The 72,089-nt window shown below is 43.6% G+C and overlaps 1 protein-coding gene across 1 annotated transcript; it reads left to right on the top strand.

The window, feature by feature from the left end:
- Positions 1-38,995: 38,995 nt before the first annotated feature.
- MPC1 (mitochondrial pyruvate carrier 1) lies at positions 38,996-48,104 on the top strand. Its single transcript, XM_069234487.1, has 2 exons — positions 38,996-39,090; positions 47,968-48,104. Exons 1-2 carry the CDS (start codon positions 39,048-39,050, stop codon positions 48,102-48,104), a joined length of 180 nt encoding a protein of 59 aa, XP_069090588.1. The 5' UTR covers positions 38,996-39,047.
- The last annotated feature ends 23,985 nt before the right edge of the window (positions 48,105-72,089 follow it).

The raw sequence follows: 72,089 nt of genomic DNA, 5'->3' as shown, positions 1-72,089 counted from the left end.
ACTGATAGCAACAAATCCTCGGAAGGGTCATTTTCTGGCTCCTATTCCTCATCATCCTCCTCTAAATGGGCTTCTGCCCAGGCCCTCAGCGCCACTTGAAAGTCCTCCTTTTTGGAGGCCCCTTGGGTGGGTACTCTCATCATCCTGCAGAACCCTCTTAGCTGTTTGACAGTATATGTATCCAACAGGGCTAGGTCAAAGTCTCCTACTTGAGACCCAGCCAGAGACATGTTGAGTGAGGATTTAGTTTTTGAAAATTGTCAGGAAAAACGAATTTGCAAAAAAAGAGATAAAAATAAAGTTGACCATCAACTGTGGGTAGGTAGTGAAATACTAAGCTACTGTATGTCACTGCACAAATACAAGTCCTATCCTCGCCGCTGATCACCAATGTTAGAAATTGGGTATTTGGTTGGCAGTCAGGTTACCCTCTGTCCAAGCAAGAACCCTCACTCTAGTCAGGGTAAGTCAAACACAATCCAAAGTTATCCTGTGCCCACCCTCTGGTAGCTTGGCACGAGCAGTCAGGCTTCACTTAGAAGGCAATGTGTAAAGTATTTGTGCAATAAATAATACAATATAGCACCACAAAAATACACCACACAGTGTTTAGAAAAATATATTATATTAATCTGGATAATTGCAGGTCAAAACAAATAAAGATGCAATGTGAAATTGTAGAGATATCACTGAAAAGTGATATAATGTGTCATAAGTCTTTAAAAAGAAAACAAAGGGGGTCATTACAACCCTGGCGGACGGTGTTAAAGCTGCCGTAATACTGCAAACAGGCCGGCGGAAAAAAAAGGGATTATGACCGTGGCGGAAACCGCCAACATAGACAGCCACTTTAACACTCCGACCACCACGGCGGTACAGACAAGCAGCGCGGCGGTCACCGCCAACAGACAGGCGGGAGACAAAGTACCACCCACAGTATTACAACCCACCAATCCGCCATATTTTCCGGGGCGGATTCACCGTGGATAAAAACACAGCGGAAACAGCTTTTGCAATGGGAAAACGCTCACCTTAACACACTCCACGAGGAAGGAGGGCACTATGGAGCCGGAACTCCAAATACTCCCTGCGCTTGTCTTCCTGCTGCTCTACGAACACCAGCAACGGCGGCGCCGAAGACAACGGTGAGTACTCCACCTACGACATAGGGGAGGGGGAGGCAAAAGTCACGGACACACACACACAACACCCCCACCCTCAACCCGACCCTCGCACACTACAACACACACACCAATGCATTTTCAAACATCACAGTAACAACCCCCAACCCCCCGGAAGAATGCAAAGACAAAACCAATTTACATGAACCATTGTAATGTATCCAAATATAGTAAGCTCATATATACAGAAATATATACACATTCCAAATATATACATCACGAGTAGTAGTGCAGGTATGCACAATTCAATGTCCGTGGACCACTGGGCCCACAATGCATGGGCGAGGCCCACACTAGATACCTGTCCACAAACGGAGAGAACACTGCAGGGGCATCAGATAGAAATACAACAGGCACCTCAGGGGGAAGGGAAGGGGGGCACCTCAGCCGGATGACAGCACCACGCCAGATCCACGACGGGGCTCCATGCCCATTGATGTATCCTGGGGAGTGCAAAGCCACAGTCTCTCAAGTCTCTACAGTGGGTGGGTTGCCCACTGCCATATCCTGGGGAGTGCAAAGCCACAGTCTCTCAAGTCTCTACAGTGGGTGGGTTGCCCACTGTTCCATCCTGGGGAGTGCAAAGCCACAGTCTCTCAAGTCTCTACAGTGGGTGGGTTGCCCACTGTACCATCCTGGGGAGTGCAAAGCCACAGTCTCTCAAGTGGATGCAGTTCTCCACTGGTTCTGGAGGGGGACTGGTGCCCAGAGTGCTTCATCCTGTGAAGGATTCAGGTAGTGGATGCAGTTCTCCACTGGTTCTGGAAGGGGACTGGTGCCCAGAGTGCATCACACTCCCCGTGACGGTCCCAGTTCCGTCACTATCCCAGCTGCACATGGGCTAACGATGCTTGAGTTGGCGGTCTTTGCCCTGTTCAGCGGTGCTTTGCCATGGCGGTCTTTGCCCTGTTCAGCGGTGCTTGACTTTGCAGTTTCTGACCTGTTCAGCGGTGTGTGGCATGACAGTCCCTCAATGCCCAGTGGGGCTGTGGGTGCCGGGGCCCTCCAGGGCACTGACGCTGGCAGTGGTCTCCGGACCAGTGACGATAGTGCTGCTCTCCTGGGCACTGACTCTGGCGGTGGTCTCCAGACCAGTGAAGATAGTGCTGCCCTCCTGGGCACTGACTCTGGCGGTGGTCTCCAGACCAGTGAAGATAGTGCTGCCCTCCTGGGCACTGACTCTGGCGGTGGTCTCCGGACCAGTGACGATGGGGCTGGTGGTGGCGTCCTGGAAAGCGGGGAGGATGGCGGCCTTCTCCGCCGTGCTGCTCTTCCCAGACTTTGGAGACTTCTTCTGCCCCTTCATCACCTTGGGAGGAGTCACAGCTGACTCGGCACTCCCCCCGGGACCCTTGTGAGCGGCTTTGCCGGCAGGAGTCTTCACCCTCTCTCGTCGGGCACTGTCCAACTTCTGGTGCTTTACAGGGGGTGGACTGGCAGTGCTTTGGCTCCGTGTCACACTGGCTGCCCTGGTGCCCGGTGCACTCCACATACCTTTAACACGCACCACTGGAACCTGACTTTTTTTGGCTGAGGTGCTAGTACGGGACCTATGAATTGGAGGGGGGTGGTGGGAAAGAGGTCAACGTTGCTCATGAAAAGTTTCTGACGAACACTGGGACGGGTAGCTGGAGGGGGTCTGGGAGTGGAGGAAGAGGAGGTGGTTGTAGGAGGTGTAACTTTAGATGATTTGGGTGCAGGTGCATGTTCTGGAGGCTGTCGTGAGGTGGATGGATGTTGGGTGTGTGGGTGCCCGCGTTTGTGTACTTTGGGAGGGGGCGTCACAGACACACTGGGAGAGGACACATGGGACGTGTAAATGGTAGTGGGGGTGGTGAGTGCAGGTGAGCGGGGTGTGGTGCTGGGTGTTCTGGTGTGAGTCCTAGTGGCTGTAGATGTAGTGCATGCAGGTGAGAGTGTAGACGGCACTGGGAGGGAGGAGGGAGACAACGAGGAGGGTGACACAGTGGAGGCAGTGGATGTTCTGTGTCTGTATGTGGGTGATGCTTGTGTGAGTGCCTGTGGGATGTGTGAGTGCCTGTGGGATGTGTGGTGCCTATGTCTGCCAGAGCCACTTTTGTGTGTTGAGGTGTGTGCATGCTGGTCTGATGGTGTTCTTGGGATAGGCTGGGATACAGGGGATTGGGTCTGGGTGGAGGAAGTTGGAGCAGGGAGGCTAGACACAGGGACAATGGCTGCCATCAGTGCTGAGGCCAGAGATTGCAGGGTTCGATGAAGGGCAGCCTGACCAGAATGAATGCTCTCCAGGAATGCATTACTGTGTTGCAACTCCCTTTCTACACCATGGATGGCAATCACAATGGTAGACTGCCCAACAGTGAGTGACCTGAGTAGGTCAATGGCCTCCTCACTGAGGGCAGCAGGGATGACAGGGGCAGGGGCTGAGGTACCTGGGGCAAAGGTGATGCCCACCCTCCTGGGTGAGCGGGCACGAAGCAAAGGCTGAGGGGCTGCTGGGAGGGCGGTGCTGGTAGTGCGGGTGGCGGCTGTACCTGTAGAAGTGGGGGGCACAGATGGGGTGCCGCCACCACAAGGGAGCTCCCATCGGAGGATGAGTCCGTGTCGCTGTTTGCTGATCCGCTGACCGAGGTGAAGCTCCCCTCGCCCTCCGTCCCACTGGTGTATTCGGAGTCCGTGGTGTGGCCCTCCATGGCCATGTGGGATGCAGCTCCCTCGTGCTCTGGTGCCACTGTACCACCACCTGATGATGCTGATGCACAAAAGAACAGGGAGAGCACAAAACGGGTTGGGGAAACAGAAGAAGGACAGGTTAAGTGCATGGCTTACCGCTACCGTTGGCAGACAATACAGACACAGCAGCCACCTGCACTACGCCGTGCTCTTGGCCTCTACAGATGCAGTTCCTGGGATATGGCCTACATGGCTAGGAGTGTCATCTGTCCACATAGATGACACAGGGGCATGTATACCTGTACTTGGCACTCTACAGAGGTGGGGTGGAGTGGCACATGGCCTGCATTCTGGAGGGGCCTAGCCTACGGAACTCGTCCTGGCCTAGAAAAACCAACTGCCCTCCTTCCCTACCCAGACCCCTCCACTGCGCGCAAAGTCATCAGAATGTGAGTGTACTCACCCCCTTGTGTCTGCTGTGATGCCCTCCCATGTTGGGAGGCCATCCCCAGCTGAGCCTCCGCCATCTTCTTGCTCCAGCGGAGAATGTCCTCCCATCTTTTACGGCAATGGGTGCTCCGTCTCTTGTGGACCCCCAGGGTGCGGACTTCCTTGGCGATGGCACGCCAAATATCCTTCTTCTGGTGGGCGTTGACCTACATGACATGTACAGGGGAAGAAGAGAAGTCATTAGCAAAAGCACCGTCGAAGTGAGTGGCCCCCATCCCTGCCCTTGCCATGTGGCGCATGCATTCACACTCCTTCATGCTCGCATAACTCTGCCCCCTTCCTACTTACATCCAGCCCTCTCCACCCAAGCATAGCCCATACAACTTGCACCCTATGTACTCACCTGTTGGTCTAGAGGACCGTAGAGTAGTGTGTACTGGGGGAGGACCCCGTCCACGAGCTTCTCCAACTCCTGTGCAGTGAAGGCAGGGGCCCTTTCCCCAGACGCATGTGCCATTGTCTCTTCCAGACCGAGGTCACAGCAGCACTTGCAGTGTAGGTCCTCTCCTGTCGAAGATCAGGTATCGAGTGATTGAACAGATAGAAAATGGCGGTCACGTCCGCGGCGGTGACGTCCGCGGCGTTGCATATCATCACCGCCGGCGCACTTCGTCATTGGCTCCTGAGACCCATAGGGTCCAATGTTAACAAATGCAGCATTGCGAAGCGGTCTTCGACCGCCTACCGCGACGGTGTACAACGCCAGCGCAGTTACCTCACATCCAATTGTCCCACTTTAGAGATCAGGCAGCCGCCATTTCAGGGGCCCACATGGCTTCATTTACAACTGCGTCACACATACCTAGGCCTGGACTCAACACACCTACAGACAACTTTTTGGATTATGTTTTGTGTACTGTGTAGCTGTGGTTACATACCTCTGAGTTGCTTGACTCTGTGGTTGCTGTTGTCCTTCCTAGGCACCGTCAGCTGGGACATTTGAGGAGATGGCGGAATCCTCCGGTGTACCGACCGCTGGTGGACCTGTTGACAATGGAGGAGCGACATTTAATCATCACCTACAGGTTTGACCGTGCCACAATCCAGGAACTGTGTACCCAGTTGGAGCCAGATCTGATATCACCAATCCGCCATCCCACAGGAATCCCCCCTCAAGTGCAGGTGCTGTCAGTACTCCATTTCCTTGCAAGTGGGTCATTTCAAACAACAGTGGCCATGGCATCAGGGATGTCCCAGCCTATGTTTTCCAACGTGTTGTCCAGAGTGTTGTTTGCCCTGCTGAAACACGTGAGGAGCTACATCGTTTTCCCTCAGGTGGAGGATTTGGCTACAGTTAAAGGTGACTTCTATGCCCTGGGACATATCCCTAACATCATAGGTGCCATTGATGGGACCCATGTGGCTCTGGTCCCCCCCCACAGGAGTGAACAGGTGTACAGGAACCGGAAGAGTTATCATTCCATGAATGTACAGATGGTATGTTTGGCAGACCAGTAAATCTCCCAGGTAAATGCTATGTTCCCTGGCTCAGCGCATGACGCCTACATCCTGCGGAATAGCAGCATCCCTTATGTGATGGGTCAACTCCAGAGGCACCGTGTGTGGCTATTAGGGGACTCTGGTTACCCCAACCTGTCATGGCTATTGACCCCAGTGAGGAATCCCAGGACCAGGGCAGAGGAACGCTACAATGAGGCCCATGGGCGGACTAGGAGGGTGATCAAACGCACCTTCGGCCTTCTGAAGGCCAGGTTCAGGTGCCTCCATATGACAGGTGGTTCCCTATTCTACTCACCAAAGAAGGTGTGCCAGATCATCATCGCCTGCTCTATGCTTCACAATCTAGCTTTGCGACACCAGGTGCCTTTTCTGCAGGAGGATGGTCCAGATGACGGTGTTGTGCCAGCTGTGGAGCCTGTGGACAGTGATGAGGAGGAAGCAGAGGAAGAAGACATTGATAACAGGTACTCTGTCATACAGCAATATTTCCAGTGACACACAGGTGAGAACAATTTTTTTACTATTACATTTACTTTCACACTTCTACCTCTATTATGTCTGTCAATTTGAAGCAATATATGCTAACTGAGTGGTACATTTCCATTACGGTTTCACAGGTGTGGTTACCAACGTGTGTCATCTGCTTGCATCCTTCATGGGCTTGTGATGTGTGACATATGTATGTTGACATTACATTTTCGAACGGATTTTGTCATTGTCATAGATAATACACATTTTCATAATCACAGACTGACTCCAGATTGTTTTGTGGTTCAAGGGTGTTTATTGAAGTGCTAATTATTGGAGGTGGTGGCAAAATGGTGAAGGGTGATGGTGGAGGAATGTCCATGGCAGAGTCCAGTCTATTAGTCTCACAGGTGCACTGCCCACATGGGCATAGGAAGTGGAGCTGGAACAGTTCCAATCTGGACAGGTTAACAAAGTGGGACAGTGGGATGACAATCAGGGTGGTCTCATTTCCTGGTAGGGGTCTTGCCATCTTGCTCTGTCCTGTTCCTGGATCTCAGGGACCGATTGCGGGGTGGTTCTCCGTCTGCAGGGGGTGGGGTGCTGGTGTGGTGGTCCTGTGGCGGGGCGTCCTGTCCACTAGCGCCGGCGGAGGTGGTGGGCAGTTCATCGTCCAGGCTAGTGTCAGGCTAGGCTAGTGTCAGGGGCCCCTTGGAGTGCCACGGTGTCCCTCAAGGTCTTCTGTATGTCCTTCAGCCCCCCTGATGGTGCCCAGGGCAGAGCTGATGGTTCTGAGCTCCTCCCTGAACCCCAAATACAGTTTGTCCTGCATGCGCTGGGTCTCCTGAAACTTGGCCAGGACCGTTGCCATCGTCTCCTGGGAGTGGTGGTATGCTCCCATGATGGAGGAGAGGGCCTAGTGGAGAGTGGGTTGCCTAGGCCTGTCTGCCCCCTGTCGCACAGCAGCCCTCCCAGTTCCCCTGTGTTCCTGTGCCTCCGTCCCCTGGACCGTGTGCCCACTGCCACTGCCCCCAGGTCCCTGTTGTTGATGGGGTGGTGGGTTATCCTGGGTTCCCTGTAGTGGTGGACACACAGCTGATTGACGTGTCCTGGGAACTGAGGTATGGGCCCGCTGGGTGGGTGCTGTGCTGGTGTTACCAGAGGGTGGAAGGTCAGTGTTGGGCTGTGCGTGTGCGAGGGGACCCGACTGTCCCGAGGCCCACGATGGTCCGGGCTGGTCGTCTTGATCCAGTTGGCCAGAGCTGCTGTCATCACTGTGGGCCTCTTCTAGGGGTGGGGTAGCGATGTCTGGACCCTCCTATCTGGTGACATTAGGTAGTGGTCCTGCAGGGGTATAAAAGCATGATTATTGCATCTGTGTGTGTCATGGTGTGCAATGGGTGGGTGAGCGTGTACCCTAGTGCTAGCATTCCTGTGTGGGGGCTTGTGTGATGATGGTTAGGGGGTGTTATGGGTATGGACAGTGGGCATGCTTTAGTGATGGGTGTCCATGCTTTGTTGTGTCATGCAGGGCTTGGTGTTGGGATGGGTGGTTTGTGTTATAAGTACATTAGTGAGGAGTTTGAGTGATAGGGGAGGGAGAGGGGGTGAGGGTAGGGGTGTGTGATAGCATGCAGGTAGGGTGGGGGATATGATAGTTAAGATTTGACTTACCAGTGTCCATTCCTCCACCGACTCCTCCGAGGTCCTCTGGATGCATAATGGTCAAGACCTGCTCCTCCCATGTTGTTAGTTGTGGGGGAGGAGGTGGGGGTCCGCCGCCAGTCCGCTGAATCGCGATGTTGTGCCTGGAGACCACGGAACGCACCTTCCCCCGTAGGTCGTTCCACCTCTTCCTGATGTCCTCCCGATTTCTTGGGTGCTGTCCCACTGCGTTGACCCTGTCAACGATTCTTCGCCATAGCTCCATCTTCCTAGCTATAGAGGTGTGCTGCACCTGTGATCCAAATAGCTGTGGCTCTACCCATACGATTTCCTCCACCATAACCCTGAGCTCCTCCTCCGAAAACCTGGGGTGTGTTTGGCGTGCCATGGGGTGGTGTAGGTGGTGTGTGGGGTGGTGTATGTGGTGATGAGTGTGGTGATGTGTAATGGTGTGTGGTGTTGTGTGTGTGGATGTTGTGTGGGTGACGGTGTTGTGTGGCTCTGTGTGGTGGGGTTGTCTATTGCTGGGCTCTCTCTGTCGCCTTTGTCTCTATTTTTTGGTCGTAGGGGGTTGTGGGTGATGTGGGTGTGTGTTTTATATTGTGTTGGGTGTGTGGGAGTGGTGTTTGTATGTGTACCAGGTGTGCGTATTTGGAATTTTCCAATGTGGCGGTGTTTTGGAGATGTGTGTGTATTTTGAGCGCAGCGGTATGTACCGCCAATGGAATACCGCGGTTGAAAGACCGCCGCGTGGATTCGTGGGTCGTAATAGCATGAGCGTGTTTCTGTTGGCGTGACGGTGGAGGATTTGTTTTCGCCAGTTTATCACTGACCTTTGGTGTGGCGGAGTTGTGTGGGTTTCTGAATTTCGGCGGATTCCGAAATGTGGGTCATAATAGCTGTGGCGGAATTCCACAGCCGCGGCAGTGTATTGGCGGTCTTCTGCACGGCGGTAAGCGGCTTTTACCGCTGATGTTGTAATGACCCCCAAAGTCTCTTTCAAGCACAAAGTACCTGGTTTAAAGTGGAAAATATCCGCAAAGGGCCGCAGAAGGAGAGATACGTGGAAAAATGGGGTGTGCGTCGATTCCTCCCCTGCACACACGGACTTGCGTTGTTATTTATCACGCGGGGAAGTCGGCCGTCATTTTCCGGCGCGCGGACAGTCTCTTTCTGTAGTTCGCGGGATTACCAGATGTCGCGGGATCTGTGCGTGGAATCCTAGGCTTGTTTTCCGGCTGCGCGTCTTTCTGGTGGGCTGTGCGTGGAATCTTCTCCCTCACGGCAGGCGTCGCGTTGATTTCCTGTCTGGAGTCGGGCGCCGTTTGTCCAGGCGAGGCCGTGCGTCGAAGTTCCCGTCGCACCGCAGGCGTCGCGTCAAGCGCCATCTTTCCGGATCGGCGTGCGGTGAATTGTTCACCGCGGAGCAAGCTGTGCATCTAATTTTTCGGCGCACAAGGTGTCCAAATGAAAAAGAGAAGTCTTTTTGGTCCTCAGACTTCAGGGAACAGGAGGCAAGCTCTATCCAAGCCCTTGGAGAGCACTTCAGCAGCAGGACAAGAGTTCAGCAAGGCAGCAGTCCTTTGTAGGAAGCAGTCAGGTGAGTCCTTTAGGCAGCCAGGCAGTTCTTCTTGGCAGGATGCAGGTTCTGGTTCAGGTTTCTTCTCCAGCAAGTGTCTGATGAGGTAGGGCAGAGGCCCTGTTTTATACCCAAATGTGCCTTTGAAGTGGGGGAGACTTCAAAGAGTGGCTAAGAAGTGCACCAGGTCCCCTTTCAGTTCAATCCTGACTGCCAGGGTCCCAGTAGGGGGTGTGGCAGTCCTTTGTGTGAGAGCAAGCCCTCCACCCTCCCAGCCCAGGAAGACCCATTCAAAATGTAGATGTATGCAAGTGAGGCTGAGCACCCTGTGTTTGGGGTGTGTCTGAGTGAATGCATACGGAGCTGTCAACCAAGCCCAGCCAGACGTGGATTGTAAGGCACAGAAAGATTTAAGTGCAAAGAAATGCTCACTTTCTAAAAGTGGCATTTCTAGAATAGTGATATTAAATCCAACTTCACCAGTCAGCAGGATTTTGTATTACCATTCTGGCCATACTAAATATGACCTTCCTACTCCTTTCAGATCAGCAGCTACCACTTCAATACTGTATGAGGGCAGCCCCAATGTTAGCCTATGAAGGGAGCAGGCCTCACAGTAGTGTAAAAACGAATTTAGGAGTTTTACACTACCAGGACATATAAACTACACAGGTACATGTCCTGCCTTTCACCCACACAGCACCCTGCTCTAGGGGTTACCTAGGGCACACATTAGAGGTGGCTTATATGTGGAGAAAGGGGAGGTATAGGCTTGGCAAGTACTTTTAAATGCCAAGTCGAGGTGACAGTGAAACTGAACACACAGGCCTTGCAATGGCAGGCCTGAGACAAGGTAAAGGGGCTACTTAAGTGGGTGGCACAACCAGTGCTGCAGGCCCACTAGTAGCATTTAATCCACAGGCCCTAGGCACATATAGTGCACATTACTAGGGACTTATGAGTAAATTAAATAGTCCAATCAGGTATGATCCAAGGTTACCATGTTTAAAGGGAGAGAGCATATGCACTTTAGCACTGGTTAGCAGTGGTAAAGTGCGCAGAGTCTAAAAGCCAACAAAAACAGTGGCCAAAAAGTGGAGGGAGGCAGGCAAAAAGTTAGGGGTGACCACCCTAAGGCTGTCAGGTCTAACAGTTGATAATGGTTTTTCCATTCTGGCCAGGAGGACTTGATTCCCTCTTCTGAAGCAGATGTCATGTCAGCCTTCATGGGCCCTGCCTCTGTTTCCCTCCCCTTCAGCATCTTGAGACCTTGCCTGCTTCTTTGTCTTACTGTTTTGGTATAGAAGTTAAGAGGATGAGCCTGGAAAAACAAGGGCTATCTTCTCATATTATTATAGAAATACAGAAGTCTAGAAGATCTACTATTTTTGCTTATTCTAAGCACTGGAGAACATTTGATTCTTGGTGTGCTGCATGAAATCCTCTTCAGTGGACTGTTCGGTTTCATCTATCCTTCAATTTCTCCTGGATTGCTTTAAGAAGGAGCCATCTCTGTACTCTGAGATCTCAGTGGTATGCCTTTAAGGCATTCCATGTCAACACTGGTGTGATAAATGAAGCAGAAGGGTTGTCATCTAGAATTAGCAAGAGTTTTTCTATTTCTAGATCTAATAAACATTAGATCTAGGTCTTCTGAACCTTCTTGGGATTTGCCTTTGGTTTTAAAGGCCTTGCAAGAATTTCCCTTTGAACCTTTAAGCCTGTGGATCTCAAGTTCCTGCCTTTCAAGTATATATTCTTGGTGGCTATTACATCTGCTAGAAAGTTGGGGGAACTCTCTGATTTACTTTGCCATCCTCCATTCTTGACTGTCTTGGATGACACAGTCGTTCTTAGACCAGATCCTTCCTTTCTCCCTAAATTTAACTTTAACTTCCACTCTTCACAAAAGGTGATTCTTCCTGTTTTCTATCCTTGCCCTTCTGAAGTACGGAAATTGCATTTGTTGGATGTTAAGCATGCTCAATCAATTTATCCTGACAGATCCAGTAAATTTGTCACTTATAGCCACGTAGAGAACGGTAAGAAGGTGTCCAAGATCACATTGAGCAGATGAATTAAGGAAACTATTGGTCTTGCTTACTGTAGTGTTGATCTCCCTTGACCTCAAGCATTATAAGGTTGAGCTAGACAAGGTTTGGTCACTTCTTGGGCAGAGTTAAAATGTGTTGCTCTTGATGAGATTTGCAGAACTGGAACTTGGGCTTCAGAGAACAGCTTTATAAGACATTACAGATTGCATGGAGTGTTGAGTGAACAAAAGAATTTTGATTCAGGAGTACTGCAATCAGTATTACCATGATTACGTTTGTGTTTGTATTTTTGGTACTTTGAATCAGAGCGTTAGCAAATAAATCACTCTGGTGTTGCATTATACCTTGATGATTCTGTAATTTGTTCTTATGAAAGGCCGTTATTACAACTATGGTGCATCTCATAAGTGAATGACTGGACCCAGGACGAGGGACTTAGAGGTAATGCCCCAATTATTTACCAGTAATCTTCATTACTCTTAGGCCTACTCGTCCTTGACCCAGTCATTCAGCCCTGTCCACCGTCCCTGAAATCTTGGCCTTTTTATAAAAGATTTGGGATTACAGGAAGTGATGAGTGAATGGTACTCTATTGTAGGCTCCAGCTGAGGGTGAGTGGGACTGGGTGACATACCTCATAAGAAGGGATACTGGAATTATGAGATTCTGCGGCTGTGGCGATTTTTGCTAACCATAATTTTCAGCATTTGCCACATAATCCATCATATGCTACCTAATCTGCAGATTTTTACAAAAAAAGGTGTTTCTCTGGTTCCTGTACACCTCAAGGCTCTCCACAAAGGTTAACTGGTCATCTTTCAGTAGTTTATTGCTGTATGTAGGTGTTAAATTGGCACTACTAAGGTGATCTATTTTTCTAGACGCAGTTGCCAGGTGTAAAAATGCCAAAATAATTAAATAATGCTATCAAAAAAATCCTGCATAATTCCCGTGGTCCGGCTCATAAATTAATGACCTGATCGAGGACGACTAGATCTAAGAGTACTGAAAATTATTGGTAAGTATTCGGGGGATTTAAACCCGCATCACTTGTGTGTGTCCACATACCAGCAACACTGATTGGCTTTGCCAAAGCGTGTTATTTTAATATTTCTGAATGTTTAGCACTGACTTTGTAAAGGAATTTAACGGACTACAAATACCCCAACGTGAATAAAACAATCAACGGGCAAGCTACTCAGAAACTAAACTTGGAAACTGTATTTTAGCTTTCTCCTAACTGTATGCCGTTGAGAAAAGAAAGTATTCGTGTAATGTGCAGTTACGATGTCATTCTAAGCATCTGGCCCTAGCTGCGCAACCACGAACGGGGTGAGGAAGCTCAACGAGACTTTCCAGATAAACAAGGCAAGATCAAGTGAATGCTGTTCCCGTTGTCCTTGGGAGGTAAAAGGTTAGCGAAGCAAAGACCTAGCTATAAGTTACAAAGGTAACGGGCTCGATTGTGTTGCATAACCAGGGTGAGTTGAACAAACCAGGCCACCTGCTGCGAACTTACAAACGTCAAACCCTTTGGATCCAATCAGATCAAAGAAAACGAGGAGGCTGGTCGGCAGCGCATTGCTTTACGGCTTGCGTGAACCGAGAGCAAGGCGGATACTCAAGAGCCAATCAGCGACGTTAAACAAATTGTCCTTCAGTTACTCTCAGTATTTAGATGCACAAACGTAGCAGCCATCTTGAAATAGCACTACTTTGTGGAAAAGCACAGTAGTGTGAAGAAAATCCTAGTAAATACAGTAGCCTGAGGAGTTACTTCCTGCAGTTTAGAGTCTCTCAATGTATTTTAAACACAACTCCGTTAAAAAAAAAACTTGTTTTGCTCATTTCTTTTTGGTAATTAATAGATGCACGTCCATTGCTTTTCTTCTCAGGAGTAACGCTAGCATGGTTCTCTAAATACAGTACCGGTGCTATTCTGGAACATATCTTGTTACCAGGAGCGTGCCGTTTCGGTCAAGTGTACCCGAACAAACAGAAGGGCACATTCACCTCTGTGCTGTGTCCTTGTAATGTCGTGCTGCAAGTAATGGTGACGTAAAACTATGGGCCCTGTGCGAAGGGTGCCACAAAGCGGTGACGCGGGAGGCGTGGCCTAGTAGGCAGTCTGTGGGGCGGGCTGACTATCTCAGCGGCTGCTAGTCCTTTAGCTGGCTGTATTTTGTGCCACTGTGACCGCCTGACTGCCCTTGCCGCCACCGCCACCGCCACCATGGCCGGACTACTTGCCCGTAAGGGTATTGACTATATGAAGAGCAAGGACTTCAGGGACTATCTTATGAGGTATGTACCTGGGTGTTCAAGCAGCTTCTCGCTGTGTGCTGCCAAACGGCCGGTATATAGCCGAGCACCGCAGCCTGACAGCGTGAAGGTCAAAGGACAGCCATGCACGACCCCCACCCTCCCCATGACATCATCTGTCATCTAACTCTGGGTGATGCCTGGGGTGGAAAGTGTGTGTATGTGTCTTTCTTACCGTTGTAATCCTCAGTCATAGGTGTGATGTTGATGGTCCTCTGAAAACAAAACGTGTTGTACTTAACACATCGAGAAAACAAATTAATGACAGCAAATTGGTTTGTATTTCTCTTTTGTAGTCCCTTTGGGATGGTTCAGAAATGAGACCTCCGCAGATTCGTGTTTTTGATAGTTCATAAATGAAAAAAAAGCTGTTAATGGAATATAATACTACAATACTCCCTTGTGGAAAGAACCTTGTGTTTCAGAGGTGGTACAGGCTTGCCAGAGAACCCTTAACAAATCTCTAATACTGGTTGGTGAAATAACGGCATCGGTGTGCAGCACCAGAGATGAGAGCAACAAGACACTTGTAATGCTGGAATTGCCACATCGTAGCCGGTGTTTAGAAGAAGCCTCCAGCAGGGCTGCTACTTTGAAATGCAACAGAAACACGTGCAACATATTTTTAAAGCCGTTCTTCTACTTTTAGTTACGTTTTATGTGCATGATTTGTAATTCTTTTTGTAATGTCTACTTTTCCCATATACGTTGGGGGTGGGGCGCGAGCCGCCCCCGGAAGTTGTTGATGCTTCTAAATTTTATACCCAAGCTCATATTTTACGCTTTAGCAGTTTCTTTATCGAGGAGAGGATGTGGCTTAGCATCAGGTTCGGTTCTTGGCATCGGCTCTACAGCCTGTGATTTTGAGCAAATCAATTTATCTCCCTGTGCCTAAAATTTTAAAAAAATGTGTAATGTAACAGCTCATGTAAAGCGCTCCAATACCTTGATTGAATTATTGGATATAAAACTTTAAAAAAACAAAAAATCAACGCCTTGTGGAGCAAGAACTGCAGTGTTTGGGAGGATTAGCCCACACCATTATCTCCTCAGTGCTCTTTACCTAGTATTTTCACACCAAGTTTTGTTCATTATTGCAATTGTAACCATTGTTAAGACGTGCATCCCAAAAGTAGACCATACAGTTTGTGGTTGGAGAAATAACTGTGTCAAGTTTAGTGATCTTGTTGACACACAGGTATGGTTAATTTCCTGGTGATCCTAGTGTTCAGCACGGTTAAAATCTAATCGCAAACTCCTCTTCTTGAACACCAAGCCAGATCGACTGGGAATCAATTATAGTACATTGACATCCGGTGGCCCCTATTCAGAAATGGAGCTGCACCCTCCACCCCCCCTCACCCCGCCAAATAATTGAGTTGCTACAGCCATAAGACACAGAGCGATTAGCAGCCAACCCACAGTTGTCAGGGTACCAACTGTCCTTTAAGGGACAAAGGGGTCACCTTGGCTTTCTTCTCAGGGCTACTGTTAGAAATGGGGTCTCTAGTTGTCAGTGGTTTGCGCCCTGTCCAAGTAGGGACCCTCACTCTAGTCAGGGTATGGGAGTCACACAGATGAGATCAACCCCTTAGTAGCTTAGCATAAGCACTCAGGCTTTTCTCGGAGGCAATGTGTAAAGTATTTATACATACACAATGTGAAAACACCACAAAAGTTCTCCACACTGGTTTAGAAAAATCGACAATATCTGAGAAAAAAAACAAAAATTCAACATGCACAAGTAAAGATACACATTTTCAAAGATTAAATCTTATTATAGCACTTAGAAACACAATAGCTCCCACTGGGGCTATCACAGCACCTTGACAGAGTCGCTTGCAACAGTCCGACGCCATTCGTGAGGGAGTGTGGGCTGTTCATGGATTCACACGGACGGTACAGTAGCTTGGAAAACAATGAGAAAACAAAGACATTACATGGAGTCGGAGAAGTGAGGCGTCACTGGAGCTGTTGTGTTGTTGTTCCTTATGCTACTGGTGATGTGATGTGTCAGTTCCTTACTACTAGGCAGGGGGAGGTGAGGCATTGGTTCCCTACAGTTACAGGGGAGGTGATGTGGTGTTGGTGGCAAGGCATCGGTTCCATACGACAAGACAAGGTCAATGAATCCAGCAGGTCAAGATGCAAAGTCTCGACTTTGCGGTGTCGCAATCACACCATGGGGCCACAGGTGCTATGGTGGAGTCCGATGTCACGGATGTCGGTGACTCTGGACTCGCGCTGTAGCGGGACTTCAGAGGCCCGACGTCAGGGCTGTGTTGCAGGTCACGGTCATTGCACTCAGCGGGGACCACGACTCCAGTGCAGGCAGCAGCATGGAGTCAGCGAGCGATGCCAGTTCTGAAGTCGCTCTGGAGTTGATTTGCTTAGTTTCTTCTTTGTTGTAACAGAGCTCACTTCCAAGGGCCCAGGAACTGGATTTGGCAGCACTTGGCAAGTCAGGACTCTCAGCAAGAGAACACAGGGGCTTGTAGGTGAAGTCTTTGATGGCCCTGAGACTTATTAACAGGCAAGCTCTATTAAAGCCCTTGGAGAACCTTGGAAAGCAGGATGTAGAAAGCAAAGTCCAGTCCTTTCACTTCCAAGACGAAAGCAACAAGCCAGCTCAACAAAGCAACCTGCAGAGTGGCAGTCCCTCCTACAGCATCCAGCTGTTCTTCCTGGCAGAATGTCCTCAGTCCAAATGTGTTCTTTGTGGGGTCAGAAGTCCATTACTTATAGCCATTTCTGTCTTTGAAGTAGACAAACTTCCAAGAGAAGTCTCTGTGGTGCACAAGACCCTGCTTTTACCTGCCCTGGTCCTAGGCACACTCCAGGTGGGCCGGAGACTGCTCTGCATAAGGACAGACACAGACAGACTTATTCAGGTACAAGTGTCAGCTCCTCCCACCGCTGTAGTACAGGAAGACCTGTCAGCGTGGTCATGTGCCATCAGGACATGCAGAGTACACCTCAGCTCCCTTTTTGTGAATGCACAAACAGCCCAACTGGCATCCTGACCCAGATGTGTTTCCCATAGACATACAGGCACAGAAGAGTTAAGCAAGAAAATGCCCACTTTCTAAAAGTGGCATTTTCAAACGTACAATTCAAAACCAACTTCACCAAAAGATGAATTTTAAATTGTGAGTTCAGAGACCCCAAACTCCATATCTCTATCATATCTGTATCTGCTTCCAATGGGAAAATACACTTAAAAAGTATTTCAAGGCAGTCCCCATGTTAACCTACAGGAGAGATAGCCCTTGCAATAGTGAAAAACAAATACAGCAGTATTTCATTATCAGGACATGTAAAACACACCAGTACATATCCTGCTTTTTAAATACACTGCACTGTGTCCATGGGGCTGCCTTGAGCCTACTTAAGGGGTGACTTACATGAAGTAAAAGAGAAGGCTTGAGCCTGGCAAGTGGGTGTACTTGCCAGGTCGAAATGGCAGTTTGATACTGCCTACACAGACACTGCAGTGGCAGGGCTGAGACATGTTTACAGGGCTACTCGTGGGTGGCACAATCAGTGCTGCAGGCCCACTAGTAGCATTTGATTTATAGGCCCTGGGCACACATGGTGCATTATACTAGGGACTTGATAGTAAATCAGATATGCAAATCATGGATAAACCAATCACCAATACAATTTAGACCAAGAGCAGATGCACTTTAGCTCTGGTTAGCAGTGGTAAAGTGCCCAGAGTCCTAAAGTTAAAAAAAGAAAAAACTGGAATTTCTGGTTTATTGCCCTAAGCTGCCAACCTTCTCATACACATTTTGCTATTTCTCCGAGTGAACTCCCACCTTTGATTCTTTTGGCTTCTCACTTGAATTTTTTTTATTATGCAGCAAGCCTTACGTGTGACAGCCATATTAGTTTGTAGATTGACTCTTTAAGCAGCAGCCAGCAATCACCCTTGTAAAGTTGTGATGACAAACCCATGCACTAGATCCTCACCCTTGTCAACCATTCATTACTTGCATGTTAATGTTTTAGCAAAATAGGTGGCAGGGCTCAAAGGGTGCAATCCTACATAAGCCTCTAGTAATAAGACAATATACGAGTGCCACATGGTGGTCAAGGGTGGAAAATGTGCCACCAAACACTTAGACTGGAATCAAATGCCTCCAGCAATATACAAGGACTCCCCCCTAACCATGAGCTTCTAGATATATTTAAAATTTAGCAACATGTCCAAGGTATTCTGTGATTCTTTATTTCAATCTTCAAATGCATTTCAGGCTGGTTGGCCAGTCGTGCACTTTGAGTCAACACGTTTTTCGTTGTTATGATAAATACACTTTCGACTTCATCAGGACTACAATCAAACAAAATGTACTTTAAAAACTATTAAATATATTTCGAAAAGTAAAGGTCCGGTCACCAATGAACTGATGCAATATATTGTTGAATTCTTAATGTAATAAAGCCATGTTACAAATCCATCACAACTGAGAAACTGGTGAAACTCAAAACAAAGAAATGGCTTATAACTCGTAAACAAAAGTTTCTAATATATTAACTGTCTAATTAATTATAAATTAGATACACCCCAATCAGTGCTGCCATCCACCTGTGTCAAAGCATCAAACAGATGCAATGTAAAGAGCCTCTGTGGTCAAAGAAATAACTACCTATAACAATGTAATGACAGTCCAAATGCTGATCCTTTTCAAAGGAAAAAAAAGGATACAAACGTAATATACCTCAGCTTGGTTAGCCAAAGGAGGGCCACAGTAAGGTGGTAACAGAAATCCCAATACCTTACCTGTTAAATGCAAACGTCCAAGCTAAAAAAATAAATATAAAACGTAATTCTCAGGTCCTGTAAATAAACAGTATAAAAACCTAGTCACTACATGAACTCTATGTAATATCAGGTAAGATCACAGGTAACAACTAATTATGCAATGACCGGGATAGTGTGTATATAAGTACATATAAAGAATCACAGTATTTCTCGGGTAACAACTATTATTATTCATTCAAACCTGTGTATTCAAATTATTCAAGATGTCCAAGCAAATCAGTAGGTTAGTGCATCACAAAACAACACCAAGTGAACTTAGTAGGTTGTCCATACTCCTCCGAGGCAAGTGCCAAAAACGACATGTAATTTAGAACCCATATCACCATATTAACATGTGTAGTATTGCCCTCAATAGCTTACCTATTGTCAAAAGCAAGTGTCCTTGCTCAATGAAAAGTATATAATATATAAGAGGAAGTCCTCAGAGCCTGTTATTAAATGGTAAAAAATAAATTCACATGCAAATGCTTGCCATGTGGTGACCAGAATAATCTGTAAGTACAAGCTCAAACATGCGTTATGGACTAAACATTATTGTGCCTTTATTACATGCTTACATCCCTTGTTCAAACTTGCAATGTGTACTAAAACACCATTTCATCATATTACAGCAAAAGCAGTAAGTGACATCAACAGAAAATCTCAGCTCAAGTATCAAAATTAGGTTGTGCCAAAAGCCCCATATATCCCTATAACAGGAAACCTAATATTCAGACAGTTGAATGAATAACCAAGTCATCGTATCAGATCAGTCACTGTTGGAGAGCTGCATATACTAAAATACCATATCATCACAATACAGAGCAGTAAATAAAATCAACAGAAAATCTGAGTCCAAATATCTAAATTGACTTTGTACCTGGATTATCGTAAATCTCTAATAAGAAACATAATAACCAAATAGTTAAAGAAATAACCATGTTACCATATAAAATAATTCACCAATTGAACAGGGCGCACATACGTTCTAAAATATAGTATTGACTCAACAAAACAAATGGAGAGTACTCTACATGTAGGGACGGAGTGTTAGCAGAGCACCATATTGAACTTGCATTATATACCTACTGTATAGAAATAAGAGGCTGCTAATTGTACAAACGCATAACATAAAGAAAGGAGCAAGTAAAGACCAACCCAAGGTTCACTCGTATTGAACGGCATGTAGGTGGAGGGCCATATTAGCCTCTCATTAAGTACCTGCCACAAAATAGAAAAGACTACTAATTATAAGAACATAAAACAAAAATAAAGGACGCCCAGGGTTCACAAGTGTAAGCACAGCGGCCATTGAAATCGACTGCCAATATGCACCTTACAGTGCATCCTCTATTCAAACATAGAATGTCACACATTCAATTAGTGAATGACCAACTCATCAAAAAGCAGGAGTAAGGAACCATAATTAAAGCATAATAGTTAAAAAAAAAAAAAAAAAAACAGCAAATTGTAGCAACTGCCAGAAGTAACAGCCAATCTAGTACGTTTTAAAACATATATATATATATATATATATATATATATATAACATCAATGTCTCTAACCTCGTGTCACAAAAGCAGAGTGATCACCACATATAATCATATCATACAATTATAAATTCCAAGTGGAATAATTGATCACCGAATATACATGCAGCACATAACCCAAACCTAATATAAGTAAAGCAAGTACAATAAACTTCAGTACAAAAGTGTATAACACACCGTTATAGAACGTCCATTCCTATTTAACTCAGCGTAAAAAACACTTATTTTGTAATGACCAATATACTGACAGCGTATAAGAGGAATGCTCAATTGACCACATAAAATAATTCCGTCCATCAAAATTAAAGGGAAAATCCCTAACGGTATCAGTAATTCCAGACTATAAGCTCAAGAAAAGAGCAACAGAGGAATAACCACCAAGTACACAACATACGATAGCCATTGCTAACTTCATGAGCCATTGTTTATAAGAAACAAGCCCGCTATATTAGCAGATGCTAATATGAGCCAGCAAATTGTACCAGGAAGATTCAAATCAAGTTTGTTACCATAGTGCTAGTTAATCTGTAACAAGAGTTTATATCCTGAACCTCATTGTACTGCTGTGGGATGTCAGTGCTCTGAAATTTTCAGTAATATGTTCTCTAAATGGTCTAATAGTACTACCCACATAAACTCTCTGACATTTACAAGTTATTGCCTATACCACATAACTAGTGCCTCAGTCATTGTTGGTATTGATCAAGTATTCACGAGAATTAAGATAACAAAACTTTCTCCTTCTATCATCAACCCACCTAAACATACTGGTGTCCACATTTGAAGAAGCCATTTGTTATCTTGGAGAGCCATGAGTTATGAACAACAGAAATCTGGTTCTTCGGGGCTCTTTACACTGCATCTGTTTGATGCTTTGACATAGGAGGATAGAAACACTGGTTGGTATGTACCTAATTTATGATTATTTTCCACAATTAATATATAGTAACCTTTTTAAAATGTATTTATTTTTATTTACGAGTTCTAAATCATTTCTTTTGTTTTCGATTTCACGGGTTTCTCAATTGTGATGGATTTGTAACACAACACTTTAGTACATTAAGGATTCAAGATTATACTGCACCAATTTGATGGTGATGAGACCATTATAGAAAGTCCTTATAGAACATTTTCAGGGGTGTCGAGGCAGGCTGACAGTGTTTGGACTTGACAGGATTGGTGCGAAGCAAAGAGGCACAGACTTTCTGGGCTCACTCCACCCCTCCAAGCATGGGCATGTAGAGGCACATTACTCCCCTTTGACTTGCCAGGTTGAGGTACTTAAAGTGCACCTGTGAGTGACATGCTGCACACTAAACAAGCATTAGCAAAGGCAATAGCTCTTGCCGCTATAATGCAAGTGCCCAGCTGTTGGCTTTACTATTGTTTGGCTGCAAAATATTGTTTAAAAAAATAAAACAGAAACATTTTTTCAGAAAAGCAAATACATAGTTTATGGTATCTGAAAACTGCATTGATTTCTGTGTTTCAATCTTTCCAAATGACATGGTTTATTTTTCTAATATTTTTCACTCTGGAAACTAAACCTAATTAAAAAAAAAATAACGATTTGTCAGAATGTAAAGGGAAATGCTTGACAGGGTCTAATTTACTTTGCACAGCTTTCACCCATTTGGTCTTGTGTAGTGGACCAGGGGATTCATTTATGGTTTTCTAGAAGGCTTGTCTTGCTATGTATGTCTTCTGCCTCAGGCACCAACTACTTGATTGAAGCAGATGGACATTCACCTAGAGCCATAAAAGTGTTTTGTGACAAAATCATTGCTTTCATGCAATATGTGAAATGCAGAAGATAAAACAAAAACGACCCTGTAGTTTGCTTTTAAGCCATAACCCACCAAAAGTGTCTCTGAAGCTGTGCTTCTGCTGTCGAGAAGGGAGGCATTGGAAGGAACACAGCGCAGAGGGGGTATTTGAGGGGAAAGCAGCAAGTGAGTGAAAGAGCTTGAAAGTAGATGCACTCTCTTGGAGTGCCGAATGGATAAAAAACGTTTCTAAAAGTGACCACCAGGAGAAGGCTACATTCAGCCAGTCTAAAGGGCCATAAGTAGACAGTGCTCCAGAGGAGGGACAAACTCGGGAAGAGGAAGCGAAGCCATCAAATAAGAAGCAAACAAATGAGTGACAATTAAGCCAACCAATAATAAGCAATGGACAGGCTGTAAGACCACTGTAAGATCACAATAGATCTTTCTCATCCAGACAACTGCTGCTGTCTGGTAGGTTAAACCTAAAAGCAGTTTAAACCTGCTTTTTTCTGGCATAGTAGGGTGGGCTGCACAGCCTACATGGACGCTGGAATCTTGCTCTTTAATAGAAGAAGCTGAGGGGCAGATAGTACTGCTCCTAGGTGTGGATGCACTAGGCCTCTTGTCCCAGAGGACTCACAACATCTAGAAATTCTTGCCCCAAACTGTCAAGACCTGTTTATGGGTTAGGATAGGGAGCAGGTAATTGCTGAATCATTGTATCAAGTCATTGAGTTCCTCTGTGTGTTTGTCATCCCACCTCTTACTTTTCATATGTTTGTTTTCCACAGTGGCCTGTTCAGTCACATTTCTTGCCCAGTTGTCAAGTTTGTGTCTTTGGTGTCAACCATTAGTTCAACCATTACGGAGTAGTTTAAGTAAAATCGTTGCTAACAGGCAAATTGTGCTTCATCATGTGTTTCCTTCTGTCTTTGACTATTTCTAAGAGACATTGCTTATATGTGAGCTCGGGGAATGTCCCTGTAACTTGCTGTAGCCTGGATAGCCTGTCCAGAAAAGTTTTACTCTAGTAGCTCATGTAAAACTGGCAGTGATTGCACCATCGTTAAGCTGTTTCTGTTGAGTTAGTTATACTGGACTAGTTTAAACCTATTATTACTTGATATTCTTTGCACCAGGGCGCAGGTTATATCCTAATTCTTTTGTTTTATATTTTAATTCTGTATATAATCGAAGTCCCCTTTTCTCCGAACAGTACTGACCACGTCTTTTAACCAGGGCAAGTTAAATGTTAAAATGCAATACATACATGGGATTTTAGGTCTGCTTGGATGGCCCTGCTATCTTCTACCTGAAAAAGACCAGGAAATCTCACTGGTCACAGTTCAAAGAATACTTTACGGTAATTTCAGGGAGGATGCAATACAAACACAGTCAAACTAAATGTAAAAAAAGTTTTGAAAATTCAAAATATCATAACAAATTTATTATCCCATATTGTTTTTCTTTCAATCAATACAATCCACTTGTCAAAACATAACCACTTATATCTCCAAGACTGTGTTTGCACAGCCAGAAGGAAAAGTCTATATAATTATGCAATTTGACATCTGTGATAAATATTGCGCAATACAACATTCAGGTTCCGATATTAGCAGCCAATTTTGATGTTAATAGAAAACTTGTTTCACCGGAGACCTCGCTTCTTCAGGGACGTGAGTCAACAAAAGGGTCCTTAATTGCTTTTCTCCAAGGTCATGTGATAGCAGATCTCCAATAGTTGGAAAGTTTCTCATTCTTTTGTATAAATTATTTCATCTTTGGATTTCTCCCACCATCCTAACAGAGGGCCCAGGTTCTGATTCTACCTCTTCATGATGATCTTGATCAGTCAAAGCACCTTCACAAGCGTAATGACCTCAGATGCGGTCCAGAAAAAATGGAAATTTCCCAGGTCAAGAGGGTATCTGTTTAAGTATCAGCAAGCCTAACGTCCACGATGTAACGCCATATGCCTTTCATCGAAATGTCAGAGTAGGAGCCATCTGGAGGGGAAAAAAAACGGCTTCAGCATCGCATGTTACACACATACATCATGATGATGATGATGGGACTGACCTTTTGTTTCCTAGTACTGTTTAGCATCTGCAGCCGTTTGGCTTTGCCAGTGCTTGTTGTAAAAAACATTTCAAAGGCTACACCAGTTGGCTTTCCCAGTGGTTGTTTGAAATGGGGCTCTAGCTAGAAGTAAGATAAGAAAGTCAATCCTCATTATGAAAGAAACAGTGTTGAGCCTGGTCATATGGTTAATTATGTCCGAGAGGTTCAGTAGTACCCGAAGGCAGATATTGCCCTCATCCCGAGTCTTTAGGACACTAATCAGTGTTAAGAGACTTGTTGCTTCTGTGCTGTCACTAGCGAGAGACTAGATTGAAAGTTGTTTAGCATGTTATTGTCTAACATGAGTGGCAAAAGTTGTAAAGAGGCAACTTTTTTGATGATTTTCTCCAAGAAGGCAGGTTCAGCTATAGGCCCAGGGTTTTTGTAAGTTAGTGGGGTCAAGGTTATGTTGCTGTAGAAGATATGACAAAATTTGCAAGAGGATGGACATATTCCTTCTAGAGAGGAATTCATGATACTGAGATGAACAGGGAGAAGTCTTGGACACAATCTCTTAGCAGCATCATAATGTGAGGGTTAAAAGATGGCAAGGATTTGTAAACGGCTGAATGTCGCACAGTTTTTAAAGAATGATGATTGAAATCTTTCTTTGCAGAGGGATCAAAGGTACAAAAGGTGCATTTTGATTTAGCTACATATTTTGATTAACTTCTCTTCAGAATACATTTTTAATGTTTGTGGTAGACAACACTGACTGAGCTAGGGATCTTGTTTTGGAGTTTGATGGCTGCAATGTCGAATAAGTTCTGCGAGTGCTTTTGAGGAGAAAAAAATCCTTGTGGACTTTCGCCATGGACTTTAGTTCTTATAGAACTTCAGGAGTTTTGAGCTATCAGTAGTTTTTTGGTTGTCCTTTTGCTTTTATTTCCTAGTGTACCACAGGGCATTGCGTTTTCTCTAATTGATATTAGTGTTAGCGAGCCTGTTTGTTTGTGGTGTTAACTGGTGAGATTGTTATAGTAGTGAGAGGTTTGGTAGAACGGAGATCATTTGGTAACATGGGTGAGGCTTTGTCATCTAATAGTTGCTGGACAGCAACGTCTTTTAATGGCCTCTACTTAGATTTTATTGGTGCACATGTTCCTTCCTTATGGATGTCGAAAATACTACAGTTTAGTAGTCTGAACAGTTATGTTTCAGTTACTTTCTACAGATTGGAGGAGTGTGGAATAAATAACTTTAAGATTGTTACCTATTTTGTGGGTTGGAGAGATCTAACTTGTGATGGATCATGTAGTGTGAACATTTCTTTTAGTTTAGAGGACATGGGGCTGTTCTTGTTGTTGCATGGGCGTTAGAATCTTCTAGAAGAATATTCTTTGCGTAGTGGAATAGCATGGAAATAATGAGCTCATTCAAGTGATCAGGGAAGGAATTCTTATTATTTCCTGTTGGACACTTCATTGTTACTGTCCTTGCCTCCATTTTTGTGTGGTCTTTAAGTAGGATCGAGAAACTATCTGATGTCGGGACACAAGGATGTGGTAGAAAAGAACAACAACGTTTTAGTAAGTAAGAGCCGATCTCAAGAGTGAGTTACATTGACTCATGGTGGCCTTAAACATAAAACTAGTGTACACCCAAGTTCTGAAATTATACGGCACATGTGTTGATCGTTGGTGGTTAGCTGTTGTTTTCTGTCTGTTATATGCTTGTCATATGTTTTTTAAGAGCAAGTTAAAGGCAGTTGTTTTTGATCAGCTCATTGTGGGTCTGATCTAGAAATAGCTTTAGGTGTGTTGCAAACCTCATGTAAAAAAAAAATACAATATACATATGTATATACATAAATAGGGGGGGCTTTGGGACACTCCTCTTTAATCCTTGGTCTGTTCACTCGTCATTCACATTTTGCTTCTGCCCACTCCAACATACAGCCTTGGCAGTGAGTTAGCCGTTTTAGGCACAGTCTATCTTGAAACTAAGTGACGTAATTTTTCCTAATGTTCTCACCCTCGTAAAAAGGCGTTTTGCCTAATGTTCTGCTTCTCATAAAAAGAAGTTCACTTCACTTCCAGGCCAGAGCTAGTGGGCCAATACTTTGGTTTGACAGTTTATTTTTTTCCACTTCTTTATCCTTTTTAGGTCAAAGCCTATACAGCACAGCTGCCAGGTTGCCAGACTTATTGTGTACAAAAATGGGTTTGGACTTCTCCCATTGTTTACCATTTGTCGCTTTCACTCACACTCGTTTGTTTGCTTCATATTCGGTGGCTTGACATATACATTTCATGTTTGTTCTTTCCCAAGGAGAATACCAAATTACATGTGTTCTTCTATTGCTCACTTTCAAGCAGCTACCAGTGTCCTTCCATTGCTCACTTTTAAGCAGCTACATTTTTGCTTTTTTGATTTAGCACTTGATCAGAGTGCATGGATTTTTTTAGCCCCCTCTACTACTTCACCTCCCTCCTGTTCAGTGTTGCTCTTGATTGTCTGTCTCCTGTCCCCAGCCGAAATGTTGCTATCCTGTCTGCCTCTGTCGTGCCCGTCCATGCTTCCCTCCCATACACCAGGAATTGCTCTTGTCGCCTACTTTTCACACCCCAGCCACTTCATGTTGCTGCCCCATCTAGTCCACCAGAGACTTCCCCCCACTTTGCTTTCCTGTTGTCTGCTTCACAACTTCATTCCCCCCAACCCAAACAGTCCCTGGCATTGTTCTTCCTTGTGTGCCTCTGTCACTCCATCTTTCTTCCTGTTTAGTTTTGCTCCCTCACTCCCCAATCGTCAAACAAAACAAAATACTTTGAAAGCTTTTTTTTTTTTTCCTTTTTTTTTTTTTTTACTACATGTACCGATCTACCTGACAGTTCCTTAAAAAGTGTCATTTTTGTATGCGCACACATTTGTCATCACACATACAAAATACTACTTGTTGCTATGTGAACAATTTGTTCTTCAATAAAAAAAAAAAAAAAAGGCTGCATAACGTCGGTGGGGACTGATGCTGTATAGCATTGCCAAAAATCATTTACAAAGTCAATAGATGTTTGGGGCGAGGCCTCACATCGTGTTCCACGTGCATCTGTTTTTTGCCTTCTCCCATCTTTTTACTCAGCACAAAACCTTTACCCAGATCTTTTATAGTCCCTCTCACTATGTGCTTGGAACGTGACACGGCATATTTTCAGTATCCACAGGATTATTCTTGTGCACACATCCTGTCATCGTGCCCTCTACATCTTGTCTGACAGTTATACATTACTCCTTTCTGTGTTCTTTCATGTGCTTTCTGTTATTGTTTCTCTTTTTTCCTGTTTTTTGTAATTTGGAGGTTTAAAATCCCCATTATTAATGGGATGGGATTGTCTGTTTTCTTTCCAGACGCAAAGTAAAAGTACTGCTTAGAATCATTGTAATTCAGTCACGCAGATTAAATCTGGTTTGGTAAGGCATTTCCGATTATTATGTATAATTTGGTGAGCTGTTTATGCCCCTGGGAGACTGATATCTGTATGGTTTTATTTGTAGGTGTTTAGCCCTTTTATGGTCCTGATGAAGACCACAGCAAAGTCATATTGATTGGGTTGAAACATGGACTTTTCTTGGTTTAAAAAAAACACTGATTATTTTGTACACTAGGAACATTTGAACATTATTTATTTGGAGTTCCGTATTGAGAGCTGATCTCTCCCAGTTTGCTTATTGCTGATATTCTCAACTGCCACAACAGGCATTATAGGTTCTACGTTTTCCTATGGTATACAGAACACTTTGTTCATTTCTTACTGAGTTTAAATACCACACTATTGTGATCAGCCTTGAAAAAGTCCAGGAGGACGAAATACTTGTCAGCTTTCGTTTTTGCTTTGGATTTGGTTACTTCATTATCTTTGGAATAAATGTACACAGTGACCATACTTGGTTGAATATACCAATTGGACTCTAATTGTTTATTTTTTGTGTGCTCTTGTGTTTAGTATTTGAGTATTTCCCACCCTGAGTTTCAGGCTAGGCTGCTCACCCTGCAGCAGGGTGGTTTCACCAGATTTGCAACTGTTTCTTATTAATATTTATGTTACCATATTGTGTTGATACCTGGCACATTAGGTTACTTGTGAATGTGCGGATACTTTGGCACTGCCACCTTTTCTCTTTTTTTTTATTTACCTCCTAACAGGTGTGCTGAACTGTGTACATATTTGAATAACATGACATGTTCTTATGAATACAGAAGCAAGTGTGTTTGTGTGAGTGTATGTATATGTGTGTGTGTGTGTGTGTGTGTATATATATGTGTGTGTATATATATATATATATATATATATATATATATATATATAAAATGTGTGTAGTTAGAAATTGGGTCTTTAGTTGGCCCCAACGCTGTGCGTCGTTTCTGGCAGGCTGTGTGTTGATTTTTGGCGCACAAGGAGTTTTTCCTGAGGAAATGAAGTCTTTTTGGCCCTGAGACTTCAGAAACCAGGAGGCAGGCTCAATCCAAGCCCTTGGAGAGCACTTCTCAGCAAAGTCAGAGGGCCTCGGCGCAACAGCAGGGCAGCAGTCCTTCTCAGCAAAGCAGTCCAGATAAGTCCTTTGGGCAGCCAGGCAGTTCCTCTTGACAGTCTGCAGGTTCAGGTTCAGGTCCAGAAGTGTCTGAGTTGGTGGGATCAGAGACCCCAGTTTATATACCCAAAAATGCCTATGAAGTGGGGGAGACTTCAAAGAGTTTTGAAGTGCACACGTTCCCCTTTCAGTATAGGTCTGTCTGCCAGGGTCCCAGTAGGGAGTTTGGCAGCCCATTTTGTGAGGGCAGGCCACTAGTGTTTGGAATGTAAGTGTCAGACCCTCCACCCTTCCAGCCCAGGAAGACCCATTCAGTATGCAGATGAGTGCAGGTGTGACGGAGTATCCTGTGTTTGTGGTTGTCTGGGTGAAATGCACAAGGAAGCTGTCAACCAGGCCAGCCTAGACCAGACGTTGAATGAATACAGGCTGTAAGGCACAGATGGATTTTAGGTGCGAGAAATGCTCACTTTCTAAAAGTGGCATTTCTAAAATAGTAATATAAAGTTGAACGTCGCCAATAAGCAGGACTTTCTATTGCAATTCTGGCCATACTAATGATGACCTGGCTACCCCTTTCGGATCAGAATCTACCACCCAAACAGTATACGAGGGTAGCCCTAATGCTAGCCTATGAAAGGATCAGGCCTCACAGTAGTGGAAAACAAATTTAGGAGTTTTCCACTACTGGGACATATAGAGCACACATGTATATAGTAGCATTCAATTTTCAGGCACACGCAGTGCACTTTACTAGGGATGTACAAGTAAATTAAATCTGCCAATTGGGTATGAGCCAGTGTTACCATGTTTTAGGGAGAGAGCACATGCACTTTAGCACTGGTTAGCAGTAGTAAAGTGTGCAGAGTCCTAAAGCCAGCAGAAATGAGGTCAGAAAAAGAGGAGGAGGAAGGATATATATATATATATATATATATATAAAAAATTATATTTTTAAGTCCCTTATTTAAAGTGATGTTGTTTCTTGCCTCATAAATTGGTCATCCCTGACTCATAATTTTGTCTTTTCCTGACATATAATTCCAGTGGCCCTGCATAAAACTAAATCACTTCCATGTGCCTTCTTCCTCTATCTGCAGCAAAAAATGAAAATGTTGCTATTTAGCAGAGTTTAATTGGGCAAAACTTAATTGAAGCACGCTAAGGTTGTGTTTACTGAAGGCACATATGCGCTTACAAGATACACGATTTCTACTTAAAAACTATAGTCTAACCACGGAACACATTGGCCACAAGGAAAATATATATTTTTTTAAAGTTAATGCCTTCATATTAATACAATTGTGTCTTTTAATATTTATGTTTACATCTTGTTTTATTGGTGTGTCCCATACGGTGTTTGGCTGCAATTTACACTGTTTAGGTGTGATTCACTCCACAAAGTTTTATAGCATCTTGATAACATCGCTGCTGTCTGCACAGCCAGCCAGCTAGTCATTTACACTCTCTCATCTGGGTTTCTGCCCTTTCACGAACACATGCTAATGTTTCTGCTCTGTGGGTTTTTTCACGTTAAACTTTCGTCTCCCCAGCAGTCCTTTTTTTTTTTTTTTTTTTTTTTTTTTACGTTAATTTGTTGTATTTCACAGTGTTTACGAGTAAAGAGTGATCCAGGTCCACGTGTTCAAAATATTTTCTACAACATAACATCTTGCTGTTTAAACTTCCAGCCTGGCAGCTTGTTTATAGTTTGGAGCAGAAGGACATTTTCACACGTTGGAGTTTGCATTTCTAGTAAATGTATTCTTTACTTTGCCCAAGGTAAATCAGTGAGGCAGAAAAATAACTGATGGCCCTTTAACAAAAATTGTTTGTGCCCTGCATCGGAACACACCGGATCAAATTAAGCACTGCAAACATAAGTGTGCCTTTTTTTACATCCATCTGTTACTCTACACAGAAGGCTGATTTATTTTTCCTTGATAACGAAGTCATAAGCTTTATATTTTTAGCTTACAAGACCCACAATTGCCTTGTTAGCATACATGAAAAGTATGGGTTTTTTTCTAGGTTCAGCTGTCACCTTACACCACACACTAATAACTGCTGCGTATACTTTTACGAGTACTGAATACTAAAGCAGGCTAATTTGAAATTGCAAAGAAGCTAATTTTGCATTGTTTGTGTTGCGCTTTCCTTTTCGTTTTGTTATGACTTTCCCAAGTGTCTCTTTTGGTCATACTAAATACAGTGCTGTAAGCAAGAGATGAAGCTTGTAATTATTATAAGGAAGTGCAGAGGGTTAATGTGGCTGCTGCAAAGAACGTGTTGTAGGCAGATCACAGACTACATTCAATATTCAAATGTTAAAATAACTCTGGTGATTGTTATTTCTGGAGAGAGAACTTTTCTCCAGTGGAAGCTTGGACTAATTATAAGGTAGCGCAGAAGGTTAATGTGCCTGCTGCGAGGAACAGGAATTAGGCAGATCAGAACTAGCAACTAATGTAACCAGCTCACACGAAAGACAATATTTATGGGCTGCTGGGAAGCAGCGGAAACGTCACTGGAAGGACTGATGGGGATTGTTTTTGTTAAAGCTCTTTTCCCCTTTAGAGTTGTTTCTGAAAGCGATTGAAACCAGGGTCCGGCTCAGCCCCTTCGCTCCTGATAGCCGGGGAGGATTTTGGTTTGTACGCCGTTTCTAAGCTGTACCATAGTACCCCCATAGTGAAAAACAAAAACACGAGCTGCTCGGAATGAAATATTCCAAAAACACTGACTGATCGGCCCGTGCCCTTAAAACCGAGGCTGTTGTGAGAGGAGGAAAGAGCATAAAAGAGAAATAAGTACAACACACACGCCAAAGACATGATTAGTAAATAACTAATAAAAAAATAAGTGATACAGTTTCAAATAAACGAGCCGACGGCTGCCATAAGCATCAGCGTGAAGAGACACAAAAGGAAAAAGAAGTACGCTTGTAGTGAAACATATTGGCAAAAGTGCAATTAGCCATGCAACAGGGGCGAAAGCAAAACAGCCCTAAGGAGGGAGAAACGTAAAGGATTTACCAACTAAAGAAAGGATTTTTGAAAGGCAAGCCCCTGAACAAGTGATAGTGACCGGTGTGTGGTACCAACACTTCAGAAAAGCAGTTCTTGCGCGCTGCTATGCTCGACCTAAAAATAAAAAACCATAAGTCAACAGACATTCTAACTATGCAGCCAGGATCTAGAACAGCTTCACTGTATTTATGAGATCTGTCCACTATATCATAATGCAATAACAATCACTTCTGCTCACAGCACCCAGTCAACTCTTAACATTTGATGACTCTTTCTGCCTTTGAACCCGCGCAGCGTTCCACTACCTTTTGGCTAGGTTTGCTGTGTATAAATACCACATACGTACCTACACTGCTAATCATCAGAGCAATCTAAATTAAGCAATTTCAAGATAGGTTAACGTGCTAGTTAAATGTCCAATTTGGTTCCAAATATCACAAACGTGGTGCCATAGAGTTCTTGTGGTGTCGGATCCAAACACTTTCTTATGATACTTTATGGCAGCATGTTTAAATGAAGGTAAACTTGCTGATGAGCAATGACTGTTGAATACGCCTGCCAATTACTACTATCCGCAGTAATGGTTGAAAGTACTCAAATGTGTTAGGAGACTGCATTTGCGATAATGCACTGTGGGCACAAGGACGACATACTCTGAAACGTCTGAAGGCTGGCATGCGGGTACACCTGCATTAAAAAATAAATCCATCGTTTGCATTGGTGCATTAGCCTGGTAGTGGCAAAACTGAGTTATCCCTCACAATTCTGCCTGCTGCAATTCTTGCTTTCTATTGGAATTCGAAACTTCCAGAAGTGTGCCTTTTTGACTTTGATGTTAATACCGTGTAGCCTAGTCTGGTTGCATTGCACGTGTTTTTCAGCCTGCTGCTCGATTGACTGCAACGGGGGCACCTATCGGATATACGGTCTTTCTGATCCTGAAGTCTTAGCATGACTGTGGCTAGGAGGGAAGGTGGGGCACGAGATCCATCTATTGCTCTCTTCTTGGACAGTATCTCTGGGAAGCAGTATACGGATGTGATGTAGGTCTTGCACACTGCTCATCTGCAAAGTAATACAAGGTTTCTGCTGAGCAGAAGGAACTCTAGTCTGTGATAGTTGTTCACGTTCATGTCATGCTGAGGCGAGGTGCCTCAGCGGCCAGGTAACTTGGACCAACCGTAACAACTCCGTTTTCGGTCACCTTCTATGCCTAGGGCGGGGGCTTAGAAGCAGCAGGATCGCATATTGAGAATGTGCACACTGTGTGTACTTTCCTCATCTCTCAAGCCACATCACACAGTAAGCTGTCTTGTATGGAGACGTGAGCAAAACCCAACAGGCAAAGCAGGTTTTATGTGACTCCTAATCCAATATGTTACGTTGCACCACTGACTCAAATTCTATGTGCTAGGGAACCATGACATTAAACATATCCAAGCACGAAGAAGTGCTTGCACAGCTATTGCCTGTGCTGTAGCTGTTCTTGCTGTACCTTCTGATGCGCCTGCTGTGCTTCTTTTCTACCGCCTAACCTTTGCAACATAACTTCGCCAAAATATTTGTCATTACCAGTGTTTGTTGCGTCTAATGTTTTTTCCCTAGCAATAGACCACATCCGACATGTCGATACTACATGACTGCCATTATGGATTGTACTCTGGAATACTGAGATTAGAATGAAAGGCGTTATCTTGAAGAGTGTATAAGGATTAGCTTTTGTCTGCCCAGGTCACAAGGTTATGTGTTTGATTGATTCAAATTACCGGAGTAAAAGTTTGTGGTACAATTAAACTTGATTGCTCTATTAGGGCTGTATGGCAAGAAAGACATTGTTTTGAGATGAAAACATGAATGGGTTTACCCACATTTTACTGGCCTTCGTATTTCGTCTGAGTTTCATCCTTGGGGAAAGGACGACTAACATCAAGTGGTTCTCAGTGGGGTCTGGAGACTTCAGAGACATGGTTTTGGTTTTATTACGAAAGATTAGGCTAATCATGAAATGGTAAGTGGGCAGAGAGAGTAGTTTATTTCTGTTAATTCTCAACCTAGTTTATTATCTTTACATGCTACTTATATAGGACGTTATCTATTCGTTTTTTACCTATAACCTGGTATTTTTGACTTAAAAGTTAAGCAGCCTATCGAATGCCAAGTGACAATACCAGAATTAGCTAGATTGAATTTGTGACAACAAAGCACATTTGGGAATAAACGGTGGCATTTGGAAATGTACAATCTTCCTCAATTCTTTAGGCAACAAGAAAGTAAAGGTGTACATACGTTATGTAAACGAGACGCAATAATGCTACCGAACAATCCAAGTGAATCTTCATTCAAGTTTGTCTTAGATTATTCATCACGGCTAGGGCTTCTAAAATAAAGTGAAACTAAAGTATCGTATTAGGGGAGGGGATGCGACAGTTCAAGGGCTAGGAATGGGCAAATGGCGGGCACCAGGGCCTAAGAACAAAATGTTAGAAGCAAAGTTCAATTTTCTCTGCTTGTATGTCACTACTTTCTTCAAACATAACTTGAAATATCTGAATAAAAGTTTGACTAGGCAGGTCACCTTGAAATATGTGGTTTGGTTACGTGGTAGTTTTAGAACATTTTAATTTGCTACCCATTGGGAAGGACCCCAGCAAGGAACCATTGAAGACTTTGAAACATTTAGGGAAGAAGGACTTACTGAGAGAGTGTTCTTTCACTAGGGGTCCAAATATGATGTCCTTTAGAAATCCTAAGACATTCCTCTACGGTCAAAGCACAAGACCTGATCAAAGGCACACATTTTCAGGGACGGGACCTAGATGTGTAATAGCGAATTATTGTGATGCCATGAAGGATTGTTAAATTGCATTGGATAATGATAATGCTTACGCTCATTAACCAAGCTGTGAGTGTTATTAATTCACATGCCTACTCTATTTGTCGTGGAGCCCATCATTGGAAATCTGTTTACAGTTTTATACATCTGGTCCTTAAACCCAGAGTTGATAACCTTTTTTTTTTTTTTTTTCCCCCTCTTGATTCAAGCCCTCATGAGCACTGAGCATTGTGTGTAGTATTTTGTTGGTGGCGCACTAAGATGTGAAGTTTTTGCAGAAGATGTTTACTTCCTTTAATCTTTTTGCACTCTTCTCAGCCCCTGAAAACCCTCGCCAGTCCCTCCTTTCCATCTCACTAACCCATTCTCTGACATCAAGAATTTGTGAGTGGGAGGGGTTCGGAGTAACATCAAATGCACAATGGCACTCAGCCCCAAAGTGAAAAACGTCCCTATCATTAAGTTACCAATCAACAGTTTTATGTTATGTACGGCTCAGTCACATCACCTGCTTTCAGTATCTAAACAAGAGGGGGAGCAGCACACGATATGCTTGAGCTCCATGTTACACTTGGTGCCTTTCCATTCGCACCCAAACCAACCACTGTCCATCAACCTCCCCTCCCCACCCACTGAAAAAAAGTTCCTCATATATTTGAGTAGTGAGTCATTTTCTCCATAGCTCAGGTTGGGTAAAGTTGTAATACTAGTACCCTCCAGACCCGTTGAAGCTACTCATCTCATACTTAAGTATAGGAATTATTTTTCTATCTCGGCTATGTTACACAAACAGTGGCCCACATAATTTGTTTGTAGGCACACGCCATTTTCCGTAAAAGGTAAGCCCAAAATAAACTACTGGAAAAAACGCATTGCCACGCATCAGTAGCTGAAAACGAATGATTGTGTCAAAAGATGGTTTATTAGTGAAGCTGAATAATAAATGTAGAAGTAGCTATACATAAAGTATTCCGAAGAAACCTAATTAGTTTTTCTTTTTTCTTCCCTAATCCACGATACATCGTTCTCCCAAACGTTGGAATGTTAATCTCCTATAACTATGAAAACTTCTTCCAAAAGCACGGTAAGAATGCTAGCTTTTTGTCAAGATTCATTGAAGACTACTGTGTTCATGCATCTCCTATCAAAAAGTTTCAGTCCTTTGTAATGTATTTATATTTATTTATTGTGGAAGCAGAATGAAGTAGAGCATTGCTCCAGAGACAGAAAGGAAATTGCAGGGTGCCCCACAGCAAATACTGCTTGAACCAAAAGGGTAAAAGCTGAAATGGGCTATAACTGTAGTTCATACCTTGTATAAACTTACTAGAGGCTGTATTGCTTCTACATGTAGTTTTAAGATGCAACACTTTTGATGGATTGGGATGAGAAGTAATCGGTGAGCGCATCCTAGAACGTTTTCTTTCATAAAAGAGCAAATAAAACCCAGGTTATTCCAAGGTCTTGAAAGTTAAAGCATAGTAGAGAAACCTGAAAGATAACCATTACCAAATCACAATGGAAAGCAGAAAACTAGTACTAAATATAAGAGTTCCGTTTTCCCACCTCATATTTAAAGTTTCAAGCTGCCTTCACTCTCTGTTCACCACACTCCTGCAATTTCAAGTACTTGTTCCTAACTCTGTTCTGACAGTTGTTTGAAGTTCTCTACTAATATGTTGTATTCGATATCTACTTTTTCTGAAATGTACTAATTCTATACACCATTAAATCCAAATGTGAGATATGCAATCAGGTCCTAGTTTAATGACCCACATACCTCCTTCAAGCCCACCTTCCCAGATGAAACCATCTCAGCCAAATTGATAAGGATTTTCTTCTTTCTTGAGTCAAAAATTCTCTCACAGTGGACACTCTCATTCCCATTGAAACTGGAGAAAATGCCACTGCTAATAAGGATGCCGAAACTAGACATGAAAATGTGCAAAATTTGAACTCCTGAGTAATATTGTACTCCAGCATTAACATACCTCTCAAAACAACAAATGGGTTAAAGTCTCCGAATAACGCAAGACCTGACTTTCTCATGTCCATGCTTCACCATCAGCACGGTTATACTTGCAAACCCATTTTTTTTTTTCAAAATCTCCAGAGCAGTCATAATCCAGCTTCATGTGCTGGTGAGGATTAAGCCATTGATGAATCCTGAATCCTTACCCGAGCACCTCAGTATCCGATCCTTTAGCATTTAGATGGAATCTATTCAGTTCTCACTAGTCTGCAAAGGACACTGTGGCGCCTCTGTTATGTTCTGATTACAGAAGGTTTGAAAAAGCCCATATTACACTTAACTAAATTGGCCTCCCTGAGACACAATAAGAAACATATTTCTGCATGCTGTATGATGTAAATCGAATGGCTACCTCTATTAAAGGTTTGCATTGGAATTAAAGGCTATTCTCTTCTCCAGTACTATAAGTCATAGTGAATTTTGGAGCCGAAACCTCTAAAAAGATGTTTCCTTGTTATGGTCTCCAACTGGAACTGATTCAGAAAACCTAGGACCTTCCTACTCCACCTCCCCTCTGGTCATTGTCTGCGAAGTGTGAGAACTCAGTTAAAAAAAACAACTTAGTTGTGCAGACTAGTTCTAATCCTAAACGTAACCATTTGCTAAGTCCTTTTTGATAGTTATTTAACTTAAGTTCTTTTCCATATGCTGCCCCTTTTTTGGTGTAATCCTCTGTCCTTAGTTCACTGCTATGCTACCATTTTGTCAAGCTACATTTAACAATTACTATCGTAAATAAACCGTACAGTTTAAACAAATTGTTGATTGTCTTTCACAAAGCAGAGCCAAAATTGAGTGCATCCATCACATAAATAAGACAGAAGTGTATGAGGGAACAGCTATATTCAATCTCTTGCTTGTGTCAATGGATGTTTAAAAAGAAAAAAAACTAATTTAAAATAATTGCACACTCCATTTTCTCATGAACATCATGTGAAGTTTTGCAAACATCAATGGGTAGTTACAGAGGAAGGACACTATTTTTTTCAAGTGTAGGAGGATAACTTAAAGAGGGTTTCTAACAGCTGTAGATTAGGATCTGCTAATTTACAATGGGACACAACCTACATGAAGATTTAGTGGGCAAGGTCGCCAGGATGCACTTAAATTCATTGTATAATAGTGAAAGAACAGAACTTAAGTTGTATTCGTTAGAATTTCACCTGGAACGTGTAAACTGAGTTTAACTGTCCCATGCTAAATACTGGGGTAAGAAAGGCAGGAGTAAATAGTTCCTCACCCTGTGAGGAATTGGTATGGCGATGTTACTTGGTCTGTTTTGTCAAATTTAGAAATGCATGCAAATTGCTTCAGTACTGCATCACATTCTCTAGTTGCATATTGGGCTTATTTAGTTCCTAGTGGGTTTCTTTATCCAAAGGACACCAACAAGCAATTCATTCATACATGATTTTATTGTGGTGGGGTGTAACAGGGAGGAGCTACAGAATGTTTTAATTTGAGTTTTTGATGATTAACACTAAGGGGAAAAAGTAGCTTCTGGTGACACTAACCTGCAGCACCTTTTAGCATTAAGGGAGTGGACCTCAGAAGGGCAAATTGAGGCAACTTTGAGAGAGGTAATTAAAATGAGACTACATCTGACAGGCTTCAAGAGTGAGAACATTGGTAGGTGAGGTAGTTTGGAACCATGAAAGCTTCTTTTGTAATAGCATTAGCATGGCCTGGAACGATTGTTCTAGTAATCAAAACAAGGAATTTTAAATGAGCCATCCACAATTTTCTGTAGACATTGAGGTGATGGTATAGTCATCCATTTATTATTAAGCAAAGAATTAATGGCACCGAATAACTGTAATGGTTAGTATCCTTTTCAGTTATGTTGGGGAGAATATTAAAAAAAATTGATTAACACCAATCAAATGTGTTCTAAAATTTTAAAATTGCTAAATACATTAGTGGATCAATCTTAGGGAGACGATGCACCTTAGCAGCTAGGGCTGCTGACTTTGGAACCTTTGGACCAAGATTTGAATACTGGTCTTAATTCTTGACTCAACATTGTGTGATTCTGGGTAAATCACTTAATCTCCAGTGCTTAAATGTGCGGAATGTATGTGTATAATCCACTTACCTTATAGATAATCTCCCAACCCCAATATAATATAAAGTGCTCCTTTGCTTCCTAACTAGGTTTGTGCTATATAAGTACATACACGAGATATTTATCATGCAAGTTCTATCTCTTAAGCCTTTTACAAAGGTAAAAATTCCCAGTGCCCTATCTTATCCTGTCAATGTTCTACTTCCTCCTGTAACACTTTATCTCGTGATTTGTCAATACTCTTAACTTTCTTCAAAGTAGCTGAACTTGGTCTTTATCCAACCTTGTCTGCAGAATCATTTACTCCTGCGTACCTGTGGCATGCTGAAAGTTCAGGCTTTTACTCTTTCTCAATTCTTTTCCAGCACTTTTGGGGACCTGTGGCCAACTGGGGCCTCCCTATTGCTGCTATTAATGACATGAAGAAGTCTCCAGAGATTATTAGTGGCCGTATGACATTGGGTAAGTATTTGTGTTTTTGGATTGAATTCAGCAGGCTCTCATCTAAGACTCCTCATTAAGGGCCCCAAGCCCCTGTTTTTTAACAACCCTTCTGAAAGTATTATTACTCCCAGTCATAAATTATCTGATTGAATATTTTTCCTAATTAGCCTTAAAACCATCATTGATCCACTGAATTTGATCAACGTGCACTTGGGAACATGCAGTTGAGACTGAGGGTCTGATTATGAGTTCAGCGGACGGTTTTCACCCTCTGCCGAACTTCCAACAGGGAGGTTGGCTCCATACTGGCTACCTCCCCGCCGTGCCCATTCACCGTTTCCCACTAGGTCAGCGGGCAGAAACCCAAGTTTCTGCCCACTGACCTAGCGGGAAACAGCCTACAGCATTTTCTCCGTCTCGTAATGAAGCCGGCGGCAATGCTGTAGGGTGCACCAGCACCCTTGCAGTATTCACTGTCTGCACAACAGATGGTAAACATTGCAAGGGTGCTGGCCAGGGGGGCCCTGCATTGCCCATGCCAAGTGCATGGGCAGTGCTGGGGCCCCCTTTACCTGTTCTCCACCAGCCTTTTCATGGCGGTGCTACCATCATGAAATGGCTGGCGGAGATCGAGGTCGTAATCCCCATGGCAGCGGACCACCACAACTGCCAGACCACCGGGATCTCTCATCCTGGCAGTGCTGGTTGTCCCATCCCGGCTCTACCGCAAGTGTTGGAATATGGCACTCAGACCGGTGCTTTGGCTGCGGTCCGACGCCATCAGAGTCTGGTCAGACTCGTGAGGGGGCCTGAGTGTTCTGCTTTGTTGATGTGTATTGCAGCATGCCATTGAAAAAGACAACCACATGAGAAAGGCAAAGGCACAAAGCGAGATGGTACAACTGTTTATTCACCATGCTCTTGACATTTGTAGCCATGCAGTCTTTAATTATTAGCCATGTAGTACTTACTGATTATTTTATGGTAGTTTCTTAAAGTCATACTGCCCAGTTGCAAAGATCTAAGGGAAAAATTAAAACTCTCACCTCTACGATTTAAGTCCCTAAATTGGGCCCACACTTAACTATTTGGGGATTCAGAAAAACTTATAGGTGCACTCATGGAAGTTCACTCAGGATGCAGATTTCTCTGCGTATTCTTCCTCCACTGCACTTACTCTTTTGTATTTGCAACGTAGACAAGCTGTATGTGCCCATCTGGCAGATTTGTGTGTTTGTGCATGAACGTTTTTCTCTTTCTCCAGAGGAAAATGCTTTTTATCTTTTCATTGTGTCAAAATCCCTGCCCCGCAGAATTAGTATTTCCATTCCCTTTTCCACCCTGGAATTGCATTTGTCATGGGTTTTCCTTAGTTTTATGTGCACTTCCTAGGTGGCTAGCATCATGCCTAATTTTTAGAAACCCCTTAGACTTATACATTTGTGGGTGTTTTTTGAATTTTCTATGACCACCCCTCCACAGTCACACAGCCTCACCTGAAACCTAGTAGTGAATGCAATGTGCCAGAACAGCAGATGGATCAGAGCTTGGTTCCTATAGCAGGTTTAAATGTCTACAGATGCACATTTTTAATACACATGCAACATTTGCTTTTGCCAATTATTCTCCTCCACCCCATCCAAAAAATCAGTTTGGTTGTTCTGAGGTTTGTAAATGATTCCCCTTTAGTTAAATTTTGGTTAGCATGGTCTTTGTTTTTTGTTTTCTGTGCAGTCACTGTCTAATTTTCTGTCATTTGGTTAACATGTTTCCTATACTCGCGGCCCACACAAGAAAGCCCGATGCCATATGCTGTAGAAAATAAAATGAATGCCTGGCTTTCTAGGTTACAAAGTGCACTCCCAGTCACTGATGTCAAGTTGCCTGATCACCTTCTGTCAACCGATACAATAATGGTGCCTGCCTCAAAATGAGCATGTTTGAAAGGCAAACTAATCAGTGGTTCATATGTTTTACCAGATCCTTTAACACCGCAGAAGGAAAAGGGGAGGGAGGGGCTGAGCCAACTTGAACAACAAGTTCAGACCTGCATTCCACTTGACAGAGAAACATTCATTTCTCATGAATACAACAGGTAGGTAGCTAGGCCATGAGGGAGATAGAAATTTGAGGAAGCATTAAACTTAAAATGGTGTGAAGTAGCCAAACGCTTGCTACGAGAGGCCACCTGGTAAGTGCTCTTCACTGTAGTCTTGGACAACGTGATTAGGTCCGCTTTTGGTATTTTCACATGTGGAATAGGAAAAAGGAACCAGAGCATCTACAAGTGCAGACCAGAGTGTATGTGTTAAAATGTAATTGAAAATGGCTACAACCAACAGACAGTATTATGACTCTTGTGTGGTCTTTGGTTTTCAAATACCACCTTTTTTGTTTTAATGTGGCTCTCCTCCAATTGGACCCTACTCTACGGGAACTCTTCTGCTTTTTGTGGGAAAAGCAGAATTGTAGGTTGTCTAATAAGGGCAGGTGAATGTGTCTTACTGAGTTTCCCTGGCTCATAACAAGGGTGCTCTCACTCTAAAAAGCCACACTTATCAAGCAGTTATTTTAAAGGAAGAGGAAGATTGAAAGAAAGAAGGTATTGATGTATGATCTACTTAGAATGAGATATACAATTTAAAATAAAAAATTTCATTTTGACAAATTAAAATAATTTGTAATAAAAAAAAAAATTAAGCGAGTCCTACTGGACTCGAACCCTGAGTGCTCAGTGTATAGGTCTGTCACCTTCACACTGGGTTATTTGTTCCCTTTTTTCTTTTTTTTTTTGCCCTTTATGTGCTATCTGTGACCTCAGGAGAGACTTCAGTGGGTCCCCTCTGGTCCCTAAATATTTTTTTTAAAACTTTTTGTTTACATTTTTTTTAAACATGCCCTTTATGGGCTACCTGGCACTGGAGGGAAGCCTTAAAGCTTCCCTCGTGGTACCATTGCTTCAGCAATTACAAAGCTGCTTTGACAGCAGCTCAGTGCTCACTGAAGCATTTCATCCCTGTCCTCTACATGCATATAGGGGACAGCTCCACTGTTTGACAGCGGGACCTGCTTTACAGGTCCCGCTGTCAAACAGCGGAGTGTTTGCTGTTGCTTGACTGGAGATGCAGCCAAGCCACAGCAAATAGCTGTGTCCTGGGAGTGGGCCCCCTGCGACATAGCAGGACCCTATCCTGGGGGGTGGCGGTCCCCAGGGTCATCAGTGGTTCCATGAGGGGGCCCTCCCTGCCCCCTCCAACGTGCACACAGTCCAGGAAAGGTGGTAGTCCCTGAGGTTTGGGGGGCGGGGCCCTAATGGGTGGTGAGGGTCTCAAAGTGACCCCCCCCTCCCCCATAAATTGCATTGATCGCCCAGGGAGGTGGTGATCCCTGGGGCAGCGAGAGGGGCTGGGCAGTCCCCCCACATATTACTGTAACACCCCAGGAAGTCAGTGGCATGTGCCCCTATCACCACCACCACATATTTCATCACCCTGACCCCTTAGCTCTGGTGCTGGGGTCCCATGGCGGGGTGCAAGTTATAGTTACCTTAGGGCATGAGTTATAGTTCTTTGATAGCAGGTGAATTTCTATGCTTTTGTACGTTTCAAATGTGAACCTAACTATAAAATCCCTGTAAACCTTTTTTTTTTTTTTTTTTTTTCTCCTGTGTGTGTGTGTGTGTGTGTGTGTGTATATATATATATATATATATATATATATATATATATATATATATATATATATATATATATAAACACAGACCATACTTTCAAAAGGTTTCAATACATTTTCTTAATCTTTTTGTATGGACTTAACATTTTTTTTGCATTTTGACAAAAGCACATATCATGAAATTTCAATATTGTGACATGCTAAACGATTAAAACTAGGTCACTACTACACACACACACACAAGCTACGCACTCCAGACATTACAACCAAACTGGCAACCCCATACTCAGAACTCTTACAACCAAATTAGAAACACAACAGCCTATATTGTCCCAAAAGTTAACGAATGCAATCGAAATATCAAAATAATCAAGAATGCTTTGCCAATATTTTCCCAGTGCATCTCTTGAAAATCTCTTCAGTTGTTTCCAAGGTTGTGTAGCTCAGGCAGCTCCCAGGAGGACTTATAGGTCTTTTTTACTGTGATGGTTATCTCATTAAGACACACAGGCAAGGTATTTGGTATTTTAATTTCATTTATGTAGGACTTACCATCCATCATGAGGTGTGGAGGCTCTTGGTGTGATTCTGTCCAGTTTAACCGTAGAGCATCTGAAAGTTATGTTCTTAAAATCATAACTTTCCACATGTGACCCGAAGTATCTTATTGTTTTTAGTCTAGCTGAAGACAGTTCGTCCCAACTGAAAATGCTCAGTTGGGCTGTTAATTCTCTCCTTTTTAATGAAGAACAGGGCTACATTACATACTTGTGCTTGTCTTTTGCCTCATACAATACCACAGACTGGTGTAAAGTGCGGTTTTACAGACCTTGTTACGAAGTTCACATTATTGAAGCATATTTTTTTTTGTAGAGCGCTGCAGTGTGCTTGGGTGGGTGAGTGCTAAGATTGGGCACAAGGCAAAAAGTGGCAATACTTTTTAGGTCTTGTTAACTAGACAGTGACAGTTGTTTGATTTCAAAAGGCCTTTTTTTGGAATTTACAGTGGACTTGCAGCCTGCCTACTTCTAACTAGTGGTTGACTGTATTGGCAGTTATATTTGCTTGCTTCGTATTCCATAGCTTGCCTTTCTCTTCCGGTGTTTGTCCCTCCCCCAGAGCATAGCCTGTTTACCATCCTTCTGATTGGCTTACCTGTATTTTTTCACAGAAGACCTTTAAGAACTCTCCTTCTTGTGCTTTTCCGCTCCCCACACCAAATACCTACATAGTCCTACAAGTTTCTTTCTGGTTTGTTTGCTTCTCCCCCGTGTTACTCTCCCCCTCGTGAGTTACTTGCTTTCTCTTGTTTGCTTCTTCCCCACCTATCCCTCTCGTGCTTCCTGCTCAGGGCGTCGTGCGCTTCTCCTCTGCCACCTGTATTCCCAGCCCCTGCTGCCCGCCAAAGGCTATATCGTACATCCTCTTAACACCCGTCACACTCCTCTATTGCCCTCTTGTGCAAAAAAACCTTTTTTTAAGGACCCATTTAGCGTCTGCCATATTGGATCGGTTAAAAAAAAAAAAAAAGAGGAACATGGCGCCCATGTCATGAAACTGTCAACAGTCGCATTAAAGTACTTTTTTTTGCCGGTGTTTGGCAGCATGAGCAAAAATATTTTGCATAGGTAGAGCCAAACAGCTGTCTGCAAATTATTTTATATAGGTTGTAAGTTCAAAAGTTGTCTCGAACTTGTAAATCACTTGTGTGTTGCACATGTGCCATCATTGACCATGGTGGTGCCATTGATGTGCTTCGACTCTGTATATATGTAGAACGGTAATCACTTTTATTTATGGTGTGCAGAGGTGTGTATTTAGTTAGGCCACACGTCTTCAAAGGCTATGCCCCCTTTTGTCATCTGGTAGCTGTCACACCTGTCCGATATGCAAGCTTTTCTGCTATCAATCAGTAACTAGAAGTTTTCTTGGTGAGACTGTGCCCCGGAACTACTGCCAGTATTTCAGTGTCCTTAACTTTCACCTAACCAACTCAGTCTTTCAGTCTTATTCTCTAGCCCTTATTTTCATTCGGAGGGAGGGGTTGAAGAGGTGTCACAGACGATATTTCTGAAGGCATGTACAGTAAAACTTTAAAGGAATTGAGACTGACGCAAAATGTAAACTACTGAAATACATGCGTTGCATTACAGTTATTCACCCCATATTATAGCAGTTTACAACATAATAGGACCCCCACAGACTTCATGAGAAACATTCTCATTATTTGCAAAGGTGACTCATCCACTACACTTAGTGATGTGTACCTCTTGATTCAGAGTCTTAGTATGGTTTTGCAGTGCTTTTCTTCAATCTTATAGTTCTACCCTTTTATCTCCAGAGTCTGTTATTAGCTCATTTGCACTGTGAGTACTGTAAATGGAAACTCTGTTAAGTCAAGGTGGTAAAGACTGCTGTTAACAGAATTTGAATTAAGCTTAGAGCATAGGTGCCATAAAATAGAATCTCTGCGGACAACATCCTATTTCCTTGACAGTTTCTGACCTCCGTGCCTCTGGTACGAGTGGAACTGCTCTCATTTGAGGCTGTGTCCAATTTTAAAATTGATGTTGCAAATAAGAGGTGCTCTTAATCTGTTCCCCCCACTCTCCCCCCCCCGCCCCCCAACAAGCTGAGCATCTTCACCAAATTATACCCATCCCTTAGAACTAAGAGTTTATAAAATATTTGGAGGAATAAACAGGCCACTCTACTATTCGGGTTGTGTCACTGAATTTCTCTAAACTCATTAAAGAGATGAGAGAATAGATTTTCAGCTATGGTACACAGAACATTTCTTCTAGCTAGGAAGGATCATAGTGGTCACGATGAGGATTGTACCGCACATTATTTTTCAAACAATTGCCTTTATAGCTCCCTGGTCCCCTTTAATTCTCAAGCAACTCCAGTGGTTGATAAACTCCTGCATATGGCATATTAAAACCTCACATTATACTGCACGCCAGCATGAAGGATGGCAATTTAGCACATTATATCCTGATCCAGTTTCTCCACTAATGACCTAATTTGTGATTTGTAGACAGTCTTATACCTCGAGCGCCCTTTTGGCATGTACCCAGGTTGTGGAAATCAGAGGAGAAGTGGCTCATATTTTTCACAAGTGACTTGAGCCACAATGGCAAAACTCAACTAAGTTTCTTTGAGACAGTTTCACTCCCCAGCACTCAAATCTCGTATTATTCAGATTTCACACCATCTAGAGAAACATCAAATCTAGAGGAAAAAGTGAAGCCTCTTGGTGGACTCCACCTTCTCAAAAAAAATTACAACTTTAGGTATTGGGTCCTTCACCCAACAATGAGCAAGGGGCCCTCACGATCCCTCACTGGTCTTGAGAAATGACTTGAGGGTGGTCCACACGACTGAGCCTTGATCACCACTTTCTTTCTGTTTTTCACAAAGTACACTCTGCAGGACAAGACACCTGGACAAAAGAGGTGGGAGAAGGACCTCTAAATGGAACTTTCACACAGAGTGGGGAAACCTACAATAGGTCATGGATGTTTGCACTAGACGTGCAGGTACGAGAAACTCAGTATGAAATCTTGGCTTACTGGTACAGAATGCCAAAGATCGTGACGAGACGGGTACAGCCCCAGGTGCACTTTATGCTGGAGAGGATTTGGAGCGGTGGGCATTTTACTTAACCTCTTGTGACATTGCCACAAGCTGTTAACTGAACTCAATAGTGTTCAAAGTTCAGATACCAGAAGGCCCGAGTTGTGGTCCTTCAAAAATGACTTCTCTCCTCCAGCAGACCCCTGAAGTTGCGAAGGGGGAAGCAGCAAGCTATGGCAATAGTCGCAGAAAGTTAGCAAACTGATTGAGGATAAATTATGCTCTTGATTGACAATAGACTCAAATCAAACGAACCAAGCTATCACCTCCTTTATGCTACTTTTAGCACATGAAACGGAATGATGTCCTTCCCAAGGTATCTTAAAGCACAATGATTCTAATCAAATGACATCTTAGTTCCTCCCGCGCCACATAACCTAAACACCCCTGAGGCCACAGTCCTCATTGGGGGGGAGGGGTTTAAAAAGAGGAGGATCATTTGCAAAAACAAGACCAAGAGGAGGGTGAATTTGAATTCTGCAAAATGTTTTGTTTTTTAGCACCGTATCGCCTTACCACTGGATATTTGTAGGCGATATTATGCTTACTTAAAACAAAATACATACACTCAGATCTAAAAGATAAATCTTTTTACTTATATTTTGTGATGCGGTTCTATTTTAGCAGAGGGTATTGAGTGGTGAGCTCTTGATAGTACAGCTTTCAATGACCCAAAAACCTGTGATTTACAGGTAAGTGACTTCATTATCAAGTACATATTTGCCTATTTTCAGTAAGCTAGTTTTAAACTCCCTTTTTCTACCAAAAACATGCAGAGTCCACTGCGTTTTGAGAGTTAAAAACATGTACAATAACACCGGTGTTAATGCAACACTGCCATCAGGTGCACCTGGTGCAAATTTGAATCTGACTCCATATTACAAAACAAATGTGATGCATCCTCTGAAGGCACTAGAAACTGCGCCATTAAAACATAGACTTGTGATTTGAACTAGCCAACCCGCCTTTCAGTGCAAGGAGTCTGTTCTTAAACCAGGAAGAGATACCACCTTTTTACCCCTCCCCTACAGGCCTGTGCAGTTTGTGATTACATCTATCAGTGATAGGATGTCTAGGAGGGGGCTAGGACACACAACTCCCTCTCAAAAGGCAACCCCAAAGGGTGCATTAACTATGCAACACTTCCTAGGTGGTGCACCAGTAAACGCATTTTTCCCAGCACATTTCTATAATAAGTTGCAAGTACAAAACAGTTCCCTCATTTGCATGGGCAGCGCCAATGTGGGTCATGCCTCCTTGTTATCGCGTTGGTGCAAAAAGTGCTTCTGCGTGATTGATATTAGAGAAGGAGCCAAAAACGTGTTTGTGGCTTGTCATTTAACGTAGAAGTACCTCTGGGATGCAAAAAACTCTTCAGATGCCCATAGCGCTTCCATACCACTTTTGTAATAAGGCAGTGGATAGTTGGGGGCTACTCGTAAATGTTTTTTTTATTTTTGGTTGTCTGACAAGCAGCCTATTTTGTCTTACTGACATTGCACTAGTATGCACCCCTGTAATTTGGAGAGATTATCTGTTGTCATCATTGAAGTCTAGTGACTTGTTTTTTCTTTTCCTTTCCAGCACTTACTTTGTATTCATTACTATTTATGAGATTTGCATACAAAGTGCAACCAAGAAACTGGCTCCTGTTTGCTTGCCATTTTACCAATGAAGGCGCACAACTGATTCAAGGCGGGCGATTGATCAAATACAAGTGAGTGGCAACATTTTCAATAAAGAATGTTGTTTTGCCGAGCATTAATTATGAAGTACCATCTGAAGACAACTTTAGCATCTGCAGTTAACAAACGTTTGATTCACCTGAGCAAACAATCATTGTTTGAAACTCTTCTTTTTGATATTTTAGTTGGTTCTTTTTGGACACTTATACTATGATATTGATAGTAAATGAGTTTCTTATAAAAATAAATAAAACAACTTGACATTTGTTAAGTCTTAATATATGGTGCATTGCAAATGATAGATGTAAGGAAATGCCTCCTTGGCATGGTTACCCCCTGACTTTTTGCCTTTGCTGATGCTATGTTTTGATTTGAAAGTGTGCTGAAGCCTGCTAACCAGGCCCCAGCACCAGTGTTCTTTCCCTAACCTGTACTTTTGTTTACACAATTGGCACACCCTGGCATCCAGGTAAGTCCCTTGTAACTGGTACCCCTGGTACCAAGGACCCTGATGCCAGGGAAGGTCTCTAAGGGCTGCAGGATATTTGCCACCCTGGGGACCCCTCACTCAGCACAGACACACTGCTTACCAGCTTGTGTGTGCTGGTGAGGACAAAACGAGTAAGTCGACATGGCACTCCCCTCAGGGTGCCATGCCAACCTCACACTGCCTATGCAGTATAGATAAATCACCCCTCTAGCAGGCCTTACAGCCCTAAGTCAGGGTGCACTATACCATAGGTGAGGGCACCAGTGTATGAGCACTGGGCCCCTACAGTGTCTAAGCCAAACCTTAGACATTGTAAGTGCAGGGTAGCCATAAGAGTATATGGTCTTGGAGTCTGTCAAACACTAACTCCACAGCACCATAATGGCTACACTGAAAACTGGGAACTTTGGTATCAAACTTCTCAGCACAATAAATGCACACTGATACCAGTGTACATTTTATTGTAAAATACACCCCAGAGGGCACCTTAAAGGTGCCCCCTGAAGCCTTAACCAACTACCCGTGTAGGCTGACTGGTTTTAGCAGCCTGCCACACTCGAGACATGTTGCTGGCCACATGGGGAGAGTGCCTTTGTCACTCTGTGGCTAGTAACAAAGCCTGCACTGGTTGGAGATGCCTATCACCTCCCCCTTGCAGGAGCTGTAACACCTGGCGGTGAGCCTCAAAGGCTCACCCCCTTTGTTACAGCACCACAGGGCATTCCAGCTAGCGGAGTTGCCCGCCCCCTCCGGCCACGGCCCCACTTTTGGCGGCAAGGCCGGAGGAGATAATGAGAAAAACAAGGAGTCGTCACTGGCCAGTCAGGACAGCCCCCTAAGGCAACCTGAGCTGAAGTGACTCTGACTTTTAGGAATCCTCCATCTTGCAGATGGAGGATCCACCCCAATAGGGATAGGAATGTGACCCCCTCCCCTTGGGAGGAGGCACAAAGAGGGTGTAGCCACCCTCAGGGCTAGTAGCCATTGGCTACTGCCCTCCCTGACCTAAACACACCCCTAAAATCTGTATTTAGGGGCTCCCCTGAACCTAGGAACTCAGATTCCTGCAACCTAAGAAGAGGACTGCTGAGCTGAAAAACCCTGCAGAGAAGACGGAGATACCAACTGCTTTGGCCCCAGCCCTACCGGCCTGTCTTGCCCCCCCCCCTACCTTCTGAAGAACCTGCTCCAGCGACGCTTTCCCCAGGACCAGCGACCTCTGAATCCTCAGAGGACTACCCTGCTCTAAAAGGACCAAGAAACTCCCGACAACAGCGGCCCTGTTCACCAAAGACTGCAACTTTGTTTCCAAAGGAGCAACTTAAAGACAACTGCGTTTCCCGCCAGAAGCGTGAGACTTGCTACTCTGCACCCGACGCCCCCGGCTCGACTTGTGGAGAAACAACACTTCAGGGAGGACTCCCCAGCGACTACGAGACCGTGAGTAGCCAGAGTTGCCCCCGCTGAAGCCCCACAGCGACGCCTGCAGATGGAATCCCGAGGCTCCCCCTGACAGCGACTGCCTGACTCCCAGATCCTGACGCCTGGAAAAGACTCTGCACCCGCAGCCCCCAGGACCTGAAAGATCGGAACTCCAGTGCAGGAGTGACCCCCAGGAGGCACTCTCCTTTGCCCAGGTGGTGGCTACCCCGAGGAGCCTCCCCCCCCCCCCCCTCCTCCCCCCCTTTGCCTGCCTGCATCGCTGAAGAGACCCCTTGGTCTCCCATTGATTTCCATTGGTAACCCGACGTGTGTTTGCACACTGCACCCGGCCGCCCCCGTGCTGCTGAGGGTGTACTTTCTGTGCTAACTTGTGTGTTACCCCCACCCCCCCCCCCGTGCCCTACAAAACCCCCCTGGTCTGCCCTCCGAAGACGCTGGTACTTACCTGCTGGCAGACTGGAACCGGGGCACCCCCTTCTCCATTGAAGCCTATGCGTTTTGGGCACCACTTTGAACTCTGCACCTGACCGGCCCTGAGCTGCTGGTGTGGTAACTTTGGGGTTGCTCTGAACCCCCAACGGTGGGCTACCTTGGACCCAAACTTGAAACCCGTAGGTGGTTTACTTACCTGCAAAAACTAACTAACTCTTACTCCCCCTAGAAATTGTGAAAATTGCACTGTCTAGTTTTAAAATAGCTATATGTGATTGATGTGAAAAGTATATATGCTATTGTGATTATTCAAAGTTCCTAAAGTACTTACCTGCAATACCTTTCATTTGAAGTATTACATGTAAAATTTGAACCTGTGGTTCATAAAATAAACTAAGAAAATATATTTTTCTATACAAAAACCTATTGGCCTGGAATTGTCTGAGTGTGTGTTCCTCATTTATTGCCTGTGTGTGTACAACAAATGCTTAACACTACTCCTTTGATAAGCCTACTGCTCGACCACACTACCACAAAAAAGAGCATTAGTATTATCTCCTTTTGCCACTATCTTACCTCTAAGGGGAACCCTTGGACTCTGTGCATACTATTCCTTACTTTGAAATAGTGCATACAGAGCCAACTTCCTACAATAGAGAAATGCTAGTGCCTAAAGCTCTTGCTCCCCAACTGGTTGCATATCATCAAATCATCCCTGACAGCAAAATTCCACGAAAGCTGCACAGAGTGAAGCCAAAGGCTAACACATGCTCTTCATGACTATCATACGTCCCATCATATATTTTCCATCATCACCCCTTTAATTCCTTCCTTCTCCTAGTTTCCTGAAAGCTGTGTTTGTGTTGAAGTCCCAGTTGGTCAGCTGTGCAGTTGAGTAAATGTTCCTTTATGGTTGTCTCTACACACACATCAATGGAGTATGACCCACAGCCATAGAGTTCCACTGACACATCTCACACGTTTTATCCTTAATGTCCAAGCAGATCTCTTCCAACAGATGCACTTTAGCCCCTCACGTAAGTGGAGTAGCTGTGAAAGCCTTGAAATCTGCTGCTTTTTGTACCTTGGATTTGCATAATAGCACTGTGCTCCTGTCTCCCCTGAAGTGACTGCATACTGATCAGACCTAGCGAGGGACCCTTTTCTTCTGTGACTGATTAGTTTCTTAAATAAGTGGCAAGGACAGAGGGAGCTTTCAGTCTTATTCTGAAATAGGATATATAATTATTTTGTGCACACTATACAGATTGGATTGTTTGGGCTTACTTTAGTCAGGAAGGACCAAGGCAGAAAGTCCTCCTAGTGTAATCACAAAAAGAATTTAAAAGCATTATACAAAGCGGGATCTAGTACCTTCCCTATGATCATCTTGTTTATGGTAATTTAATTATATAGTCTATATAAAATATACTTGGCCAAAAATATCATGGCAGACCATGTAGCCAAAGAAGTAAGAATATCGTTTTTAATAAATACTTTACTTCTATTTAAAATATTAAAATAATTAAACTGAATATAATGGTAAATCGATTTATTCAAATATTTATAAATGTATGTAACAATGAACATTTTCCCCTATGCATTTAGTTTAAAATATTAACAGTTAGCAAAAATATATCTAACTAATAAGATTATATAATCTAATTTAAATAAACATATTTGTACTTAACACTTATATGTTCGATGGCATGTGTGGCTGCAGGTACACATGCTATGCATATCTCTTCCGACATCTAGTGTTGGGCTCCGAGTGTTACAAGTTGTTTTTCTTCAAAAAAGTTTTTTCTGAGTCACAGGATAGAGTGACTCCTCTTGGTTACCGTGTGCATGGGCATCGACTTCATTGTTATATTGTTTTCTTTCAGCTGTCGGGTTCGGATGTGTTTCCTCTCGCTCAGAGGTTTCGAATCATAAAACCCCAGAAAACCTACTTATTTGTCGGTATTGTTTCGATCACGTTTCCCATCTAGCATCGAACCGGTAATACTGTTGGAGCCTTCATTTCGCCCTTCGGTGCCCGTGCGCCTGACTCGGGCCTGTTCAGGCCTACCGCGTGGAAAGCCTGATGGATCGGACTAAATTTTGTTTCAGCCCTCCGTGCCACGCGACGTACCCATATACAGAACAACACCTGGTTTGTAATTTGTGCCTTTCTACAGACTATCGGGAGGAAGATTGCAAAGCCTGTCAATCGTTTCGATCAAAGAAGACCTTGAGAGATCACAGGGCCCGAAGACTAGAAATGGCGTCGAAAAGCACTGAACATCTTGACGTCAGGGAGGAGGAGCAGGCGCAGACAGTAGTGTCCATCTGGGACACTGACTCCAAACAAGAATCTGAAGACGATAGATCCATCACAGCTGGCCAGCATTTGAGTACGTCTGCCCCTACACCCTTACATAAAAAACATCCTTTGGTACACCACTGCCAGAAGGCCATAGCTCGCCCCGAAAAAAGACTGTTGGCGACCAACCTTCGGGGTCGGCGCCGAAAAAGGCCACTCCTCCGTCCACCTCTGAGTCGAGTAAATCGATTTTAAAGCTTCCACCTCTGACTCCAGTAAACGACCTCATTCCTCGGAGTCGAAAATGAAACACTCTGTTTCGGAGCCGAAACAAACAACTACTTTTTCGGGACTGAAAAAGATCCAAACTTCGGAGATGAAAAAATCCTCATACACAGAGGAACAAGGACGTTCGAGAAATTTAAAGCAAATCTCAGAGCCCATGCAGGAATCTAACAAAGCTTCTGAAGAGACTGAGATTGAGCCAATATTAGAGGTTATCAATGAAAGACAATCGAGAATCCATATACATAAGGAGACTGGACGAATCATCACTGCACCTCCTTTAAAGACTAAAAGAAAGCTGGCTTTTCAAGAGGAGTTAGACTCTGTTCAAGCACCAGCAAAAGTACAGAAACAAAATGAGAAACCAGCACCTCTCCCTACTTTTCCTCCCTACTCTCCACAGCTTTCTTTTTCACCTCATAATAATCCATCACCATTGCCTTCTCCAACACTCATTATATTCATATGGAGATACAGTAGACCCATGGGATCTCTATGACCCTGATCCCATTCCAGACAATGATCCAGACCTTTACCCATCTATACTTTCTCCTCCAGAAGACATTACTGCCTACACCCATGTAGTCTCAAGGGCTGCAGCTTATCATGGAGTGCTTATGCATTCTGAACCCCTGGAAGAAGACGTTCTGTTTAACACACTGTCTTTCACTCACGCCAGGTACCAGTGTCTCCCAGTGTTGCCTGGAATAATTAAACATGCTGAGCAAATTTTTAATAAGCCTGTCAAAGCTGGAGTCATCACCCCTAGAATTGACAAAAAATATAAGCCTGCCCCTACGGATCCAGACTACATCACACATCCGGTTCCTCCAGACTCCGTGGTAGTCAGCGTGGCTAGGAAAAGAGCAAACAAACAGTCATCAGGAGATGCACATCCTCCTGTTAGGAAAAGTAGGAAATTTGATGCAGCTGGCAAGAGAGTCGCCACACAAGCAGAACATTTTGCACATGGTAACTCTGCAGGATGTAATTCAACTACTACAAAAACACTATTACATGACGGCTTTAGACCTCTAAGATGCGTATTTCCACATACCCATCCATCCAGCTCACAGAAAATACCTCAGGTTCGTCATAGCAGGAAAACATCACCAGTTCAAAGTTTTTGCCATTCGGCATAACAGCTCCAAGAGTGTTCACAAAATGTCTAGCACGAGTAGCAGCCTACTTAGGAAGACAACACATTCACATCTTTCCATATCTAGACGATTGGCTAATAAAATCAAGCAATTTTACACAATGCCAACAACACACTCAACATGTGATAGAAACCCCACATACACTAGGGTTCACTCTCAATTACCAAAAATCACACCTTCAGCCAGCACAAGTACAACAACCTTACCTAGGTGCTATTCTACATACTCAAAAAGCCCTAGCATACCCAAATGCACAAAGGATACAAGCTTTCCAAAATCTCAATCCACAAATACAGCCAAATATACTGTAAGATTCATAATGAAGATTCTAGGAATGATGGCATCTTGCATAGCTATAGTTCCACATGCAAGACTAAACATGAGACCCTTACAACAGTGCCTCTCCCAACAATGGTCTCAAGCACACAGTCAACTTCAAGATCTAGTGTTGATGGACCGGCAAACACATGTCCCTTCAATGGTGGAATCTGAGCAATCAAATGAAGGGCAGGTCATTTCAAGACCCTGTACCTCAGACCATAATCACAACAGATGCATCCATGATAGGTTGGCAAGCTCATCTCAACAATCATGACATTCAAGGGGAATGGGATGGCAAGCAGGAACAGTTTCACATAAACCACCTAGAATTATTAGCTGTATTTCTTGCCCTAAAAGTGTTTAAACCGCTTCTCAAACAGAAGACTGTTCTAATAAAAACATGACGACCATGTATTACCTCAACAAACAGGTCGGGACACATTCATCGCAACTGTTCCTACTAGCCCAAACAATATGGAAATGGGCAATTCACAATCACATTAATCTGTTAGCACAGTACATTCCAGGGATAGACAATCAGCTAGCAGATCTCCTAAGCAAGAATCACCAACAAACTCAGGAATGGAAGATTCACCCACAAGTACTTCAAAAATACTTTCAAAAGTGGGGGACACCAGAAATAGACCTATTCGCAGCAAGCAAAAACACAAAATGCCAAAAATATGCATCCAGACACCCACATCCCCTATCCAAGGGCAATGCTCTAAGGATCAATTGGTCAGGGATATTTGCTTACGCTTTTCCCCCCTCTCCCACTCCTTCCCTTTCTGGACAGCAAACTACATCAAACATCACTCGCCATAATACTCATATCCTCAACGTGGGCACGTCAGCATTGGTACACAACACGAAGATCTGTCTGTAGTACCTCATTCCAAACTCCCAAACAGACAAGACTTGTTAAAACAGAACAAAGGTCAAATAAGGCACCCAAACCCCAATGCTGTCAATCTGGCGATTGGCTCCTGAAGTCTCAGAATTTGGTTACCTGAAGCTTCCATCAGAATGTATGGAAGTAATTTAAACAAGCATGTAAACCTACTACTAAACAATGTTACACAAACAAGTGGAAAATATTTGTCTACTATTGTCAGTCTAAAAACACTGAACCACTTACAGCATCTATACAAGATATTCTATGCTATTTACTTAATTTGCAGAAATCAAATTTAGCTTTCTCCTCCACCAAAATCCACCTTACTGCAATATCTGCTTATTTACAAACTATTCAACACACTTCTCTATTCGGAGTTCCTGTTATTAAAGCCTTCAGGGAAGGATTAAAATGTGTTTTTCTACCCAGAACACCACCTGTTCCTTCTTGGAATTTAAATATCGTACTTACCAGACTTATGGGCCAAACTTTTGAACCCATGCACTCTTGACAAATTCAATTTTTAACATGGAAGGTCGCCTTCCATGTAGCTATTACTTCTTTAAGAAGAGTTAGTGAAATACAAGCATTCACTCACAAAGAACCTTTTTTTCCCCTGTGCACAAACATAAAGTTGTACTTAAAACACATCCAAAGTTTCTACCAAAATTAATATCTCCTTTTCACATCAACCAACCAGTGGAATGGCCATTCTTCTTTCCACAGCCAGACTCTGTGGCAGAAAGAGCTCTTCATACCCTAGATCTCAGAAGAGCTCTTATGTACTATATAGACAGAACTAAGGTTTTCGGAAAACAAAGCAACTTTTCGTTGCTTTCCAACAACCACATAAAGGCAATCCTATATCAAAGCAAGGTTTAGCAAGATGGATTGTTAGATGCATACAAACATGCTACATCAAAGCAAAAAGACAACTTCATCACTCCTACAGCACATTCTACAAGAAAGAAAGGTGCGTCAATGGCATTTTTAGGAGTCATACCACCAATGGTTGATGTAAGTAAAGCAGCCACATGGTCCACTCCTCATATATTTACAAAACACTACTGTGTTGATGTGTTTTCACAGCAACAAGCCACTGTTGGTCAAGCAGTCTTAAGAACACTATTTCAAACAACTTCAACTTCTACAGGCTAGCCACCGCTTTTTTTAGAGGACTAACTGCTTTGTAGTCTATGCATAGCATGTGTATCTGCAGCTACACATGCCATTGAACGGAAAATGTCACTTACCCAGTGTAGATCTGTTCTTGGCATGTAGTGCTGCAGCTTCACATGCACCCTCCCCTGTAGTCATTTAAGTTTAACATTTGTACATATGTATATACATTTACATTTGCATGGCCATCTCCTTGTATTCTTATACTCTATCACTCCTTCCTTCACCCTTTGCGGGAAAACAATCTAACAATGGAGTTGATGCCCATACGCACTGTAACTGAGAGGAGTCACTATCCTGTGACTTCGAAAAGACTTCTTCGAAGAAAAACAACTTGTAACACTCTGAGCCCAACACTAGATACCAGAAGAGATATGCATAGCATGTGAATCCGCAGCACTACATGCCAAGAACAGATGTACACTGGGTAAGTGACATTTTCCATATATCAAAAACTCCCACCATCTCCGTTCGCTTGCAAAAAAGATATAAGCACTGCAGAAGCGGGAAACCTTCACATCCAATTAGAAAGCCAGCAGCCTGTCGGATGGCATACCCAACACATTTTGGTGTACAACCCATAATGAAGGCGTTGTACTCCGAAACACCTTTCTTTCATTGGATGCAGAGAAAAAATTAAATGCCACACATTGGCCGGATCTGCAGCAAACATTGGTGAAATTCGACTTCGGCCCCAGATGTAGACAGTGGCTAGCATTCTTGTACGAAACCCTGACCGTGGTGGTGAGGGTGAATTGGGTCCTCTTGGCGACGTATCCGATTGAGTGAGGGACTCGACAGGGATTCCCCCGTCCCCTCTCCTGTTCACTCTTACAATTGTGGGATGCATGATCTACTGCACACTCTGACATGTGCTGCTTCTGGGTTTCCGACTCCAGTCTGATGGAGAAGAAAATCTCGAGATATGCGGATGACATCCTCTTTTTTTGTCACAGGGCCCACAGACACAACCCTGGTCATTTTCCAGACCACAAAGACGTTGGGTATTTACTCTGTGTACTGGATACACTGGGGAAGTCAGTGCTATTTCAGCCATATGGGCCCTTCGACCCTGTCGCCGTACGGGGTAGACTGCAGATTGAAACTCAAATACCTAGGAATGTGTAATGCCTGACCGAGACCTGTGTCTTGCTAACAACCTCGGGAAGGTGCTAACAACTTTTCAGGGGGATGTGGAGCGCTGGCTTGGGGTGCCCCTGACAATTTTGGGGAGGGCTGGCATCTTTAAGATGATTACACTCCCCAAGTTGCTCTATAGCTTCCAAAATACATATTATAAAATCCCAGAGGAGATGTTTATCAAAATAGACAGGGGAGGTAAGGCTTCTACTGTGGAATACCAGACACCCTAGAATAGCGCTGCAGATGCTGCAACAAAACTCCTATAATAGGGGGATATCTCTCCCAGATGTGCAGGCTTATTATTGGGTAGCGCACTTGGTACCAATCAATTTTGGGTGTTCGCTGTACAAGATCACTCAACCTGTATGTTAGAAAGTTTCCATCTGCTACCGCATTCCCATCTGCACTACATCTATGGAGGGACTGGATTGAGCAGGCTGCAGTTGGCGGTGCAGGTGACACTGGAGGCACAGGTGATGCTGGAGGCTTGGAGGAAGAACACCAGGACTATGGGATGGGCGACCAAGGTAACCAGGGAAACGCCGCTGTGGGAAGGGAGCATGATGCGGCTATTGGGGAAGCTACAAGGGTTTGATCCTTGGTATTTGATTGACATTTACAAGATAGGAGATGTACTGGAGGATGGAGGCTTAATTCCCTTACTCTCTCAGGAAAGAATGCCACCTCCATTAGAGTCAGTACTTTAAGTGTGTACAACTCTGCCACGCCTGGATGACTGAAGGGTTGGACACTGACATACCAGAATATGCCCTGCTTGAGGGTAGACTACTTATGAGGGAGCTTGGAAGCAAGGTGACATTGCACACCTATAAAACAATCAGTAATAACATGTCAGATGCGCTGTGCAGACTGCAAGAAAGTAGAGTGACAGACATTGGGGAGACAGATGATACAGACTGGGTGGAGGCCTTGATGCTACTGTGGTAAGTAGCAATAAAGTCAGGGCTCTTACTAATCTAGATTAAGGTGCTCCACCAGACATGCTAGGACTGAGCCAGACTGCACAGGATGGGAAAGGCTGCCTTCCTGGGCTGTATGTAGTGTGCTGGAGCTAGGGGCAACTTTGTGCACACACTTAAAGACCGGGCAAAGACCAGGCCAAGGGCGGGCCCGTTATTGCCCGTCATTGCTAGGAAGAGGCAGGGCAGGGCCAACCCCCTTGCATCCCTCTAAAGTCGTTTGGATTAGGCAGATTATAAGTCCATGGCTGCCTGAAGGTACTGTGTTGGCGCTCATTTCCAAAAAAGGACTCCACCGAGGATTGCAGCCATACTGAGGGGGCAGGGGCTAAGTCCCCCTTCAACAGCGTAGCGTGCCCGTCCTTGCCTGCCGGAGACCGGAGGAGGCTGGGCTGGGCCCCCTCTCTCTCATTTTCAGTAAGAGATTAGATTTTTTTAACGTTTAACCTGAGAAGCCAATATTCATTATTCAGTCCTACCTTCACTAGACCTTCCTCTAATTTCTCCTAACGAAACTGCTAATTGGATATAATTGGAGGGCTTCACTCAACAAACGTATAGTTAGCGAGTGGGATGCCCCCACCCCTCAGCAGAGACTGACAAGTAGGACCAGACATTTTTGAGGCGTGTCCTCCAATCAAAAATATCAAAAGTTCCTACCTGTATTCAAGAGGATTTTATCTCCTAGTCTGTTTAGGGATCAAATAGCCCGTGCCTGGCACTTTATGTCACATTAACCAATACCATCAGAGTAAGTTTCCGGAGTCCTGGAATTGGACCAAGTAGAGCTGAAGTATTAAATAGGTGACTAAAGCCATGGGAAAACGTAAGGCATCAGAACCCCCACGGGGAAGGAGAAAACCACAAAAAAAACTCAGGAATGCAGGCGAGAATTGTACTATAGCTGAAATTGATGATCTCATCGAGGAGGTAGAGTCATTATTAAGCAATAGGGCTACCCCTCGGGAAGGTCCAGATAAAAAGATGACCTCCTCATTACTCAAAGAAAACTGAAATAGAGATAGATAAACTTACTGAGAGTGATAGTCAGCAAGAGGGAAAGGTACCTGCCGATATCAGGACAGGTAGCCCCAAAGATGACAAAACTCGAGCTATCCAAGTGCCGTAGATAGTAGCAGAAGGAAGGGCTATATGCAGATCAGTGATGTTGTGTGCTTTAATAAGTAGGCAGTTCTGGCAGAACCCTTACTAATAAAGTACAGAATCCACAGGAGGGGGAATTTGTGGATAAGCTAGATCAAACCATCCCAATAGTACAGTCCGCTAGAGAGAAGATATCACTACCCAATCAAGAACTAGAGAATTATCTAAAACACAAAACAAGAAGTCTAGCAGATCTTTATGATCTACTTTTTGGCTTAATCCAGGAAGTTAGGGAATTAAAACATGAAGTAAGAATCCTAAAGCTACTGTGGAAAAGGGGGGGGGGGGGAGGATGGAAACTCAGAGTGCAGAGCGAAAATGAGAACCCATTAGCACCACTACCCGCACAAGGTAGGTCTACATGTCCTCAAATTTTGAATGCCCACCTAAACCCTATCCCAGCTATAGCTAAGATTTCACATCGACCTCAGGGATGCATGAGAGGGGTAAACGAGGGAAATATTGGATTACGTAATTATCCTATAAGCAAGGCTGGAGTTCCATCCCAAGAAACAGGGAACTTTCAAATAGATCCCCGCCTGGAAATAGGGCTACAAAAAGAAAAGGTGGACCCTACCTCGAAAACCCTATACCCTAGCACATAATGTCCATATCCCTCCCATCACACGGAGCCGTTACTTCGAAGGGAAAAAGAGTCCCACTAGGACTAATGTTGTTTATCTGTTAAATGTTCCGAAATTAGCCCAAAATAGCATAGAAGATGAGGATTCCCTAAAGAATAAGCTTATACACTGGATTAGATATAAACGACACTGCCTATCCATAATCCGCTCAGATATCACGAGGGCTGAAAGAATGCTAGGAGAGACGGGGAAGCAGGACATTGTTGCACTGACATTCAAGGATGGAAGACTAACTGAAGGTCTGATTGACATGGAACAGAGAACCACTGCCCCCAAAATCAATCCTATGAGATTTAGCCCAGATCCATTCATTATCAAACCTATAGTCCTGAGGGTCAAGCATAACATTGGGGGAATGCAAATGAGAAATGGAGATCCTAATCTTGAAACAGTGGACTGACTAACCCAATTAGATCAGGCATATGTGGGACCAATTGGAGACTCCGTAGTAGCTGAGCCCCATAAAGGGAATAAACACCATGTTAGAGGGGTAGGGAGTATAGGGGAGTATTTGCCCCGCAGGAAGGAATTGACCACATCCCTGAGCCCCACTTCTAACATCACAACCTCAAATGGAAGGGGAATAGTCACTATGATTTCCTGGAATGTAGTGGGCCTAAAAAGTAAGCTCATAGATCCTGAATGGCAGGACTACATCGATCAATATCATGTTTGTCTCTTCCAAGAGACCTGGCTGAAGGATCCACCGCACAAATTGGGATATAAAACCTTTTTTTATTAGTGCAACTTCAGCAGCCAGAGGGAGGCCGTCTGGGGGCTTGGTTGCATGGGTGAAAATTTCCCTAAACACCGAGATATGCACACAAGTCACAGAGTCTGAGGATATTCTGTGGTTGGTATTGGGAAATAAAAATAAGGTGATATCCCACTTGTTCAATGTGTATATAAGGCCTAGAAGGGAAAATCTGGAGTCACCCGAAGTAGAATTATTAGATGGCTTGCTTAAAAAGATTCCAATAGGAGGGACAATTATGATAGGGGGTGATTTTCATTGTAACTACGAACCTATAATTGGACTTGAACATCTAGCTGAAGACTAAGATCTAGCAAGAGCAATCCCCCATCTAACAATAGAAAAAACTGTCCCTGGTACTGTGGCCGCTTTGCAACTTATGGGCCTCACACTAAAGCACGGACTGAGGGCGTGTAATGGTAGAGTGGGCCAAGGCGGCCTTAGTATGGATACTTTTCAGAGAGGCAATTCAACCTCGAAAATAGATTATATTATGCATAGCACAATCACATGGGAAAGAATAGTGACTTTCAAAATAGACAAAAGGAGGGAAAGTGACCATTTTCCGTTAAAAATCGAACTTAGGGGCCACCTCCTGGATTTGGAACATATAGAACATGATAAGGTGGAGTTACAACCCACTCTTAGCAATAATAGAAGGGTTGTAAAATGGCCGGCAATATTAGGCAATTTGGGCGTTATGACAAATATCTATAATATATACGCTGATCTTTTGGAACCTCACGCTCACAAAAATTGTATTGATATCCCCATTATGGCCATCCATCAGTCAATGAGCACTGCACTAAGACCCTACCTCACCAAACAGATACAGCAAAAGCATAAAAAGGGGAAGGTGCAAACCACCCCATTCAGTCCATGGTATACCACCGAATGTAGGGAGGGGAAAACAATATTGATAGAGGCCCTAAAACAAAAAAATCCACTAACTGTACAACAGGCAAGGGCTGGTTATAAGAAAATACTGGCTACAGCCCAAAAAAATTGGGAGGACCAAAAATGCCATGATTTGCTGGAAGCAGCTAAACGTAATGATGCAATGACTTTTTGGAAAACAGTTACTCACGGCAGTAAAGTGGGGATATTTAACACAGAACACCATATAGACCCCAAAGCGTGGGTTAACCATTTTACATACCTTTATTCGGATCCTCCCAATCTTGACTCTTGTTCCTCCCAGCACAAAGATCTAGCTACTTGGGGCATTATATCTGATATACAATTCAGCTTGGAGGAAACGGTGACTGCCATTAAAGCGACCAAAACAGGCAAAGCTCCGGTTTGGATAAGATCCCTGGGGATCTGTTCAAACGTAGTATAGAAACATGGGCACCCTATATAAATCTACTAAGCAACGCTATAGCTAGGGGAGGCCCAGTACCTGAGACGTGGAAAGGGGCAGAAATAATCCCGGTCTATAAAAAAGGATCTAGGGAAGATCCTGGGAATTATAGGCCAATCAGTCTCATTGATGTTATGCAAAAAATCTATGCTAGGCAGTTGCTGAATAGAACTAGCTGCTGGATAGAAGAAAACAGTATATTGACTATATATCAAGCAGGATTTAAACAGCAGACAAGTACAATCGATCAGGCCTTTAAGTTACTAGCAATAATGTGGAAATACACTAAATTAAGGAAGGGCCACCTCTACATTGTGTTTGTGGATTTGCGTGCGGCCTTTGATCTGGTGCCAGGAGATTCATTATGGGCTGCGTTAGGGAAACAGGGCATGCCGGGGAGTCTCCTGCACCAGATAGAGAGGCTGCATGAAAATACATTTGCAAAGGTTCGGTGGGGTCCAAAGGGAGAGTTGACAGACCCAATACCCATTAAGAGGGGGGTGAGGCAGGGTTGTGTGCTTCCCCTAACTCTTTTCATTATATATTAATGATCTGGTAGAGTACCTAAAACAGAGTAACCATGACTCGCCAAGACTGAATGGAGATCCAGTTCCTGCCCTCCTTTTTGCAGACGATACCATCTTAATATCCCAAACTCCCATGGGTCTACAAACCCTACTAGGGAAGTTCAGTGAATACTGTAGCTTGAAGGGGCTAGAAATTAACACAAATAAGACAAAATACCTGACTGTTAACCCCCATAAAGCACTCAAGAGAAACATTCTGATTAGAGGGCAGGAATTGGAACGAGTACATTTTTTAAAATTATCTAGGGATATTGTTGGACGGCAAGTTGTCATGGACACCGCACGTCAACAAAGCTGCAATCTCCTTAGCTCACAGTTCCATGGCGATTAGCAAAAATTATAAAAGCTCAAGATCCAGGATAGTTTCACCAGTGTTTGATATCTATAGGTATAAAGCGCAGGCTGCTGCCTTATATGGTGCCGAGCTCTGGGGAATCACAAGCTTAACTCCGCTGGCAACCCAGGAAAACAATTTCATGAGGGGGGTATTGGGATTGCCTCCATCGACTCCATTGATTCCTCTAATGTATGATATTAACATGAAACAAATAAGAAAATTGGCAGCCCTGAGGCCATTGCTTTACTGGTGTAGACTTTGGACAACTCCTGAATTGATCCAATATAGGCAAGTACTAATTGAGATCATGGACTTGGATAAGACTGCTTCCCTTCCGTGGCTCCACCACATAAGACATTGGTTCTACAATCTAGGGCTGAAATCCTATTGGGAAGAAATGCATACACTTACAACACAATCCAAGATTCGACTAAAGCAAATATATTGGGACTTCTCTCTAACTAGCCCCCTTCACAGCAAGGACCTAGGTAGACTGACCTCAAGTTTCTTGGATATTAAATCAATACCGAGAGCTGAGGAATGGATAGACACAATCCAGCCCAGGCGAGCAAAAGTACTATTTATGAAGTTTCGATATGGGATTCTCCAGGTCAGGGCATTTACTAATAAATGGGGCTTTCAGAGTGAGAGAGGACACAAGGTGACATGTGGGTTGTGTAATATGGAGACTTCTGAAACGGCGGATCATGTTCTCTTAACCTGCAATGCCTATGACAAACCAAGGAGAAAATGGATTCGACCTATTTGCAGGAACGTAGGAATTAGAAACTATAACGAAGCGGCTAGATTTCTGAGATCTAGTACGATTCCATTTGTTGTTTTTGGTATAAGCCGATTTCTTTTAGCAATTTCATTTATCAGAGACAAGGCGGGCCTGAGGCTTTAGGTGCTCTAACTCCTATAAACCCCAACAGACGTATTTATGATGCCTGAAATGGAAAATGGGATCTTTCTCTCACAATTTAATGGTCTCCGGATATACATCATGCTTAGGATATATTACCAGCTAATTTACACAAAGTGAGACTTTAAATGACCTTTTTTCCCACTCATGGAGTCTTTCTATTTTCTTTTTATAGTCGTTAACTGTTTAAAATGGCTATCTAGCCTTTTATTGAAAGCCCATGGGACATTGATAATGCTTTGGGCAGGACACAAACTATAGAAACATTTGGCTTTTTAGTGTTAGGTCTGATGATAACTGATTGTAATCTAAGGTTTTTTAGAAATACTATTTACTATTCATGTATTTTTTTTATTTTTTTTAATACTATTTATATAATTATTTAATATTTTATGACGATGATTATCCTGATGTTTTACCCTTTCATGGCTGATAGCCGAGTAAAGGTGTGTGATTGAGAAGACTGATGTGTGATATAGAACATTTCCCTGAATAACATCTTAAATTCCCCAGTTCTGGTTGTGCGAACAGAACTCTAACCACTCATCTGCCTTGAACAGATCATGTCCTGTAGCTTAACGTGCCTGGTTCATGCACCATAAAACTATGAAATACAGTTTATAAATCATCCATTTGTTAGATTACAATGTTCCAGTAGCCTTTGCCGGCGCTCTGTCTTATTGTCCATTTAAGAAACTGAATTAAATACCTATTTTTCTCTTGTCAGAATGGCACAAAAGAATACACCAGTTTAGGAAGAGAAAATGGAAGATTATGGAGCTCCTCGTCAGACTCTGTTGAAGGGCTGCCTTTACTTCTGTGAAATCCTTTCCTGATGCAGCATTCTTTCATCGTGAAACTACTACTGCAGCCACATCAACACATCATTAAGGCGCACAGTTTTAGAATAATTAATATAAAAATGAGACATTTCATAAACTTGAGTTTAAACACTGCCTTGGTAAACAAATATTTGAGTAATTGGTTGACTGTAAAAGTTGCGCACAATTATTTTTTAATAGGCAGAGAGATTTCTTAACAGTGGTCTAAAAATGTATCATTTATGTAACTCTATACACTTTGGTGCCATAAATCTTTCGTGGATGTTAAGGGTATCTTCACTGGAGTCGGTAGAGTTTGTTTTGTCAAAGGAGGTCAAAAAAAGTGAGGTAGCAATAACCGTTATAGTTGTTTTTTTAATTTGTATAATAAACCCTTATTCTGAATGCACCTTCCTCTTATCTGTTTTCTTTCTATTTGTTTGTAATTGTATTTATATAGCACTTACCACTCCTGATGAGGCGTCAAAGCACTTTTCGGCGAGTAGCACGCTACTACGGAACCCAAGAGCAATTAGTGGTGGATCAGTATAGGGAAATACGAGTACAGCATTAGTATGAGTTAATTTGAGCAGAGGCTATGTGAGTTTGTTAGTTGGATTAACTAAAGTAATGGAGGGCTAGATCAGTGTTAATTTGGAGTTTATAGTAATAGGATGATTCTTGGAATGAGTGAAGGAGAGAAGGAGGAGGGAAGAGTGTGGAAAGGGGATTAGGGAGATCATAGTAGCAGAAGAGGTTTTGGATGAGTCAAAGGTGAGATAAATGAGAGAGAATTTGGTAGGGTTGTTTTCGGAGATCATAGTAAACTCAGGTTTGGGGTGAGCTAGATGTGGTAGAGGAGGGAAGACCTTAGGCAGGGTTATTTTGGAGATAAAAGTAGTAGAATGGGCTTGGGATGAGTGAGAGTGGGGATGGAGGATAGATTGATAGACACATAGGACGATGGGGAGACGGAGTAAAGCTTACGAGAGTTAAATGTCTATTGTTTGTTTATTTTTATTTATTTTTTACACTTTGTTTATAGATTTTTTTTTTCTAGTACAGTAGGACTAGAGTAATAGATATGTAAATACATAGTAAGGGAATATATGTGCAAGGAATATGACAAATGTAATATGAGAAGTAGAGTTGTGTATAAACAGACTTTCAAGATGTGTAATATTTGATTTTAATTGCTAAGTGTGCTTTCCTAACATTCATTTATCTTTCCTCAATTTTTCAATCGCGAAATGCTTGCTGTTAAATAGATAAGATAAAATGTGTTCATTGTGATATAAAAAAGAAAGCGGGATTCATATGTATCTAATATAACAACTTATCTAGGAGCTATGCAATGACCTATGAACATGTTAAGGATAGAATTATATACGCATATATATATGTATACACACACACATAATTTTATATATATATGTTCCATGGCATGTGTAGCTGCAGATACACATGCTGTGCACTGTTCCTGCCATCTAGTGTTGGGCTCGGAGTGTTACAAGTTGTTTTTCGTCAAAGAAGTCTTTTCGAGGCACGGGACCGAGTGACTCCTCCCTTTCGGCTCCATTGCGCATTGGCGTCGACTCATCTTAGATTGTTTTCTTTCTGCCATTGGGTTCGGACGTGTTCCTCTTCGCTCTGTAATTCGAATCGGGAACTTAGAAAATCATCGAAAATTAGTTGGTATTGTTTATGTTCGGGACCGGTTTAGTACCATCACATCGGCACCAACAACAACACCGCTTTGGCAGCCCTGCAGCGCTTCTGCCTTGGACCAATCCCTGGTCGGCCCGACCACACCCGTCGTCGAAGACTAATGGACCGGACCCCCTTTCGTTTCTGTCCGAAGTGCCACACCAAGTATTCTTATACAGACCAGCATCGGGTCTGTAACCTGTGTTTATCGCCCGAACACAGAGAGGATACTTGTGAGGCCTGCCGAGCATTTCGATCCAAAAAGACTTTAAGGGATCAACGCGCAAGACTATTACAGATGGTGTCGAAGCCGACATATCATCTCAACGTAGAAGAAGAAGCGATGCGTATATCCATTCAAGGTTCGGACTCCGATTAATCTGACGGGGATCGACCGGCGGCGCAAAAAGTGAGTACACCTGCCCCGTCCCACACACAAGGTCAGAGCAAAAAACAAAAGGCCTCGGGGACGCTACTGCCAGAAAGCCATGGCTCGACCCACAGAAAGGAAGGTGACCAAGTACCATCGGCACTGAAAAAGGCCAAAACATTGCTGAAGACTTCCGAATCCGGTCGAGAAACCGGCACCGAAAAAATTTGGCGTCAAGCAAGCCTCGAAAGAGCCTATCGGAACCGAAAAAGACAATTTCGATGGGAATTTCGGTACCAAAAAAACGGCTTTGGAGCTGAAAAGGACTTCTACACAGAAGAACAAGGTCTCTCTCTACAGCTCAAAGAAAGGCACAGATTCGAGCAGGAACTGGATTTGGAAGAGCATGACCAAACTCAGCAGAGGCTACAAATCCAGAAAGACACAGGGAAGATACAAACCATCCCTCCGCTCAAATTTAAAAGAAAACTGGCTTTTCATGAGACTGAGATGCAACCAAAAGCCAAGGTGGTTAGAGAAAAGTCACCACCCCCACATTTCTCACCACAGGAGTCCCAACTTTAATCACCACAGTTGTCATCAGTGGGTACACCAATGGCACAGTCACCCACACATACCGGGATGACTTAAGACAATGTAGACCCCTGGGATCGAAACGACCCACCAGTTTCGGACAACAGTCCAGAATGCTACCCAACAAAACCTTCACCACCAGAGGACAGTACGTCCTATACGTAAGTACTGGCCAGAGCAGCAACATTTCACAATGTGACAATGCACTCCGAACCAGTGGAAGATGACTTTGTATTAAACACTCTAGCAACCATGCATGCATCGTACCAAAGCCTGCCAATGTTACAGGGTATGCTTAAACATGCACAACAGGTTTTTCAAGAACCAGTAAAAGGGCGAGCCATCACACCAAGGGTCGAGAAGAAATATAAACCGCCCCCGTCAGACCCTGTGTTTATAACACAACAGCTCCCTCCGGACTCAGTGGTTGTGGGGGCTGCAAAAAAACAGGCAAATTCGCAGTCATCAGGGGATGCGCCACCCCCTGATAAGGAAAGTCCTAAATTCGACGCAGGAGAGAAAAGAGTGGCATCACAAGCAGCCTATCATTGGCAAATTGCAAATTCGCAAGCCCTACTTGCCCGCTACGACAGGGCGCATTGGGACGAGATGCAAGACATCATCCAGCACTTACCCAAAGAGCATCAAAAACGTGCCCAACAAGTTGTTGAAGAAGGACAGGCCATATCAAACAACCAGATCCGCTCTGCATTAGAATCTGCTGATACAGCGGCACGAACTGTCAATACTGCAGTAACGATTAGAAGGCATGCATGGCTGCGAAGTTCAGGGTTTAAACCAGAGATACAACAGGCGGTATTGAATATGCCATTTAATCAACATCAGCTATTCGGGCCGGAAGTGGATACCGCAATAGAAAAAATGAAAAAGGACACGGCCAGAGCCATGGGCGCGTTCTACTCCTCTCAATACAGTGGAACATTTAGGAAACCACAGTTTAGGGGAGGGTTTAGACAACAACCCTCAGAACCATCCACCTCCCAAACAAAACCCACTTACCAGTCTCAGTACCAGAGAGGGGGGTTTTGTGGTTCCTACAGAGGACATTTCCCAAGAGGAAGAGGGAAATTCCAGCCTGCCAAGCCAACCCCTAGTAGCAAGCAGTAACTTCAATGTCACACTTCCCCAACACATATCACCGGTGGGGAGGAGATTAACCAAATACTACCACAATTGGACACACATTACCACGGACACATGGGTCCTATCAATTATCCAACATGGTTACTGCATAGAGTTCACAAGATTCCCTCCAGATGTTCCCCCAAGAAAGCACAAAATGTCTATACAACACTTAGACCGATTACAAGTAGAGGTCCAAGCACTGCTAGCAAAAGAAGCCATAGAGCTAATACCTTATCACCAGAAAGGAACAGGGGTTTACTCCCTGTATTTCCTTATCCAGAAAAAAGACAAAACGTTAAGGCCTATCTTAGATCTCTGAACACTGAATCTCTTCATCAAATCAGATCATTTCCACATGGTAACACTTCAGGACGTAGTCCCCTTACTAAAACAAGGGGAATACATGGAAACACTGGATCTCAAAGATGCGTATTTTCACATACCCATCCATCCATCTCACAGGAAATACCTCAGGTTTGTAATACAAGGCAAACATTACCAATTCAAGGTGTTGCCGTTCGGAATAACAGCCCCCGGGGTATTTACAAAATGCCTAGCTGTAGTAGCAGCTCATATAAGTAAACATCACATGCACGTATTCCCATATCTAGACGATTGGCTAATAAAAGCCAACACTCAACGACAATGTCATGTTAACACGCAATACGTAATAGATACTCTACACAAACTAGGGTTTTCTATAAATTACCAAAAATCACATTTGCAACCATCCCAAATACAACAATACCTGGGAGCAACGCTCAACACACAAAAAGCAATTGCCACTCCAAGTCCACAAAGAGTTCTATTGTTTCAAAATATAACATCAAGCATGCAGCCAAACCAACAATACACAGTCAGGTTTGTAAAGAAACTGCTAGGCATGATGTTGTCATGCATAGCTATTGTCCCAAACGCAAGGCTAAACATGTGGCCCTTACAACAGTGCCTAGCAAAACAATGGACGCAGGCATAGGGTCAACTACAAGATCTTATGTTGATAGAACGCCAAACACACACTTCGCTTCAATGGTGGAACCCTGTAAATTTAAACAAAGGGCGGCCTTTTCAAGACTCAGTGCCTCACGCCATTATCACAACAGACGCATCCATGATTGGGTGGGGAGCACACATCAACAATCACAGCATACAAGGTCAGTGGGACAATCAGCAAAAACAACTTCACAAAAATCACTTAGAACTGTTAGCAGTCTTTCTAGCACTAAAAGCCTTTCAACCCATTTTAGCCCACAAATACATTCTTGTTAAAACAGACAATATGACAACAATGTATTAACTAAACAAACGGGGGGGGACACTTGTCACAGCTGTGTCTGTTAGCACCAAAAATTTGTCATTGGGCAATTGACAACAACATTCGCCTGATAGCACAATATATACCAGGCATTCACAATCAGTTAGCCGACAATCTCAGTCGAGATCACCAGCAAATTCACGAGTGGGAAATACATCCCCAGATTCTACAAGATCACTTCTACCTCTGGGGGACACCAAATATAGATCTGTTTGCAGCAAAAGAAAACGCGAAAAGCCAACACTTCGCGTCCAGATACCCACACCCTCAGTCCAAGGGCAATGCTCTATGGATCAGCTGGTCAGGGATATTTGCTTACGCTTTTCCCCCTCTCCCGCTCATTCCTTATCTGGTCAACAAACTGAGTCAAAACAAACTCAAACTAATACCAATGGAGCTCGCCAACTGTGGTACACAACACTGTTGGACCTATCTGTGGTACCCCACATCAAACTACCAAACAGACCAGATCTGTTAACACAACACAAACAACAGATCAGACACCCGAATCCAGCATCGCTCAACCTAGCAATCTGGCTCCTGAAGTCTTAGAATTCGGATATCTAAACCTTTCAAAAGAGTGTATGGAGGTCATTAAACAAGCAAGAAAACCTAAAACAAGGCATTGTTATGCTAACAAATGGAAAATATTTGTTTGCTACTGCCAGGCTAATCAAATTATGCCGTTAGACGCCTCCACACAAAACATTGTACGTTATTTACACTTACAAAGGTCAAATCTAGCCTTTTCTTCCATTAAAATCCATCTCACTGCAATATCTGCTTATCTGCAGATTAAACATACAAAATCGCTTTTTAGAATCCCAGTTATCAAAGCCTTTATGGAAGGACTAAAAAGAATCATACCCCCAAGGACACCACCAGTACCTTCGTGGACTCTTAATATTGTATTAACACGACTCATGGGCCCACCATTTGAACCGATGCATTCTTCTCAAATCCAATTTTTGACTTGGAAAGTAGCCTTTCTAATCGCCCTCACATCACTTCGAAGAGTTAGTGAAATACAGGCGTTTCACTATTCAAGAACCCCTTATACGAATACATAAAGTGGTTCTCCGCACAAATCGTCAATTTTGACAAAAAGTCATATCACTGTTCCATCTAAACCAAACTGGGACTCCCAGTCTTCTTTCCACAAACAGACTCAGTAGCTGAAAGGGCATTGCATACATTAGACATAAAAATAGCGCTAATGTATTACATTGACATAACGAAACAATTTTGTAAAACAAAACAATTGTTCGTAGCTTTCCAAAAACCTCATGCAGGTAACGCTATATCCAAACAGGGCATTGCCAGATGGATAGTTAAATGCATTCAAACCTGTTACCTTAAAGCTAAAAGAGAATTACCCATTACACCAAGGGCACACTCCACTAGAAAGAAAGGTGCCACAATGGCTTTTCTTGGTAACATACCAATGACAGCGATTTGGAAGGCAGCCACCTGGTCTACGCCCCATACATTTACTAAGCATTACTGTGTAGATGTGTTAGCAACACAACAAGCCACAGTAGGACAGGCTGTATTAAGAACATTATTTCAGACAACTTCAAGTCCTACAGGCTGATCACCGCTTTTGGGGAGATTACTGCTTTGTAGTCTATGCACAGCATGTGAATCTGCAGCTACACATG

The sequence above is a fragment of the Pleurodeles waltl genome, chromosome 5 (genome assembly GCF_031143425.1).
Source record: "Pleurodeles waltl isolate 20211129_DDA chromosome 5, aPleWal1.hap1.20221129, whole genome shotgun sequence".
Taxonomy (NCBI): Eukaryota; Metazoa; Chordata; class Amphibia; order Caudata; family Salamandridae; genus Pleurodeles; species Pleurodeles waltl.
Note: the sequence above shows the minus strand (reverse complement) of the source record. Positions and strands in the feature narration are given on the sequence as shown.

Excerpts from the sequence above, each read along its gene's own strand:
- MPC1 (XM_069234487.1), top strand. The coding sequence starts at position 39,048 with ATGAAGAAGTCTCCAGAGATTATTAGTGGCCGTATGACATTGG. Across the intron at positions 39,091-47,967 it reads TAGTGGCCGTATGACATTGG|CACTTACTTTGTATTCATTA; the intron begins GTAAGTATTTGT and ends TTTCCTTTCCAG.